The sequence below is a fragment of the Lygodium microphyllum genome, chromosome 25, assembly GCF_053477565.2.
Source record: "Lygodium microphyllum isolate KBCC chromosome 25, Lygodium_microphyllum_v1.1.10, whole genome shotgun sequence".
Classification (NCBI taxonomy): domain Eukaryota; kingdom Viridiplantae; phylum Streptophyta; class Polypodiopsida; order Schizaeales; family Lygodiaceae; genus Lygodium; species Lygodium microphyllum.
The window spans coordinates 124,056,275-124,128,363 of NC_141159.1; the positions used below are offsets into that span (position 1 = coordinate 124,056,275).

The 72,089-nt window shown below is 41.1% G+C and overlaps 1 protein-coding gene across 2 annotated transcripts; it reads right to left on the bottom strand.

Annotated features, from left to right (window-relative positions):
• Positions 1-13,868: 13,868 nt before the first annotated feature.
• Positions 13,869-38,981, bottom strand: LOC148014699 (uncharacterized). Of its 2 annotated transcripts, none has more exons than XM_087667361.1 (9): positions 31,916-38,123; positions 31,663-31,817; positions 31,220-31,402; positions 23,146-23,217; positions 22,861-23,040; positions 22,154-22,288; positions 21,970-22,056; positions 15,445-16,236; positions 13,869-15,368 (listed from the first exon to the last, which is right to left on the bottom strand). In XM_087667361.1, the coding sequence occupies exons 1-9, from the start codon at positions 32,007-32,009 to the stop codon at positions 15,069-15,071; spliced, it is 1,998 nt and encodes a 665-aa protein (XP_087523487.1). In that variant the 5' UTR covers positions 32,010-38,123; the 3' UTR covers positions 13,869-15,068. The 2 variants fall into 2 exon arrangements, with proteins under 2 accessions (XP_087523487.1, XP_087523486.1); XM_087667360.1 differs by lacking the exon at positions 31,916-38,123 and adding an exon at positions 38,383-38,981 and having other exon boundaries at positions 13,870-15,368.
• Positions 38,982-72,089: the final 33,108 nt, after the last annotated feature.

The following is a 72,089-nucleotide window of genomic DNA, read 5'->3' on the forward strand; positions in this document are numbered from 1 at the left end:
TACTATTTAATGCTTCTTGGCATTGCCCGTTTGATGCCTATTGATGCCTGGATGTTATGGGATGCTATGCCTATGCTTTGGGACTGATTTGGAGCATATTTGAGCACCGTTTGAGCTTCATATAACAGTAAATTGCTTGCTATAATATAGTGAGCTGAAGCTCATTTACTTGGTGTATGCATTGGTTCATGGATATGGGGTGCTTCCTGGAGGTTTGAATAATCATACCGATGTATCTGGAGGCTGTCAAATGCTTCTTCTTGGTTCTGGAATGCTTTTGAGCTTTTATTAAGCTCCGACTTGGTTGTTCTTCACTGACATTTGGATTCAGTTGGCATGCTTTGGACCGGTCTATGCCTATTGTCATTGCTTAACATTTAGGCTTCTTGCATTTATGCATTGGTCAGATATGGATGCCACTTGGTTTGCCCATGCTTGACAATTACTTGGAGCTTTATCTTCAGATGTATTTGAGCACTGTGAATCTATTTGGCATTACATTTGGTTGTCAGCTACATGCTCTTTGTATGCTTTCAGGCTTATGCTTTACAGGTCTGAGATAGCTTGGGATTTATGCTTCGGATGTACCCTATTGGGATTTGGCATGTCTGATGCTATGTATTTGATGTATTAGAGCGTTGCTTGCTCTCTTTGCATCTGACTTCACTTCTAGTGGGAGCCTCTTGGTATATTCGGATGTACACATAGTCTTATTCACAGATGACCTTGAGCTTGTGGGGCAATTACATGCATTTGCTCTTTTGAGATCTTTATGTCTGCAGTTTGTCTGTAGTGGGCTGATTTGATATGCCTATTGGAGCATGCACCTATCTTTGTCACAGGTTTGTCAATTTTGTATGCATCTTGGATGGTCATGTATTGAGCTTCTTGCTCTATCAGTTGTGCTTGTGCTTGGTCTCTTCTCTTACCCCGAGATCCATTACATCCATGACTTCTAGACCTATGAGATGTCTCTTTCCTGACAGGTGATTGGTTTGATAGTTCTTGGTACCTTCTTCCCCCTGGAAACTCATTGTTGGATGTATCTTGCTACCTGGCAGTTGCAGTGACATATGTATTAGTGATTGCTTCATTTTGGGACAGTTTTACATACTGCTGTCATTTATAGCAAGCTGAAATCTGTAGATTTTGAGCACTTCTATGAGGGTAATGCTTTCTATTTGATGTTATCTTGGTCATATTTGGTGGACAGGTGCTTCCTTGGTGAAATCCACTCTTTTAGCTAGTTTTAGCAGTGGTTTTAGTACATTTTTTGCTAATTACAACAACCTGCAATTTTGCCTTTTTGCTTTGATTTGGGATAGTATGGTTGGTCACCTGAAAGATACAACTCTCTTTAACATTGCCAAGTTGGATGGTACTAACTATGGGTATTAGAAGTCCCAAGTATGGCAGGTTTTGGTGCAGAAGTTGCAGATTAAACCCTTGCGTTTCAAGGGTGTTAAACCTAAGGATATGGATGATGATGTTTGGATGGAAGTTGATGAGCTATGCAAGTCTACCATTATTTTATCACTCTCAGAAGAGGTCCATCATAATGTTGTTGAAGATGAGAATCAAAGTGCATGGGATTTATGGGAGAAGATTGAGGAGCTCCATGTGCAGCAGAGTCCCGCGTCAGAGATATATTGGCTGAAATAGTTAATGGACCTTCGCATGAAGGAGGGGACCTCCCTTTCATCTCATTTCAATCAGTTTCATGCTATTATGAAGAGTCTATTTGTCACAGGGTATTGAGTTCAAAGACAACTTGCACTCGTTGTTTCTGCTTGGCACCTTGCATGAATCATGGGATGTATTCCGTATTGCCATATGCATGAACAAGATTGATGGGCTAAAAATCAAAGATGTTGAGAGTGCTTTATTGACTGAGGAAATCAACAGAAGAAACAATGATGCTTCCCGCTCTTCACATGCATTGACCGTTAGAGGTGGCAGAAATGGCAGGCATGATAATGATCATAAGGGCAGGGACTCTCAGAAGTCCAGGTCCAAGTCACATGGTCATAGTAAGTCCCGTGGACGGAAGTCTGATCTTACCTATCATTATTGTGGAAAAGCAAGACATATTAGGCCGTAGTGCCATAAAATGCTCGATGATAAGCGCAAGGAAAAGGGAAAGAAAAAGTACAGGAAAAGTTTTCTAAGCGTAGTATTGTACCTGCAAAGTCCAGTGTGAAGATAGAAGAGGTTAATGTTATGCATGCCATTGCTTCAGATGATGATTACATACTTGCAGCTTCTTCATGCGATGCCTTACAGACTTCTGGGATACATTTTATGTATGCGCAGTGCTGGCTCTTGGATTCGGGTGTGTCCTTTCATGTGACACCCTGTAGAGATTGGTTTCATACATATCGTACCATGTTTGGTTCTGTGTGTCTTGGTGATGACAGGTCTCTTGACATTGTGGGCATCGGAGATGTTAGGCTTCAGTTTCCTTCTGGTAGTTATTTTATTTTGCATGATGTACGCCATGTATCTACGTTGACTCGCAGCCTTATGTCAGCTGGACATCTTGATGATGCAGGGTATTTTGTATCTTTTGGAGACTCTGCATGGAAGATTACTCGTGGCAGGCTTGTACTTGCAAGAGGTGCCAAGTCTAGCAGCCTCTATCCCTTACTTGTATCTAGAGCTACATTGGATCATGTTTTGTCTGTGGGTTCTATTCCCCATGTATCCCTTTGGCATGCTCGTTTGGGGCATATGTCTCTTAAAGGAATGAAAATGCTCCGTGCTTTGCAGTATCTTCCGCCTTTTGACTATTCGCATTTTGATTCTTATGATCATTGTTTGTATGGCAGGCATACTAGAAATATGCATAAAAAGTCTGGTAAGAAACACACGGGTGAGCCCTTGGCTCTTGTGCACTCAGATGTATGTGGGCCCATGCCCTGTTAGTCACTTGGTGGGGCAAATTACTTTGTTACTTTCATAGTTTATCCCATAAAGAGAAAATCCGATGTCTTAGACACATTTCAGCATTGACTTGCATTGGCGGAGAACCAATCTGGAAAAAGGCTCAAATGCCTAAGGTCAGATAATGGGGGTGAGTATGTATCACGTGCTTTTGAGTAGTTTTGTGATGAGCGGGGTATTAAGCGTTAGTTGACCGCCCCTTACACCCTGCCCCAGAATGGTATAGCTGAACGCATGAATAGGATCATTCAGGAAAGGTCCATAGCATGCTTAGCTAGGCTGGCTTACCGCAACACTTTTGGCTGAGGCAGTTACTACTACAGTGGCATCTCATTAACAGGTCCCTAGCAGTGGCATTGACTTTCATGTTGCAGAGGAGGTATGGGCAGGCAAGCCCCCCTCTTATGATCATTTGCGTGTCTTTGGATGTGAGGCATTCTGGCATGTACCCAAGGACAAACACAATAAGCTGGATCCTAAAAGTGTCAAATGCATTTTCATTGGCTATGGAGATGCAGGAGGGATGGGTTACCGTCTATGGGATCCGCAGGCGCAAAAAGTGATCATCAGTCATGATATCATCTTTCATAATGACAAAATACATATGAAGCCTGAGGAAGTGGTTGAGGTACGCAGAGTTATCTTTCAGGAGGAGCCACCTGCTCCTGTTCAGCCCGCTCCACGGCCAGCTAGACAGCGTGTAGCATCACCTGATGCTCATGGCCCATATGCTAGACATGTTGATGTTAGATAGAATGTTGGTCAGGCAACAGTAGAGCTTGGATTGAGGCGTTCTACTAGAGATAGACGACGTTTTGTGCCCTCTATGGATTATGTACTGGTTACAGATGCAGGAGAGCCTCTCACTTATGATGAGGCTATGCACAGGGGTGATTGTCACTCTTGGGAGAGGGCTATGCAGTCTGAGCTTGACTCATTGCATACGAATCACACTTGGGATTTAGTTTCCTTGCCTTAGGGTAAGAAGGCTTTGCCATGCAAGTGGGTGTACGAGCTGAAAAGTACCCTTGGACACCCTAAGTCGGCATACAAGGCTCGATTGGTTGCTAAGGGTTTTAAGCATGAGCATGGTGTTGACTTTGATGAGGTCTTTTCTCCTGTGGTCAAGATGACCACCCTACGCTTAGTCTTGGCCTTAGTTGCACAACTTGACCTGGACTTGTACCAGATGGATGCCAAGACGGATTTTCTACATGGGGACTTGCATGGAGCAGCCTAACGGCTTTGCAGACCCTGGCAGGGAACACCTAGTGTGCAAACTAAAGAAGAGTCTATATGGCTTGAAGCAGGCACCTAGGGAATGTCACCATAAGTTTGATGCATTCATGCAGTCACAGGGCTATAACCGCAGTGCTATGGATCTGTGCTTGTACACGAAGAAAGCCCGTGACGATTCTTTACTGATTTTGGTACTCTATGTGGATGACATGCTTTTAATAGGGACAACTCATGAGGAGCTAGATGCTCCTAAGGCTCAGTTCAAGAAGAGCTTTGAGATGAAAGATCTGGGACATGCCTCTCATATAATTGGTATGCACATTACGCACGATCGATCTTAGGGACTACTCTCTGTCGTCACAGAGGGAGTATATTCATAAAGTCCTTGAGTGCTTCCGCATGCAGGATGTTAAGCCTATTGGCTGTCCATTACCTTCTCATGTGAAGGTTTCACAGGCTAATTGTCCGCAGACAGATGAGCAGAGGGCTAAGATGGCCAAGATTCCCTATGCATCAGCCGTGGGTAGTCTTATGTATGCCATGATAGCCACCCGTCCAGATATAGCTTTTGCAGTTGAGGTTGTGGCATGTTATATGGCTACACTTGGCAAGAAACATTGGGATGTCATAAAGGGTATCATAAGGTACCTGAAGGACATAACAGATATGTGCCTTTGCTATGGCAGCCAGGATACATGAGTCGTGGGGTACACTAACTCTGATTATGCAGGACATGCAGATAGTAGGAAGTCCACTTCTGGCTATGTGTTCACTTATGCTGGAGGGGCTATCTCTTGGATGTCCAAGGCGCAGAAGTGTACGGCTCTTTCTACTACAAAGGTCAGTATATTGCAGCCACAGAGGCTTGCAAGGAGGCTATCTAGTTAGGCTGTTTGATTGCAGACCTTGGTATGATAGATGCTATGCCTACATTGCATTCGGATTCTATGAGTGCCATTCAGTTGGCCAAGAATCCGGTTTTTTTCGAAGACGAAACATAGGGAGGTGAGGTATCACTTCATTCGTGAGGTCGTTGAGGACAAGTTTGTTGACCTTGTCAAGATTCCGACTGAGCAAAATCCTACAGAATTGCTCACGAAAAGCCTCACTACCAAGCGCTTTGCCTTCCTCAAAAGATTGATGGGCATTGGATGAGATGACGTCTTTTTCCTCATCCTGTTGTACATGTGTACACGTTGTATTGTCTTCTCTTTTTCTCTCTCAGTGGGGCAGATTCGTCTTTAAGTGGGAGGTTGCTGGGGGTAAAGGCGCCTCCGCCTAACCACCCGTGTATTACTACACTGATAGTATCCGCCACTGCACACTGTAGGTGGTGGGCACTCGTCACAATCACTTATTCTTTATTCTTTTAGTGACAATTTGAATAAAGGAAGGCTCGGCCACACATTGTGGTTGTTGGAGTTCCCATTTTTGAGTCTCTCTCTCTCGGCTCTTGCTCTCCATCCGCCATAGCTCTCACTACCAAGTTTCTTCCTCCTGGGTTTCACTTCCCTTTCAGATATTGCTAGATTGGATATAATATTGCTAGAATAGATAACTTGAGACTAATCTCAACACCCTTTTGACCCTTGCAAAGACCATTCAAGCTCATACACTAATAAAGGGCATTGAGGACATTGACTAGCATTCCCTAGAGTAGGCCTACATTATCTCTAAGAGAGAAAGAACTTCTACTTTGAAGAAACATTTGAGGCCACCCTTGAGTGTATACCACATCAATTTGATGTCATTTAATTACTTTTCGACCTTGCCAACATGTGCTAGTGACATTTTTCTCTTTCTATTTTTGGGACTTAGGGGTGGGATTAGACAAAAGTATTATTCTTTTAAGTGCTCCTACTCCCTTTGGTACAAGCTACCTCTCACATAGCTATCTCATACTCAAGCTCTTAATTGACAATGTTCTCTCTCCACTCAAGACCATGAATGCAAGAAAGGAAATGAAGATTCAATAGCTACTATATTAGGCTCAATGTGTTCCACCTATCATGTTATAGTCTAATTAGATAGAAGAGTCTATATGTGTTCCACCTATCATATAGTCTAATTAGATAGCAAGAATGGAGAAGGGAAGCTTCTTGTTTGATTCCTCACTCCTCTCTCTAGGTTGCATAGCATGAAATACATAATTTGTATAGTATGGAAAATACAAATAATAGGGGATTATTATACAATAGTATATAAAAATTTGAGATATAATAAAGTACATGTCATCATATGCGTGGGGTACCATACTAGGTCAAAAAAATTATTGGCAAAAATCTTTGATATGAAAGAGTATTCCCCTATAAATTTTGGGATTGTACAAGACCCTTACATGTTTGGTCCATCTCTAAGTTGAAAGACTATAAGGATAAAGGTAAACAATGTGTATGAAAAAAGTTATACTTTAATAAATCTTTAAGCTAAAATGTATATAGCTTAATGATATCCAATAAGAAGTGTTTGAGCTATAACAATAATCTTAGTTAAAATAATAATAAATATATATAATTTTAAATTAAATACATTTTATTATTAATTAATTTATAAAAATAATTTTTATTAAATTTAAAATATATTTTAAAGTTAGTTTATTAAAGTTATACTTTATATTGAATAAAAAATTCAAGTAATAAATAAAAATGACTAATTAAGAAAAAGAGAATACGAGTGAAGGGTACTTAAAAGGGATTTGAGTAACTCTAATTTGATGAATTTACTTTTTAATAGACCTATTTAGGATGGGATGAACTTTGCAATCTCTATATGACAAATTTTCTTTCAATGGAATTTTATGACTTTGTCTCAATATTAGATAGAAATGATCGGAATGGTTAAATTAGATAAGAGACCTGGGAAAATAGGCTCTTGCTACACCTTTCGAATTTTTTCTGAGATAACTTTTAATGTCATAGTTGTGACCTCCTACATGGGTTGTACAAGACGGATTGATTGAATCATTCTTAAGAGATGGTCCTTAAATGCTGGAACTAGATTCAATGAATGATCCAAAGGAATGTTTATTGAGAATAGCAAACACCCTGAGTCTACAATGAATTGCACTGGGCTAGATTCAAATGGCGGGTTTGTGCTTCTTAAGATATTTTATCTTTGTCAAAAATTGTCCATAGAGTCAACCTTCATCCATAGTTCACTCTCTAAGTGCTTGCATCAGTAAAAGCAATACAAGCTTAATTTCTTTCTTAATAAAAATGTGTAATATATCACAAGAATCCTTCACTATCTTACATAAGAGAATATGTGGGATCATGGTATGTTTAAAAAAAAATACAATCAAAGTATGAGCCTCTACATCTTTGCCATCTAGATGAATTTACTTAGGAGTAGGTGATGGTGGTGGTTTAACATTAATTTGAGTAGAATTGAAACCTACAACATCCTCAATAGCACATGTTTTTGTTATTTTTGCTACACTTGCATATTTTGAAACACTAGTAGGGTGTTTTTTAATTCGATGAACAATGTTCCAAAGCCCCTTTACAACCAATATATGACACATTGTATAAGTCCACAATATGGATAACTAGTTCCATCCAATTTGTTCTCAATAGCCAATATACTGAATACATCATTGTTGCTAGCCATGGCCATTGACTACACTTGATGCAAAAGTTGCATGTATAGAGGAAAATATGCAAAAAACCAACACGTGCAATGTAGCACAATAGAAAGGAGATTGTAAGGGCTCTTACGTGCAAAATTAATTGCTATTAGAAATTATGTACAAAGGATGAAATAGCTAGTGTAGTAGTAGTAGAAGTACAAATGGAGGCAAAAACAAAACTGAATTTTAAAAAATCTAACAATGTCAAGCCCTTACTCACCCCCGTAGTATTTATTGACTTACAAATCATTAAACCTCATCCCAATCTATGAAAATCAAGCAAAGGATGTTGATGAATCCACCCAAGAGGTTGAAGCCCGCTCTGATACCAATTGTTGGATTTGGTATTACAAGAGCATAAGTATATAGTTAAGAGAAGGAGAAACTTGAGAGAGCAGAAGTATATAGTTAAGAGAAGGAGAAACTTGAGAGAGCATAACTCAAAGTGTACTGCGAGATCAATAGAGAAGATATTTTATCCCTAACCTTGTATATCTCTATTGCATAACTCAAAGTGTACTGAGAGATCAATAGAGAAGATATACAAGGTTAGGGATAAAATATCTCGTAAAGAGGGAAAAAAGGTACCCAATATGTTCACACACATCACTATCCAAATATTGTAACAAGTATACTTCTAACGTATATTACCACATGCACAAAATCACTTTAATTTTCAAGGTCAAATTATTTATTTTTAATTAGTGACGAATAAATGAATTTTTGTTCTTTAATAAGTCACTTATAAGCTAAGTGAGCACTTAGGAAATCATGAATGGCATTCCTTTCAAGGATTTGTAGTCAACACAAGATAGGAGTTGAAAAAAAAATACAAAGATGTTATTTGGTTAAGAAAGTGTATTTCTTGAGGGGCATCATTGAGGGTGTTTTATAGAAACATATATCAATTAGATAATTTCCTCAATAACTTTCTTAATAGATTTTTGAACACTTCTTTTTTTTCAAAAATACCACAATATGTATGGAACTCATCCATATAGATAGAAAAACAATCACCTTTTTGAAGCACTTGAAGTTAGAGTCTAGAGAAAAACTAATACCAATTTTATGGCTTTCTTTGTAATGCCATTTTAAACATCAATAAAATGCATGAAATAAGATCATTCAATATTTCTATAATGGCTATTAATCTAGAATTGATCCATACTATAAACTTTCAATGATACACATGAAAGTTATTATAAAATTAATGAAATCTTGCCAAATCCTATTTTAGCCATTTTTGTGGCTTTAAGCTAGTTTTGTAGCTACTTGACACAAGACTAGTGTTAATTAGACCTAATTTCTCACCCTTTGGAAGAAATATATATATCATGTTGATGACTTATTAAATAGAATAGGGAGAGCCAATATATTGAATACACCTCATGTGGTGTCGAATTTGTATTTGACTCTTAGAAGTTGATGTGATTATGAGGGGCATGTAAATATTGAATAATCCTAAGTCAAAGTAAGAGATGAATATGAATCCATCGGGGTTCCTTTATTAACAAAATTATTTTTGTAGTTAACTAGATGTTACACAATGCCTCAATAGTCTCATCATGGTCAATGATAACTTTAGGAGCTAAGGTTTCACTATCATTGTCAAGTAATGGAGGATCATCGACAACTCGTTTTGGAAGAGTTCCCTTAAAGGGTTTCAATGAAGTGAGTTGTCAATTTGCAAATGAGGTAAAATATACAAACATGTTGCATTATCATTGATTTTGTGTACAATGAAAAATGGTCCATCCTACATTGGAGCTAATTTAATGGATTTTGGCTTTCTCTTTTCAATTCAAAGCCATACTAAATCATTCTCCTTGAAAGTCATATGCTTATGTTTCTTATTAGCTTGAGCAACATATCTAAGTCGAGATTGTTTGATTTTGTTAGTGATTTGTTTTAAGATTTTTATATGGTATGCTATTAAATCATCTACTACTAGTTTATAAATAGCTATGGTAGTCATAGGGATAGGCAATTTCATATAATAAACTATTTTAAAAGGTGCTCTATCTGCAGTTGAATGCAGAGTATTGTCATACAAAAACTATAACATGAGTAAATGTTAGTCCCAATTTGTCAGCCAATCCAATGTAGGATCTAAGGAGGTCAAGCACAATATCATTGGTTGCTTCGGTCAACCATTTCTTTTTGGGTCAAAAGTAGAAGTGAAGTCCATCTTGGACCCTAGAATCTTGAGTAATGCTACCCAAAATGATTCCAAAATGATCGCAAACTCTACTATCAGTATTTGAAAGAGCAACTTTAAAAAATCCATGATGTGGAAAGATGGACTTGATAAACACTTTGACAATCTGAGGTACAAGAAGGATATTCTTACACGGGAAAAATTAAGCTTATTTATTGAACATATCTATTATAGTCCAAATCATATCATTATGGGAGGGTATAGTACGTAGACAAACAATGAGAACCATAGAAATTTGTTCGTAAGGTCCATTGGGTGCATGCAAAGTTGTATGAGATTGTAAGACTTTCTATAGTGACATTTAATAAAAAATGCATTCAAAAACATACTTTATAATATCATGCTTTACATCCAACCAATAAAAGTATTATTTATGTGTAACCATGGTGGATTGTATTCCTCTATGGCCATGTATATAGCAACATGCAGTTAATAATGTCAATGTTTCCAAATGGTGTAGTAACACAAAATTTCTTTTGCTAATAGAGTAATCCATTCACATTTGTATAGTTATCACAAGAAGTCAAAGTTGTATTTTTAAATGCATTTTATGTATGAGAAAAATCATGGTCTAAAACACAAGTAGGAAGCATAAAATCAAATGTTTTAATTCCATTTGATGAGATAGGTTCATATAAATAAATAAATAAATAAATATAGAGGGAATGGTATGTTCACAAGATGTGTAAAATCATAGAAAATGTAATAGTCAAACTAGGGAACTTCAGACATATATAACACATGTTCCTATGGAAATTCAATGTTAATAATTTAATGAACACTCTTCTAATACACAACCAAAACACAACCCTTAACCACAATTCAATCACCATGGTGATAATATACTTGTACTAAAATCAAGGGGTGCATCACAGAGAGAGAGAGAGAGAGAGAGAGAGAGAGAGAGAGAGAGAGAGAGAGAGAGAGAGAGAGAGAGAGAGAGAGAGAGAAGCACAATCCCATGATGGCAAAAGTATATACACACACTTTCTAATGCAGCATGCATTTGCAATGGAAGTGCTCCATTTGGTCTTTCATAATATTTTACCACATATACCACCTTTGAGAAGTCTTTATCCACCACCCTTATAGCTCGAACAAAACCTGAATCACCATTGTCCAATGAAGAATCATAAGTGTGATTTATTTGATTCGCAGACAAAATCTTCATGGTTGGGCAAGATAGATTAGGTTGCTCATCAAATTTTGGATCCTTACTATGAGACATTCCACTTCCTCCTTGCTCTCCACACCAATGCTTTGTTCATGTGGCACTATATGCTCTCCTTATGCATATTCTCGATGAATGAATACCTCATGTAAGGTAGCAGAACTCTGACTTATAGGATGTGGATATTGCTCACAGATGTGGGGATTGAGATGGGGCATGTTTTCTTATATGTACTCCATAACTCCACCACTAGGTAAAGCTTCTCTCTAATGGATGGAATCTACGATTTAATATCTTCACAAAATTTCTCCCTTGTGATGTGGCCCAATATGCACCAAACCTTGTAGATAAATATATGTGAGGCTAGATCATGCATCATGCCTCCATAGCTAATGTATTTGAATATCGTTTGATATCCCTAGTTGGCTAAGTGTATTGCAAACATATCATGTACATCAACACTTTAAAAGTGGCTATTAAAGACTTCTTTTATCCTATTTGCCATTTTCCCAATCATTCCATTAGTGAAAGCTTTGCACTCTTGTTTTGTGAACGTCTGTCTTTCTTTATGCTTGCTAGCTCTCTATAGTGGATCCCCTCTTCCTTCTTCTAGATGTTGTTCTTTTCTTGATAGCTTTAAAAGCTATTGAGTTGCTCCTTATAGCTTGGGTGTTTTCTCTTGGCCTAAGAGGATTCATATTGAGTGGTTCTTGATTCTTGGCTTGTGCCTTGAGTAGTTCTTATAGAATTCCATGTCTATATGTGCTAAGGTTTTGGTTTGACTCTAAGATAGGCTTCTTGCCATTTCCTAGAGAAGAGATAAGGTTGTCTTTACTAAAAGTAGTGATCCACTTGACACTTAGCAAGCTTAAGTGTATTTGGTGTGCTAGATAGTCCACTTTGCATTAGGTTTCACATTTGAAAGATCTTCCAAATAGGACTTCCTTTCTTATATCTACTTGAGTGGAGAGCACATAGAACAAGGGGCATGCTTTTAGTCCATGCATCACAAGGCAAGATATTGTAATCCAAACCTCCATTAATGTAAACATCAATGACAAGCTCTTGGTTGGCAACCAACTTGACCCTTCATCTTTCGGGTCACTATTTGTGCCTTTGACATTTGGGATGTTAGAATGTGTGGACCTAGCTAGGGTGGTATTGGAAGCCTTGTGTGTGTTAGACAATCATGATACATGTGAGTGGTGCCACAATTGATGCATCTTATGTCAACCATATGATATATGTTGGTTTCCATACAATCTATTAGCTATGGCCTAAGCTCTTATTTTACTAACTCAATCATCTTGTCAATGGATAATTGTATGGAAATGTTCTCTCTTAGTTCACTCAATCAATATTTAAGACATGTAGACTTCTTAGTCTAGTCCACTATTAAGCATGCCAACAAAGCATGAAGCTCTTAATAGCGAGATGAAAATTCTTATTTTCTTGCAAGGTCAAGTCCTTGTGTGGTCTTGTGCTGTGCGCGTATCTTCTCTTTCAAAACCCAAGGCTTGTGAATTCTTCCTTGGTCTCTCAACCTTATTTCTTCAAGTTCTTGCCATTCAACTTTGTCTTCTCAAATTCTTGATCTAGTATCCTTTTTGCTAGTATATTAGGCGCAATCATCCTTGGATTTCCTTTGACATGCCTTTATGCTTGGCTTGGGATCTCATGTTTTTAGATTAAGTCAATCATTTGATTGATAAGAACCTTTAGTAGTGTGGTCTTGAGGATTGAGTTTACAATTGGAGTGGACTTTGAGGTTGATGCCATAACACCTCCCCTCCTTAGTGGGAGTAAGGATCACCTTGCCATTTTACACATATGTTTAAGCTAGAGACCAAACTAATACCAAATCCAAAAGAAAGAATTCAAGTGGACGATACAATGGAAAGTCATAATGCAAAGAAAAAACTAAACTAATTCCAAGTTTGAAAGCATGCAAGATAAAGTTGAAGTATTAAAGAAAAATAAATGTTTCAAGAGAATTAAAGTATGGATTATAGATGAACTTATATTAGCACACCTTAGAGCCCAACCAAGCGAAATTACCAATATGAAGCCAACTAGAAAGAAGAGCAAGTGGATAATTTATTGAGGTTAATTAAGATACATTTAGTAGCTTTTATAGCTTTAAAACTTGATTTACTTTTTAATGCCATGTATATCTATTTATCCTATGCACCTTTGAGGCATCTAAAAGTGCATTAACACGCACACACACACTCTCTCTCTCTCTCAAAGTTGCATCATTTTGTAAATGGTTGAAACTTATAATCTCATAGGTCATTTTAGCCCTTTGTAAATGTTAATAATAAATCATATCACTTCATATCATTCTCTATGAACACATGTATATTTGTGTGCATGACCATCTTTCTCTCTCTCTCCCTCCCTCCCCACCCTCTCTCTCTCTCTCTCTCTCTTTATATATGTCTATATATATATAGGAACCACACTTGACACACTAGAATATCAACCCGTGAACAAAAAGGAGCACAAATTTGTGCATCACGAATACTTTCATCATATGGTTTAGACGTACTTCTATTCTCTGACACAGTCATTCCTAACAACAAATGACTTGTGCCAATTTTAAAGTCAACTGAATATTTCAACTATTGGTAGGTCTTGATGATTTCTTTTTGCCTTTAACCATGGAATCAAATCCAATTTTATCATAATTGATTGGTAAAGATGCTGGTTGATCGAATCTAGCCCATAGTCAATACCAACTAACAAGGATATCACTCTCCCTCTTTTGGGTTGTGTTTGTTATACTTAGTGGCCCATAGTCAGTACCAACTAACATGGATATCGCTCTCCCTCTTTTGGGTTGTGTTTGTTATACTTACTTTCCTTAGTAGCTACTTCCCACCCCTTTTTTCCCCTTTGTGTTTAGGGGCCTATTTATGCATAAATGCTTTAGTAACTAATCTCCCTAAAAACAAAGTCAAGAACCAAACCCATGGGAGAAACACTAGCATCAATGAGTTTGCAACTTGAAAGCAAAGAATGTGATATTGAAAGACTCACCAAAGCACTTTTGTGCTTGTTGGCGGAGCTCGACAAAAAGCTAGCAATAGGCAACAAAAAGATAGAAGAAGATGCAGTTAAGGAATAAGGGTAATAGGAAATGCTGAAGGAAATCGAAACAAGGTGAACAAGGTAGATGATAGACACTAACTTTTGGGCAGTTAATGAAGCTATAGCGCTAGCGGAGATGCAGAGTATTAAAGCAATCGAAACGTTTGGAGGAAAACAACACCAACACAACTCAAACGGCGACCAGGTGAAATTGCCAACTTCCAAGGCGAGGGCGGAGGCGGGGTAAACCCTCGAGACAGTCCTTGGAATATTTTCCTTCGCACGAAGCCCCACAAACACTCGGGAGGTGCGTCGGGAAAAGATTATTAAGCGCATGGGATTCTTGTGTGTATTGGTCGAATAGGAAGCTCCTCGATTTATCAGTCACTCGACTAGCGCCTGCCGTTGCCAATTTCTCGCTCGACAATTCAAAGAAGGCGCTAAACCAAAAACTTGGACTGCGGAACCCCACCAGATGGGTCGGTCTATGGGCCCACAATCGGTGGGCTTTGATGCTCATCCTAATTGCCCTGTCAAAATTTTGTGCTTTTCATTGCTGCTGATGGTCCAGAGCCGGTTGACCTGATACTAATGCAAGGTAAATCCCTCGGAAGGCAATGCCAGTATAACTTTTTTCATTATCCATTCCACCCATCTCTGAGGCTGTCTGGTCTTTTAACATACTTCGTCAAACCGCTCTTATTTTGATCCGCATGAATAGGTACTCAGTATATGCTGAACTTGATCTCTCATAGACATGAATTCCACAAGCATATTTATGTCAGGTAGGTGTATGAATTAAGACTGCTTTGGTAGTTTGAGAGGAGTGATTGTACTGCATCTAGTGTCACTTGGCCATTAGCAACAGCATCCTCTCCTCCTCTTCGTAAATCCTCCAACATGCCATCAGCATCATGCTGCATTGTGCGCAAGATATCCTTCATAGTATCACCCCATTTCACATGTTCAACTGTATAGCATCCTCTCTCCTTAGAAAGGCCATTGCTGCAAGGCTTAGATCTGATATAGACAACGTTGGTCCCACCAAATAGATTGTGTGCACTTCCCATCACTTCCTGCAGAACAAAGAAGCTCAATGAAGACCATCATTCATAACAGATAGAACGCACACAGAAAATCAACTTGCTTTACCTGATATACACCAGCAAGAAATAAACCCATGTAATAAGATTCACCAGCTTGCAATTGATGCACAGGAAGCACAGTCTCAATCTCACCACCACCACCAATAAATCGATCGATTCTACCATCACTATCACATGTCAAATCAGCCAATACTGCCTGTAAGTTTGGTTTCTCATGCAATCGTTGTAAAGGCATAATAGGGAAAACTTGACCTATTGCCCATAAGTCCGGAACACTTCGAAACACAGAAAGGTTAACATGATACACAGCCGCAAATGACTTTTTCAATTCCCTCAACTCATCAGGAAAATCACTCTGTTGATAAAAAGCCAGCACACGATGACAAACCGCATCATAAAGAGCATCTGCTTGTGCGCGCTGCTCAAGGCTTAAGCCACCCAACTTGAAAAGCCTAGATGCCTCCAACTTAAACTGCTTTGCATCATTGTAGGCTTCCTGAAAGTTGTGGTTGTCTAGCATGGCATAAACCTCAAAAAATGTTGACAGAAGATACTTGCCAGGATCTTGTCCTCGACTTGGAGCCCCATTAGAGGAACCCTGCATCTGTAATTTTGCGTCTTGCTCAAATTCATGTGATACTTCTGCGTTCTCAGCCAGGAGATCCAGATTCTTCAGAGAAGAACTTTCAGATCGTTCATTGACACTAAGAACATCAAATACAAGAACAGACTGATGAGAAGCCAATGCTCGACCACTCTCTGAAACAATGATTGGCTGAGGGACACCTTTCAAAATGCAGGCATCTACAATAGCTGCTACAACGTCATTTGCATAGTTCTGAAAGCATAGACAAACCACCAGCAGTTAATATTTTTGTCTGATGTTAGCTGTTAACATGATTATGAAGGACTCTGGTGACACAGGATCAGGTGTATAAAAGAGACTGCTTCACCAAAACATGCATAAACATAAGTCACAATTAGGTGCGTCAATGAAAGAAAGAGTGAAGCAAGTGCTATTAATGCTTGACTAGACCTTGTCTAAATAGAATATATAAACAGTATAACCAGCTCAAGGTCCCTGAATTGGCTGTGATTAGCAAACTAGGAACAGTGTTGTAAGTCTCATATCTTTAACAAGTACAACATTTTCTTATTTTCATGATGAAACAAAACAACGGAATTGGAAGAGCAAAGGTTTGCAGCATGATGTAGAAATATTGAGAAATGATTATAGCCATACACAATCGAAAAGAGTTGCAAACAAACTGGACTCTGGAGGGTTGAAGTTATTTTGATTTCATGAGTTAAAATATACAAATATGCAATTACTCCCACAGTACACAAAAAAATATTTTCTTAGTTGTTCAAGTGTCAAGTTGTGTCTTTGTTTTCAAGAAAACCCGGTGATTGACTTGCATAACAATCGAAGAGAGCAAACTTTCTAGTTCACAATTGGTAGCCTCACCTCCAAAGCTAGTTCATCCTCATCTTAGCAGCAATGTGGCTTACCTATCACTAGATCGATTATTGAGGCATTTGAGATGCAAGATCCATATGAAGCTGCATGTGTGTTCTGTTGCATATCTCCTAGTTGTGAGCTCTGTGAGTGTCTAGCATAGATGGAGGAGCTCTGGCATGTTTTCTCTGCATGCAAGCACTAGGGGCTGTTATTCACTGCATTTGTCAGCCTGTTCACACTGTTTGCAGCTTGATTTAGGGGTGCATTTGATATATTCTGCCCACATAGTAGCTTGGGTGGCATCATCATTATGTCTGCAGCCCGTTTCATGTGTGCACTAGCCTGTCTGGCATCAGGTCAGCCAGCTTTCTTCATGGCTGGCAGGCCGGCTCATTTCCTTCAGCAAGTTGGCCAGTATGCCCTTGTGCATATATAGGCTGCCACTATTTCATCTCCATGATTATAAGTAGATATTCACATCTAGTTCCATCATCACTTGCATTCTCGTCATTCTCTGCCTTCAGTCTGGTGCCCTCATTGACATGGCATCCACACGTGCAAGGGCTGTGAGAGTGCCTGGCAGAAAGGAAAGTGAACATGGAGTGAATAAAGAAGAGAGAGACAAGAGAAACACAAAACAATGAAGGAACAAATTTGACAGAACACTAAATGATACAAGGCTACAAACAATCAGCCCCAACATGCAACTTGTGGGCACCATATAGAGGCACGAGGATGAGAAAGAATGATAAGGATGGCTGGTTGATCAGGAAGCGACTAACTATGGAGGAGGTAGGCATGCATAAATACGATATTGAAACCAGCCTTCCTTCTCTGATAGGGTGGCAAATAACCTGATTTAACAGCAATGACAGAAAGCAATGAATTCACAAATCTGAAATACACACTTTACCACTTAGATTGGAGAAATCCGGCACCAAAATTGGTGCCTCTTGCAGCATTTCTTTAGCTTTAATTTCACCAAATCTGCAGTACATGGAGATACAGACTGATCTCTCTAAAATTTGGACAACTCAGGCTGTTACAACTTACCAGCAACATCAAGTCTCAATTTACCAATAAATCTGATGAATTCATGCATGTTCCAAACACAGCTGTCCCTTTAAGTTTCCAAATCTGCTAGAGACTATCCAAAAGAAGTCCAAGAAAATATTACTGATCACAAAAGGATGATGATCGCAATATCCTCTGGACATAAAATAGGCCAACCGAAAAGACATCAAGATTTGTCATCCAAACAAAGGTCACACCAGCAATCACCAGCAATAGAAACCAATCCAAGTCATGCCATTCGAGTAAACCTAGGTCTAGCATGCTGCTTTCTTGCCCATGAAACAATCTTAGAGCTGGCTAGCAATTCAGCCTACATAGAGTTGGCTTGCAAACAATCATCACTTGGATGCCAACTAGATTTCTGAAGCACCACTTTCCATGAGGGAACCAAGTGAATCAACAAGACAGAAGATTTAAGATGATAGGCTAATCACTATTGAGTATATGCCACAAACAGCCCTGTATTCAGGTATTCCCATGCACAATACCCCTATTGTCAAGAAAGAAGCATGTGATAAGAGACCCAAGGCTGCTGACCAAAGCACATAGCTTGAAGCAACAACCATCTGAGCACCACCATGTGAGTTCCCACATCCAAGATTGGACCACCTCCCATTCTTTTTGGTCCAAAAGAGAATTCCATGAAATCCAAGAAATGCCAAAATGCATAGAGTCCTTTTTCCAAAGCATAAAACAGACTAAATGAGCAATATCCCTCGAGTTGGTCTTGGACCAAGGTAACAACGGCAAATAACAAGAAAGCATGGGTAGCATAATTATTTGAGCCACTTTAAGATGCACGTGGAAAGGCCACGGCGCTATAAAAGCACATAGCGGAAAAGAAACATGAACAAAGATTGTGCGCGCGCGCGCGCATGTGAGAGAGAGAGAGAGAGGGGCAAGGATGCACTTGGAATTGCATACTCAACTTGGAAGTTGGGGGAGAGAGAGAGACTTGAAATTATGATAATAGAAACAAGGCTTAGGAGTTAAAAGATATTGTGTGGTCTAGTTTTCACAAGCCAAAAATAGCCTATTTTTTGGTACAAATTGGTACGGATACGTACCGTATGTACAGTAGGAACTAGTCCATACGTAGTACGAATGCAACTATGGACTAGTGTATCAAAGAGCCACAGCATAGTGCAGGGTTCCTAAAACAATACCTGTAAGCATATCCTCTCCAAGCCTCCTAGCATTGCATACAGACCAAGGCAATATCATCAGCATAAAGCATAATAGAGAGCATTGTACATGTTATGTCCATCCTATCTCCTCCTCATGTGATGTGCTTCTCTATCTTGTCAATGTACAGTCCAAAGAGGGGGAAGAGGGCATCCATACTTCACATCAATGGTGCTAGAGGCCACATCTGAAAGTCCTCCTATGCATCTAACTCTGCCTACTACCCTCTCAAACAGCACATAGATGTCCCAAATCATGTCTAATGGGATCCCTAGTACCTGCGGCATCTATAGTTATCTATCTCACGGGACTATGTCAAATGCTTTGTAAAAGTCCACAAAAGTAGCAGTAGAGCCTCTTCTTTCACACTTTCGCATGCTTGATCATACCTCTGAAGATGAAGATGTGGCCTTGTGTGGAGAATCCTAATCTAACAGCCTGTTCTGCAAGTCTCAATCCCTCTCTCAGCATAGGCACTCAATTGGACCTCCATCACTACTCTGTAGATCTTGGCTAGTGTGCAGTCCATCATAATGGTCCTATAGTTGCCTTGATCTAGAGGGTCTCCAAATTTGTGCATAGGCACAATGGTGGGTATAGTCCACTCGTCTAGAAAGCCTTCTACCAATGCCTTATTAAACATAGATGTGGGGAGGGGGGCCAAGATATAATGTACATAAATAAAGTGCTAATCTATATACCTGTATGATCCATCAATCATTCATGCTACAAATGCTCTATGGCCTTCCTCCCCATATCATGCATCAAGAAGGTAGATTTGGTAGAGCGAGGCTCTATGGGGTGTGGGATCGATGGCTGATGTGGTACATCGTATAACCTCTCTACATATGAGTGCCATATCTCTAGATCTCCTAGGAGTGTGGGTTGATGTGGCTCAAGGTATTTGTGCCATGCAGTGGCTACATCCTTGCTCATAATAGATGCTACAAATCCCAGTATTGCATCTGCTCTTATATACACCTCTTATTGTGAGAGAGAATCCTCATCTGTTTATGAGCCTCCCTCTTTGTGATATACCTTAGTCCCCTCTAGGTCCAGAGGTGTTTCCATAGCTCTCTGCACTCCTCATAATACCATCTATTTTAAGGGCATGGCCCCAAGTATGTCCCCTAGTGTGTGGAGTGTGAAAAGCTCTAGAGGGCGGTTGAATATAGAATATAAGTCAGCTGGGAGGTGAGTGTCACCACAAAAGTAGTGTGCTCAAACTGGGTAAGATCACTGTAAACATGGTGACTGTAAATGTCAGCCAGCTCATATGTGAAGTAAAAGGTGATGCATTGGGTATGTGTGATAGCTGGTGCTTGTGCATGTGGTGATAGCTGGTGCTGGTGCTTGTGCATGTGGTGGCATGACTTGCACCAATCAGGCAGAGAGGGATAGTGAAAGATCTGATCAACTCCATTGTCTTAATGGAGCCCAAGATGTAATCCACTAGACTGGAGCCAGTGGGCTGGAAATAGGTCAATGCTCCAGATCCTAAACATGCCTTCATCCCATTATAGATAATGAGATGATGCCATGACCCTAGCTCTAACAAGTGATAACCATAGCGTGTGCTATGTCCTCCCATGTCTGCCAATATCCTACATGTGCATGCATCCTCTATCTCCACCACCTGTAGCCTCCCTAGGTCCTCAAAGTCCTGTTTCTGGGCAAAGATAGAGAGAGAAAGAAAGAAAGAAAGTTATATTAATGTCCGCAAAAGGCCAAATTGGCCTATGAGACCAAAATGTAACATGTGAAAAGTCAAGGAATTTTCTGAAGTCCCAAGATAGCTGTCATTGAATGCTATGACTAACTAACTGGAAAAAGAACAATAAACAATATGTAGCTGAGGAGTACAAAATGATGTCTAAGCCAAATACAATGTGGAACTGCTTAGGAAGCACTCTCATCCCAAGATATCTCTTATGGGTTTTGGCAAAGCTACAAAGAGAGAAGCCTAGACAGAGATATAGAAGACTCAAGAGTAGTAAGTACTCAGGTGGTATGTCACACAAAAGACTTTGTGCTGCTGATGGCTCTTCACAACTTGTCACAATTACTTCTGGAAACGTCACTGTTGCTATCTGAGCACCAATTGCTGCTCTCCATGCTGACTTTGCTTCAATTGATGCGTTTCAATGATTTTGATGTTGCTTTTGTAAGAGTGCAGTAGACTGATCATAAGAACTGAATGCAAAGAGAAGACCAGCCTATGCTCTTGTCGCATCACAGTTCAGCAGATGATCATCATAGACACTTAGGACTTCATTCAGACAGGTGACAAAACAGCCACAGCTGGAACCCTATTTCTAGCATCACTGCATGCTACATTTTGAGTCATGCGTAGTAAGGCCAAAAAGCAACAGTATATCTCAACCTCTGAAACATTTTCTCTCTGAACAGAGATCATCCACACTCTCAGAGGCAGATATTAGATATTGCAAAGTGTATGAGGCGGCAAAAAGGCTTTTCAGTCACTTAAGATTCAAGCATCATCTTTCCATCTTGGAACTTTGTATATGTTTTGACATTACAAACAGCCAGACTAACTATCTTTACATCCCTTGGCCCCCTTGAGAGCCCCAATGTTTATTTCATTTGTTATTTGGAATCCTTGTCTTGTATTTCACCCTGATGGTTGTTGCTGATGTGATTTTAACAGACTTTCTTATTTTGGACAAACACATAGAAGGTAACATCATCTCAATATGCCACCATACAGGCAATCCAAGAGGAAAAGGTATTCAGAGGTCTAGTATGGCATGTAGCATACAAACAAATCTGTTACACTTGACTTGGCAAAATAATAAAAAGCAATGGATGAAACAAAACCAAGCAAATCACCTGCAAACTGTAATTCGTGGATGCATAAGATTGACTTTTGGTTCCATCATAATCAATCCCAAGTCCACCACCGACATCAATGTAGCCCTGAATGTACAGGAATCAGAGATAAAAGCATAATTGCCCGAAACAAAGTCTTTGACTAGCCCAAAATAGAGAACTGCAGAGCTAGCCAACTTCTTACCATTGAAGCACCCATTAAGGCCAATTCACAATATAAGTGACTTCCCTCACGCATTGCCTCCTTGATTGTAGAAATAGAGGGTATTTGAGAGCCGATATGGAAGTGAAGGAGCTGCAAACAGTCCAGCATCCTAACCTGTACAAGCATGAGTATTTAGGAAACTTGCAAATGTGAAACTTCAAATACAAAACCATAACCAGTAAGATGTGTGCTAGGTTCCTCAATCAGCTAGATTGCTTAAATTCTACAGATGCAACTAGATATAAAATGATCATTAATCTTTCCTACAAACTTGTTATTCCTGAACAAGCATTAGTGATCAAATAGTATAAGGCAGGTATCCATTTCTAGAACTTCAAGACAGTTCAGAGAATCATCACAACTAGTTTATTTCATGCATCAAAACATTATTGAACAATCCTTGGTTCATAATCAATGAATGCATAAACATTGATATCTTCTAGGGATTTTACTTCCTATCGTTGCGACATTTATGATTTGTTTAAAGAAAGAAATGGATAACAATAATGGAAGCAAGAGCAGGGCTATTTGATTTGCATCTGTATCATTGTTCAAAACCTAATATTTTCAAGTAAAAATTTCCTAGTAAAGTGAGTTTTTCATATAGTCTCTATTCCTTTAACGTGATAAGATAAAGGAAAGCAGCAAAAGAGATGGTGATTCTGGTATAGCCTAAAAGCACATACTTGCCGCAATGTGTATACAACTTTCACAATCTCATTCACTGTCAGGCCAAATTTCCCTTCGTCACCTGATGTTGCACCCCAATGGCCACTATGCCTGGTGTTTAATTTTGCTCTTACACCAATAACAGGCCTCACTCCCAAAGCTTGACTGGCCTTGATTAGCAGGTCCAGCTCTTTCATCTGATAAAAAGCAAGACAACCATAAAAACCAAAGAGGGAAAACTTCCAGACACTACAATACTTCTAACCGGTCCCCACAAAACCTCAAGGCATCTCAAATAAAACCTGTTCAAGGACAATGATTGCATTAATGCGAAGATTCCTTGCTAGGAGAACACTTTCAACATAAACCTGATCCTGTGTGCCAGAAAGTATAAGAAAAATGAGAGTCAAAATCAGTTGCACATTTCGATTTAAAACTTGTATTTACATTTTGATTATAGGACTCATAGACCTAGATCTATAAATCTAAAATCTGGACACACAACTTTAACAATCTCACCAAACTGCATAGTAAAATAAGCATCCATAGATGAGATATCTATCTATGGAGATGTTTCCTGGTTCATTTAGACTACATATGAAAGTTGAAGTAGATATGACATCTCCTATCACACTCATAATCTTTCTGTTCTATGTGTATGGATTATAATAAATAATAAGTGCCCAAACTACGTAATAGGACACATGCAGACTAACACAATAAACCTTATCCTGATCCCAAGCTACAAATGAAAAAGAGTCTCATAAGTGTTACAGACTGAAACAAAAGAATTAACAAAACACTAGCAAATAGGCATCAAGTTTGAAGTAAAAAACCACAGCTTCCAAGAGTATCCTAAAGTAATTCCCACATCACTCAGTAATGGTGATGGTGAAGACAAAACAGCAGATGCAAAAAACATTGCCACACTTTCAAAAACTAGAGCTAAGGATAAAGAACCAGAATTAAGACCACAGAGCCCCAAGACACAGAAGATTACACTGTACTTATGTATACAACATCTTCAAAACCACAGAAAGAACATGCATATTTCAAGAATCCTTAATCAGTTAAACAAGGCAAACAATCAGAGCTCAAAATACTGAAGAGCCTATGTGTGAGGGACAAACTCGCTCTCTTTTGGACTCTTTTTATTTTTTTAAGCATCTAGATATTAGGGTTCCCTATATATCTTACAGAGCTGCTTTGTACTTTGCATTTTGCCTTGGGATATTTTGTTCCGAAGAGTCTTATCAATAGACTTTTTTCCTCCTTAAAAAAAGGGTTCCCTACACATGATCAGCTGCCCATTTAAAAGAGCCCAAACTAATCAGCTTGCATTTTGTCCTCAGCAAGGACTTTGCACTCTTTTCAGGCTTGTTCACCACTTTCGATGTCTTGGACCACCCGATGATAGACATTCTTGCCTTGAGGAGCGTTTCTAGAGAGTCATATTGATCCAGATGGGATCCTAAGTTAGCTGAAAGATCATGGATGCAGTGGTTATAGTTAGTCATTTTCATTTTCATTGTTGTTCTCCAGTCAAGACAACATGGTCACATCTACTCATTTCTTTGTCTCATAGGCCGTTTTGGCCTTTTGGAGACGTAAATAGATATTTCTTTCTTTTCTCTCTCCCATACAATGTGCATGTGCTCCATATCTCAACACAAGAACTAATTGTGTTTTTTCCTTAATGCTGTATGAACCTAAACACACCAACTCGTGCTTTTGAAGTTTACTCCTATAGTTAATCTTCCTAAAAAGGCTCACCCTTTCCTTGCTTTATATGAAAGAAACTGAGTTCTTGAGAACAATCTAACCTACATGTTTCTAAGGAAACTTTACAAGCCAAAAACATCTAGGATACTTAACCTTCATGTTAAGGAACAAGACCCTTTGAATTCGCTATTTAAACTCTCCATAATATGTGTCTGTTATTCTACACATAGTGATCCTAGGTTGTATGTCCCATGAACTTGCAGTCCAATAGACCCATTTTTGCCAAAGATGCAATTTCAGAAGTGCTCATTGTGAGGTTTTTTCTTGAGAGCCTACACTGGACTAAGGATGGAATGGTGTCACATGGATTGACAATGATGAGCGATGGCATGACATGTTTTATGCCTTTTGGCAAGATAGTTTTGCATGGCCATAGCAAATATGTTTCTTGTGTTTTGGTAAGAGAGTTCCAAGGTTTTCTCCAATGATCAGCATAGATTTTCCTGGATCCATGGATATCTACAAAAGAAATTTTAGGGTTTTGCCTTGGTGCAAGGATCAAGATTGGTAGAGAGATTGGAGCCTCAATATTCTGGCTATGAAAGGTGTATCATCATGAAATTCTTTTTGATAGCATGGACAGCTTTTATACAAAAAAGTACTTATGAACCAAAGACTGGCCTTCTCCCCTTGCATGCACTTAAATCCATATTCCTATCTGAGTACTACCAATTTCAATTACAACTTGCACGGGAGGAAACCAGGCTCTCATTATAACAAATAATTTATATCTTCTCCTTCTTCATATCTTCATGTCTTCAAATTGGTTAACATTTGCTTCCCTTTGAGTGAAGTGCCAATCCCATGGCACTTACGCCGAAGGAGTTGGCAAGAAGAGCTATGTCAATCAATGAAGAGATCTTGGAGGGCTAAGCTTTTGTGACAATATAAGGGAAAGACGCAATGTGTCGTGAAGAGGAAAATGATGGTTGCTAGAGCTAGAGGAAATCGTAGAAAGTAGGAAGTGTGGACCACCGATATTGATGGTTCTTCATCTGCTTCATGTACTTGCCATGGTGCTCTCTCTGAGGGTGTCTACTTGTCCTAGTGATATAAGGTGCTTGTGTAGTGTAACTGGGAGATGGGTTGAGTTCCAAGGAATATTGTCCCATACTTGAGGACCCAATTTGTGAAAGGTTAGTGTGTTGTGACATTCTTGGGGTGACAGGTCTGCCAAGCAAGCTTAGGATGTCCTACCCTTGATGGACCCTAAGGTGTCAGAGAACCAAGGCGACAACAGGAGAGGTGTTTGTTGATGTAGACGGCCTGTTGGATAGCAACAATGCAAGTACTGCAGCAATCACCTAGTGGGAGAGATGGCAGTAGCCTATCGCCTAACACCAGATGCTGAAAACGCAAATTGATCAGGTGTTATGATGACGTAGCAGATAGAGACCTCCAAACAACAAGGCAATGTCTAAAAACAGGCCGTCTAAGGCTGGATAGAGATGGGTTGCAATCGGTGATGGCTAAACATCACATGGTATGTGGCTGATGGCTGAAATCTGCATGGTAGAGTGAGAAACCTGCACAAAAGGATGAAGCTGAATGGTGGGCAACTTCTCTATTTATAGATGTTGAAGGATGCCCCAAAAATTCGGGTTTTGGGGGACCATTGAAACTCTCTCGAACCGCACACCAAATTTATGTTTTTCATCAATTAAGCATGTTTTGGGCCTGTTTAAAAATGCTAATCAGTTGTAAAGTGTGTGTGACATTAATGTGACATTAAAGTGACATTTAATGTGACATTAAGGTCACAGACATTAAAGTGACATTTAATGTGACATTAAGGTCACAGACATTAATGTAACATTAAGGTAAATCAAGGGGAACATGCACAAGGATGACCGTCCGGGCCCTTGGGCGCCCGAACGGGGTTTAGGGGAGCCTAGAACCAAAGAGAGTCCAAGAATAGTAGGACTCACCAAGGTTTGACGGCTGGCAATCGGATCAAGATGGGTCTGGCCAGCAATAAACTAGGCAAGGCTGGGAGGTGAAAGGATCGCTCGTGCTTATTCATCCCGACTGTTTTTCCTCTGGCTTTTATGGTCTTCTTCAGAGTCATCTGCCATTGGTATCAGAGCCGACGGGTCTCGTTTTGTGGATCCGTGAAGCTGTTCGACGAGAAGACATGCCGACGGGTCTCGTGAAGCAATCCGTTTACGGCGCCTGGTGACACGTCATATAGGCCGACGGGTCTCGTGAAGTAGTCCGTTTACGGCGCCTGGTGACACGTCATATAAATTTGACGTAACGATTTATTGCACGATGTGGCGGGGGGGAGCTATCTTCTATATCTAACGTCGTAGGCTGGATCGCGCGCCAAATTCTGGCTCGAGCCCGTCTTAAAGCGCATCAACGGACATGACGCCTTGTTCCCCTTTCCGCAGGCTGGCTCTCCAGTTGCGTGAAACTGACGTTATTTTTTGGTTCCTTTGTGACCAGTTGACTGCACGCTCTGGAATTTCTCTCGCCAACCCCGACTGCACTTGCATAACAAGTACAAGCTGAGTAGAGAACAAGTTCAGGAAAGGTGCATTGATGGCCTGTGTGATCATTAAGAAGGGGGCTGAATACTAGTCGTTTCTGTAAAGAAGCTCCATTTCCTGCGTGACCGGTTTGGTTCGGAAGATAAAATTTGTTCTTTACTCTTCGGGTTTATTTACAAACCAGCAACATCTGCCTGCCATTAAAACCAGGGAAGTACTTTACTTTGTCTGCAAATTTCTTATCTTCGCTTTCCAATTCCAGTGTATTAATGGCAGAAAAAGGGAAAGAGGGAGTAATGGAAGGTTCTAGTTCTGGGGACCACTCTACGGTAGATCCCCATGAATCGGAAATACAAGAGGAACAGTGGGAAGAATTTTTTGCTACACAATAACAATTTGATGATCTTACTGCTCGTGTACAGGCTCAGGGGGTTCAAATGGAATTTTGAACTCAAACACTCACAGAAATAAAATCTCAATTAACTTTATTGTTAGAAAGAGATAAAAATAAGATAGAAACCTCGGATGTCCCATCTTCATCGAAAGATTTAGATGTGACTATGCGAGATCCTAAGGAACCCCACCACAAGTTGAGGGATAATCCAGTTCTAAAGGATATGAAACTCCCTCAGTTTCACGGGGAGGAAAAAGATAGAAATAAAGATACAATCTTTAATTTCCTCCAAAAATGGGAAGATTTACATAAACTTAAAAATACCCCACCACATCTCCAAGCACTGGAGGCTAGTTTAACTTTGGGGCCCAAAGCATACAAATGGTGGCGAACTTTAAAGGAGGCAAATAAAATACCTGAAACTTGGGCTCAATTTGAATCCGTCTTTTTGAAAGAATTCCTTCCTGAAAATGAAATGGAAAGAAATTGGGAAGATTGGGATTATGTCAGACAAAAGGGAAGACCCCTGCTGACATATATGGAGGAATATCGTGAGATAATCCTCAAATTGGAAGGAATAGATGAATTTCAAAAGACAAGAGAATTCATTAGGGGACTAGATAAAGCCTGTAAAAAGGAAGTAAAAAGGAGTTCACCTAAGACGCTGGAAGAGGCAATTAAATTTGCATTGATCAATGAAGATAGTATGCGTCCAGGTACACTCATTAGTCTCACTAATACGGAGCCCAAGTCTAAGGAATTGGAAACCTCAAAATTTGTGGGCAAATTTAAAAGGAAAATGCCATTTTTTAAGGGTAAAAAACAACCTTTTGAAAAGAAACAATATGTGAGGCCAAAGTTAAGTCCTAATGACTTTGATAAGGCCAAAAAAGAAAAGCTGTGTTTCAATTGCCTATCCCCTAACCATGCTGCTTGGAATTGCCCTCAAAAGAAAAAGGGGGAAGACAAAGGAAAGGATAAGAACAAGGGCAAGGAAAAAGAAAAACAAATCCATGTAGTGCAGACCTTAGAATTAAAGGGGCATGAAAGGTATAAATCTTTAGAGGTCTTGCACATGGATGTACAACACAAGTGTTATATGTCAACTTCTATGTGGCAGCCTACTTTTGGGCCACATGATTTAGTTAGAGTACATGGATTGATAGCTGGAAAGAGGGTTAGAGTCATGATTGATGACTCTGCTACACATAATTTTATAAATTATGCACTTGTCAAAAAATTGAAACTTCCCCAACAAAAGAATGGGCATCAATATGTTGTTCGTATGATGCAAGGCCAAGACAATAAAATATGGGATACAATGGTATCCAATTTGGAAATTGAGATTCAAGGATATAAAGATAAACTTGATTTCCAAATTATGAACATGGAAAGAGCTGATATTGCTCTAGGGAGGAAGTGGCTATGGGGATTGGAACCATCCTTAAAACGTAGTTACCATCATAATACACTGGAATTTGAAAGGGATGGTAAGACTTTTGTCATTCAAGGTGAACATGAAGTATCTGATAATCCTTTGCTGTGTTCTACTGAAGTTCAAAAGCTGATAAAGAAGGAAGTTTGCGAGGTATACATGTTATGGTCTCTTCCTATATAAAACACTTTTACTTTTTCTAATATAAAGCAACAATTTTCTTATGTTTGTGAGTTGAATGTAAATAATGAATTAAGTAGTTTGTTAGATGATTTTAAAGATGTGTTTCCTTCTGATTTACCAAGTGGCCTTCCACCAGATAGGGGTGATATAAATCACCCAATTGACACAAATAAGGATACACACCCTATTTCTAAACCACCGTATAGGTTAAGTGAAACACAGCACCAAGAAGTTGAAAGACAAATTAACGATTACCTTGATAAAGGGTTTATACAACCCAGTAATTCACCTTGGGCTTCACCAATTTTATTAGTAAAGAAAAAAGATGTTTCTATGCGACTTTGTGTTGACTATAGAGCACTTAATAAAATAACGGTGAAGAATAAATTTCCTATGCCCAGAATGGAAGATCTTTTTGATCAATTGCAAGGGGCAAAATTCTTCACAAAGATAGATTTAAGATCAGGTTATCACCAAGTAAGAATTAAGACACAAGATGTTCCTAAGACAGCATTTCGTACTAAACACACACACACACACACAGAAAGAGAGAGAGAGAGAGAGAGAGAGAGAGAGAGAGAGAGAGATCCTTATTCATTCTGCTTGGACTCCATGATATTTGTTTGTGTGTGGGCGTGCGATGTCAATAGGAATGATGTGTGTTTGTGTGTATGTGAGTTGTGGGAGAGAGCAAAAAGGTAAACAAGCATTGGGGACACATTTCCCCCAGCCTTGTTCCCATGCCCTCCAACTGTTTTCCTGACCATTTCCACCAACCCGAAATGCCCCCACAAAAAAAATGCATTTCAAGCTTTCAAAACTATCTCCCCATTTCCCACATACTTAAGATCCACTTCTCATAACTATACTTGTGAATGAACTAATATCAACCTAGTTGCATCTATCAATCTTAGATTTTGCTTCACAAACTTGTAGTCAGACTCTGGAGAATATTGGAAGTCACTCAAGTGCCCACCTCTAAATTAGTCACATGTAATTCCAATTCCAAATGTTGTAAGGCCCCCAAATGAGGAGAGACTATGATGGGCACTAGACATCAGTAGTATTCCCAATTTAGACACTAGAACAGGTCTAGCCTTGTAGACCAAATGGTTATGAAATGGCCAATGTGGCCTTAACAAAAATAGTGAAGGCTAGTGTAGTATACACCCAAGGCACTCTACACAAGTGGCAAGTTATCAAGCACCCCTATTGGCATGTCCAAGGCAATAGCCCCACATGGAGGGTCCCAAAGCAGCCAGTAACCCCCTAACAATGGTCTAAGGAGTCATCAGCCTTGGCCTAATGGTATCGAAAATATTCCCTAGAATATTCCTAGACAATCATATATCATATATGTGGAAATTGGCTGGTGGGTCTGTTGGACTATGTGAGCGGTGAGTCAAGGCCAACCGCCCATGCACATCTATGGCTAGTCAACCTACAACATTATATATACATAAGCAATGCTATTCTCTAGTATATAGCTACTAAGCACTCATTCCTTCTACACTCACTGTCCTCCATCCAACATCTATGTAGGTCAGTATTAAAGCTTGTAGGAGTGCACAGGTGATGAGAGTCTTCAAGCATCAGTTATCAATTTGTAATAATACAATATCTTTATTCTCTCTATTGTAATTGTGCTCACTGTTATCCTCCGCTGTGCTGTGTTTTCTTTCAAAGAGATTGTCACCAGTTTCAACAATTACTAAGCCCATGAGTCTAGTTATTTCCTAATCTACAGTATTAAGTAACTTATAAGACTGGGCAGCCTGAAAATGTTAAATTGGATGTCAGATTTTAGGTATGCATAATCATTGTTGTCTCAGAACACCCCAACCCAGGAATCCATTCACTGCAACAAACGAAAATTCAAAAACACAACTACATGCAAGTTTTATGTCAAAACATGGAGCAAAGTCTACATCAGACTAATCAAACAAGGTCAGCACACGAGTAATACATGAAAGATTTTTGAGCTCCCAAAGTAGGACATCCTACACTTTTAAGAAAATGTATACTCACGATTGAAACAATTGTGATACTAAAAGAAGATCTGATGATGAAAACAAGGTCTCAAAATATGCCTTGTATCCATTGCATATCAGCAATGCATCTCTGCTTTGCATTAATTTGCCAATCGCAATTAAAAGCTCAGGCTTGGACCCTGCTTCTAGCCCGAACCCAAAGGGCTGACCAAAAGTCACAATGTCTTCCAAAAGAAATCGATCATGGTTGCACTTAATGGGAAACACGCCTTGGAAGCATTTCTGCAAATAGAAAAAATCAACAATTTAAGAAAACTGAATTGAGTTATTAGCTGAGCATCAAAATACATCTCATTTGTGTAAGGAATAAATAGCAAGTCAAATCCCTATGTATTATATCATCTGTGATAACTATCCTAACCTCTGAAGTGGGCATTTTATTTGATAGAATTCTTCATTCATGAAAACTAAATGCTGGCATTTAGAGAAATAACAAAGGCAATAGCATTTTTACCCAAGATATTTCATTTCCTTTAAAGTACCTCATAATCATACTTAGCCCTTGCAACATCAAAGCAGTGCTGAAGTTGATGAAGACGATGCTGAAGAATGTCAGGAAACCTTATTACCATAGGTAGTTGGACATTCCTCCTTTTCAGTGCTTCCACTAGTTCTACAAGATCAAGTTCATATGGGCCTGCAGAAAAACAAGTACAAGAAAACTGTTTGTTTCTTTAACAAAAAAAGGAAAATATATTAACAAGCACCTTTAAACAACTTCCCAATCTGATGTACCTATAGATGTAATCACAGTCCCTGTTGTCGATGCATCTATGGCATGCAAGAATATGGTCCCTTTGCACGAGGAATAACAAGATGTTATACGCATTCCTCCTCCTCACATCTGTCCATCCATTGCTTAAGATAGTGCAACCATGTTTTTGCCAAGTAGTCTTCAAATGTTCCATCTCTAGCTCTCCAGCTTATTTCTCTCTAACAAGCTCTCATGTGTGCAAAGCCTCATAGGTGGGGCCTCCCACTAGCGTCTAATTTGACTGATGGCCCTGATGATTCTTTAACACCTCTTTGTGCATGCAACATGAAAAGGGATGGCGCACTGTATAAACAATCTCGTGATCTCACAGTAGCCTCTACCTTTGCTTGCTTTTGAAGGGCTGCTATAATATTTTCCATTTCCGATGATCCCCTTGCTACCCCACTTGTATATGTACTTGTTGATGGGCTACTACATCTTGCGCACCTTCTATCGTAGATGGTAGTGGTGTGCATAGATGTTGGTGCTTTTGCTAGTGCCAACATCTCTGTGGATGCAAATACAGAGGTGATGCAGGCAAGTGTAGATATATTTGTTGAGGGTCTAGTTGCTTGTCATTTGCCACATTGACCACAAGGCATTGCCGACTCCGATGCTCTAAACTAACAAACTCATCATCAAACACATCAGGCTTTGATCAATCTCCTTACCACTAACATGAGACAGATGATTCTTCGCTCATGTGATGCTCCACGTGTGTATAACATGGCAATAGTTCCATTCGCCCCACTTTGAATGTAACCAGCCTTCCTTCTCGAATAGAGTGGTAAATCCTTGATCACAACTTAGTTACAGCAGCAAACAATAAATACAAATCTGAAAATACAAATTTACCTACTAATCTTGGACAATGCATACCCAATTGGCCCCAAAATTGGCACCCCTTTTGGTATTTCTTTAGCTTTATTGAAGAAAAAGTTGATTTACAATGGAATTCTTCTGATCCCCTTTGCAATCCAAACTTCCCTTGCTGTCCCAAGTGACCAGCAAGTCTTTAATCCAATTTGCCCCATGATTCGGGCAATCAATTGGCCTTCACCCACTTCATAGACGACGGAAATGCCCCAAATTCAATGGTTGGCTAGTCCTCCACCTAAATTTAGCTGAAATTCACCTTCAGCCCTGAAAAATCCAAGTCTTGGAGCTTCCAATTTCTGGCACACTTCCCGAGGCTACTGCTAAACCCTAATTTCAGCTGCAAATTAGGGTTTACGGTAGAGAAATTTGAAATTTCTCAACCTCTAGTGATCTCAATGCTGCAATCTCTGAAGCAAGGCTATAGAAAGACTGGGAGATGAGAGAGAATGTTGAGGAGATAGAAATTTTAGACTTTCTTCGCAAAGAACTGAAGAAAATTTGTCATTTACTACTGCTGCCATGTCTCAACAACTTGTAGATGCAAAGAATTGAAGAAAATCAGTCATTTACTGATGTTGCCCTGTCTCAACAACCTGTAGATGCTATCATCTGCTGTTTATTGATCTTCTCCTGCCCCTAGCTGCCTCGGAAGGTCCTCCAATGGCTGCAAATCAGACCAGCAACATCTCCTTCCTCTCTCTTGCAAGCTGAATCCACTAAAAATGCCTCTCTTCAACCTCTAAAGACGTTTTTCAGTCTTACATGGGCATTTTTGACAAGTTGTAGCCTTCCTAAATGGTTTTTCCAGCATTAGCCATAATTAAATATTAATTTTCAATCTTTAAATACTGAAAAATAATCTAATAGTTATTTTGGTGCCTTGAAAAAATAATCCAATTGGCCAATAATTAAATTAGCTGGGTAACTTCCATTCCCGAGTGTCTTTGCGCCATCTTTGACCATCAAATTGGTATTATGTACTATTAAATGCCACTTCTCTAGTATCACCAACTGACACTTAAGGCCAAATGAATGACCTAGGCCAACAACTGGCATCAGATACTACCAAATACTTGTGCGGCATAACTTATAGCAACTTTTGCCTTTGACATTCCGTCATTTCCTTGGATTTCCGGCTCGTAAATTTACTCTAACCCCAGTTACACCTCACGTGTGCAACATTTACTTAACCGTGTACTTAAAAATTAATCCATATGTTAACTGAGGTTTCAAAAATACATGTCCTCATGACATTGAGCCACTGCTAGCTCCATAGTTGCTAAGGATATGCGCATGGCTCCAAAATATATCCTTCATCGTGGCTGTACATTGTTGGAAATAGAGGAAACTAGCAACAAATTTGGGGAAAACCAACTCAGACCAATGTGGACAATGAAGGACATGTTAGAAGTGGATGCAGTTATAGAAACATGGAAAACTGTTGTAATAGACTCCTAAACACAAGAGACAAAGAAAAGAGAAAGAGAAATAGAAACATTGCAAAAGAAAAGAACACTGCATAAAAAACTCAGAAGCAAAGAGATACTCGAAAAATGGAATCCATATACCAAGATATAAGACAGTACAGAACCAATGTGAGTCACTGGCTATGAAGGTACTAGCACCTACTCCTCTCCCTTCACTAGAACCTATCAGATGATGAATGACAAATGATGCATGATAATACTAATTGTGGAGGAGGAGTACCTAATAAATAAGCAAAAATAATGCCATAAATGATGTCAAGTCGGCCAACAATAAATGCTAAAATAGACATTATAAAATGTCTAAATAATCTAGAAAATATCATGGTGCTCTAGCCCACTGACATGCAAAAACTCAACCATGAATTGATATATTTGCTAACACTCTCTCTCAAATCATGGGTGATCTAATACAATACAATATACAATGATAATGTCCCATCATAGGACATATACAACAAGGACCACCAAAGTAGAATTATGGATACCCAAGCAGTGGGTATGCAAGCCATCACTAAGGTGCCTCGAAGAGAGCCTGATGTCGATGTCAATCGTATTAGCTCCTGAAAATCGAGAAGAATCATAGCAGCTCTCAATATTTACCAACAATGCCTCGCAGTAGCATACAAGATCATCCTATCAAAAATGCCTCTAAACATATGTAACTATGGATTCCCCCGTCTTTGGCCAAACCGCCAAAGTGTCCCCTCACATGAACTCAAACTAGGAGCCAAACCCGCTCTCTATCAAAAAACTAGCTCATCATGAACTTGGATGTCAATCCCAGCTCCAAGATTTGAACCTACCAGACTTCAGTCGATGCATTAGAAAAAACCCTCTCGGAAACTTGTGCACCTGTATAGATGAAGTGTACCGACCCCATCTCACTACCCTCTCACACTTCCTCTCTAGCATTGGAGAGTTATGAGGGATGACCACATCATCTATACGACCAACCTGGAAGGAAGGCCCCTACAACCATCATTGGGGCCACATAGTTGAAGCCTAAACTTGGGCCTGGAGATGAGAAAGACTCGCCAAGAGAGTTGTCACCATGTATCACTGTCTACTCTTACTCCTACCAGAAAGCTACTAATGTCATGCAATCCTTCCAAAGGTGTCCCTTCTTGCCACAATAATAGCACTAAGACTACTTCTTCTTCTACCGTATGGCACCCCTCTCTAAAACTGAAACATCTGAAACACCAAGAGATAGCATCCTCACAAAAACCTGGAGTTGAACACAACAACTCTCCAATATAACAATTGTAGATGAGAAAATAATGTCAACATACTAACCATCAGGAGGAGATGCCGGAGGAGCCATGAGGAGAGATACAAAGAAGATGAAAAAAGACAAGGGATCTTCAAGGAAAAAAGTATGCCAAAAATACAAACTCACAAGGATTGCACGAGTTCAAAGTAGTAAAGAAAGCACATTGAGAAAAGATCAACAGTAACCAAAGTGTAGTGATGAGAACACAACCGGATGCACATGAATCCTCTCTAAAGCTGAGCATTGTATCACAAAGGGAAAGTACAAACCAAACAAAGCCAAAAAATAGCCTGAAACATGTTGCCTAGTCCAACACGGGAGCAAAAAAGGCAAAACGCAGATGCTGATCAGGAAAAATCAGATAGTAGCTGCACTAAATACAGTCAACCTGCATTTAATGCAGCCCCAAAAATAGGTCCTTAGCCCTGAAACAGCCCCAAAAATCTGCAAATGCAAATGGCAGACTACAAAACACTAAGAAAATAGCAGAAAACAGGACGAAAATTAGCAAAGGAAGGTCCCAGGCTGCAAATCAATCACAACAGTCAAAACAAGTTCAAACAGCAAAATGAAAAGTCAAAACTCAGACCTGAAACAGTGTAAAACAGCAGCAAGAACAATGATCCAACAATCTGACACCATGTCAAAAGTGGATGCAATGATGGAAGCATGGAAAACTGCTGCAATAGACTGCTGAACACAAGAGACAAAGGAAAGAGAAAGAGAAAGAGAAAACACTGCAAAAGAAAATAACACTATACAACTTAGAAGCCAAGAGATACTTGGGAAATGGAATCCATATACCAAGATATGAGATAGTATAGAACCAATGTGAGCCACCGACTGTAAAGGTACTGGCACCTGCTCCTCTCCCTCCATCAAAACTTGTCAGATGATGAATGACAAATGATGCATGATAATACTAACTATGGAGAAGGAGTACCTAAAAAATAGGCCAGAATAATGCCATAAATGATGTCAGGTCAGCCAGCATTTAATGCTGGTTGGCCAACAATAAATGTGAAAATAGCCATCATAAAATGCCTAAATAATCTAGGAAATATCCTAGTGCCCTAGCCCACTAACATGCACAAACTCAACCATGAACTGACATATCTGCTAATAGGACAAAGAGAGGAGAGGGATTGCTCACTGCAAACACTTAAAAACAGCTCCAAATCAGAGGGAAAAGAGTTTTGAATAGTGTGGACAGAAAAGGAAAAGGATTGGACAGCTGAGGGATGAGGGATGTAGGGTTTCAAGGCTGTAGACAGTAGTAGATTGAAAGGGGGAAGCAAACAGCAGGTAGGGAGAGTGATCAACTGAGAAAGAGGGTGGAGAGCAGACAAAACATAGCAAAATCTACACACAGCAAGGCAAAATGAATAGTCCATCACAAAACTGGGTAAGTTACCCCACGTATCCGAAATGGCTGTTCCGAAACATGTTTTGGGACCGAAACATTTCAAGGCCAAAATGTTTCCGTTTTGGGCAGCCTGAAACACCGCTTCAGGCAACTATGTCAACATCATCAACAGCTCCTGCATTTTCTGCTAACAGGTCATCTCAGCTGTCTACATCTGCATTATCCAACTCAGCAGGCCACTATGTTGTCTGCTAGTTCTCTGGAGCATTCTCATCTGATCTGCCACCCTGAATGGAGGTTGTTGCCCACCTGCGCTTCCTGTAGCCATCACCAGCAGCTCTTGCATTTGCTGCCAGCAGGTCATCCCAGTTGTCTATGCCTGCATTGTTCAGCTCAGCAGGCCACCTGCTGTCTGCCAGTTGTCTGAAGCATGCTCGAGCTGCTGATCACTATCCCATCTCAGCCACAACTGTGTTTCACTTATTCCTGCCTGATCTTCGTCTCCAACAACCCCTGAGGACTGCGTTTCACTCCCTCTAATGCTTCTATCATCTTCCAGTGTCTAGTCTAACATCCCACTTCCCAGAGGACTCGATTTCACTCCCTCCACAAAGCATGTTCATCCATAGGTGTTGCTGCCTGATCAGCCGAAGACAATGCAGTCATCTCTGAACCCCCTCACTTTAGTATCAGTCCTAGAGACACGGTCAGTCTGAGGCTCACTCCATTGCATCAACTTCACTTATTCAGCATGATTCGGTGTTTATCATTTATCTTCATTCTTCTTCTGTGGTTTTGAGTTTCTTCGTCATAGTGTTTGCCATAGAATTCTATGTTTCTCCCTGCAAACCCTAACGTTCCTCAACACTTCTTCTATCACTTCTCTCCTAAATGGGTCACCTTCCCACAATGCAAATATTGAGATGACCCTTGGAAAATCTTATCCTTCTCGTCCTCCTGCTCTTTCTTCTGGTTCTTGCATTTTTTCTACTTCTGATGGCCACCCCTTGTAGATGTCACAGCCGCAAAAGCGAGGCTGGCAGTTCTGGCTCCACCAGTACCAATCTCCTTTTCGGGAGATCTGACCAAATTTAGCTCTATCAAAGAAGGGTCCTTTCTACGCTTGAACTTGTGTCCCCCTTCTAAGACCAGCTTGCTTGAAGTGGGACTTCAATTGGTTACCTGCTAATATCACAACTCTAAGCACGATGCCCGTATATTGACAAACACGTGCCGAAATGTGTGTAAACATGTGTGGACCTCCCAAGGTGCCATGTCTGACCGAACAGATCACCATGACCGTCACATGGCAGTACCAACTCGATGAACCAAAACAATGGATATGCACAGAAGTCTTTGATGCCACAAAAGGAATCGAGCACAATCAGTTTGTCGAACGTGTGGATGTGATCAAGAAAAGGTGGAGAGAGAATGATTGATTACCTTCTGAGGTGCCCAGAGGGTGGACGCAGACATGGCCCTGGGCGTTGATGGAGAAGTAGGGTTGGCCCCAGTCCTTGATACGATAGAGCTCGGCACTCTGAGAAGTGTCCCAAGATTTACTGCCACCATCGCCAGCGGAAGGAGAAGCAGGCACTCGCTCTCCCACCATGCGCAAGGAAGCAGAAGCCGTCCGACGCGTGACGTGGAGGTGGTACTGCAGGCAATAGTAGGAGGAGGTGCGGATGCATTGTTTTGGGAGGAGGAAAGAGGAGGAGGAGCAGGAGCAGGAGGAAGAGGAAGAAGGAAGAGAAGAAGGGCCATGGCGGAGATGGGGTTGCGACTGGAGGTGATAAGAGTGGTGGCGCTGGTTGTGGCTGAGGTGGGAAGGAATGCAACGAGAGCTGGCAAACACCATGCCGCCTTCCCAGCCTGCGTGTAGAGTGCAGGCCTAAACCACTATTATTTTCACGTCCCTACGATACCACCGTGCCGGCGCTCTCGAAATTCCAGGGCAGCGTAGGATTTTAGTTTGGGTGTGGTACTACTCTGCGACGCAAAAGCGTTTAACGTTTACACTTGGTCTGTGTAATAGAAGAGAGAGAACTCACATTATCACCGATGTCAAGATGGCATAGAGAGAGAGAGAGAGAGAGAGAGAGAGAGAGCCTCAACACTACCTCACGGGCATTTAAGAGGGAGAAAGTCAAGATCAATGGCTAAAAAGAAGGCCCATTTTTTGGATCAATCTTTGTGGTTCGCCAAACATGTCATATCGTTCAAGTAAACTAGAACTAGGCGCTCCGTGCCTAAACTCGCCCCGGGAGCGGGCGGGGGTGGGTGTTGGACACGTGGCACCCGCCCCCGCGTTCTCTTTTTTTCTTGTGGGGGAGGTGGGGAGCTGCCATGTGGCACCCGCCCCCCACCTCTCGTTAACTAATAGTATAGATGTGAAAGTAAACTAGGGTGTGTGGGCCTAGTTTGGATAGTATTTTATTAGGTTACATATTTAAGGTAAACAAGGAGAATGTTTTCGTTTCGTTCCATTGAACAAAGTTTGTAGTTTCAACGCCGGATTTTTGGCAATGTAGCTCTTGACTTACAGGGCTTTCTCTTTGCTATCAACCCTTTAAAAGGCAACCCCTGCTCTTTGGGAGTTGCCATTGCCAAGCAACTTGTACTATTTTTGCTGCCTCCAGTTACCAACCTATTGCAACTAACTTCGTATTCAAGAGGGATCAAGATAATTATGCTAGGAATGTGGTAAAAATTTAGAAGTTTTCTAACTAGTTAAACTAGCACGAACGAAAATTTGGCACAATTGTCGAAAAAATGAAAAGATGAGTATAAATAAGTTAATACTAGCCTTTGAAACACTTGCTTACTACATGGTCAAATGGCTTAAAGCTTTGTACTATCTCTATGAAATTATAGGTTCAAATCCCTTCAATTTTTTTCTTTGTTATTTTGTTAAGTGTTCGAATTCCCCCTAAAATTATTGGATGAGTTTAGGCTTTTAAAAACAAACTACCATGTTTTAATTTTTTGGAAGGGTTTAGGCCTCTACATTCTGGCTAGAATCAAACTATCTTGTGGAAATTTTAAGTTTTTGTTAATTAAAAATATAAAAATGTACAATCCTATAAGAAGGTTTAAGATAAAAAATAAACTTTAAAGGGATTCGAACTATGATCTTATGCAAATAGCATAAATTACTTAACCATTAAACAATATAAGAAGCACATGTTTTCAAGTGTATGTTTAACTTATTTATTATTATGTTCCCATTTTTTGCCAATTGTATCAATCTTTAGACTCTCCTAGTTTACCCACATTTGAGTATACTTTCTCACCCTAATTTACTTAGACGATGTGACATTTTAAAGAACAACTAGGATTGATCCAAAAAATATGCCTTCTTTATAGACATTGATCTCGACTCTCCCTCCTCTTAAATGCTTGTGTGAGGTAGTGTTGTGTACGCGAGAGTTGACATTACCACATCTCATTATCTCCCTCATGAGCTATCACAATAACTACTTAGCATAAGAGGGATGAACTATCTCTATGAGTATCTCCTATGGCATGCAATTATGGTCATAGCAATAATGTAGTATTAAAAGAAGTTTTAGTTAGGATAGAACTCTACAAAACCACTCTCAATGGAGAGAATCAAGGGGTGCATCCACTCATTTTGGGAATTTCCATGTGACTATTGTTGGGGTCATGGAAAACATTATAATTACTATGCAGTAAGCCTATTTAAAGGCATCGAACTAATGAGTTCATTAAATTCTCTCCCTCTCTCTCTGAGAAATTAATGCACTCATTATATATATATAAAAGAAATGTGACTTTGTAATTCGAAACATGAATCAAATGTGACAGCATTCAAGGTAGTCCAATTATGCCAACAACCCTAGAAGCGCAAAAATGGAAACACAATCTTCATATATTACTATGCAGGATTTGAACTTTCTTTCTTGCCACTATGCAATAAATAATCGATCATGACATGTCTCTATGCTTATAGTATAAAAGAAGAACAAATCATTGGAGATATTATATCTAAAAAGTGCAAAGTAGACCACCCATTAACATTCACCAGATAAATACATCGTATTTAAAGGGGTTTTATTAAGCCAACCCACCCTCACCATTGATTTCTACCATTTCATGCTTTTGGAGTTTTCCTTATGTATCATCTAATCATGATTCTTAATAACAATCAAGAAGAATGTTGCATACATAGTCATCAAGGTCTTTGACCAGCCTCTTCACAATGTCGATGCCCTTATACCTAGCCAAGATGTTATGCATGTACTTCATGATGGGATAGTTGGTGAATTTATTGTTGAAGGGAACCCACCATTCCATAGAGGACATGTACTTGTTCTCTTACATGTTATGCATGTACTTCATGATGGGATAGTTGGTGAATTTATTGTTGAAGGGAACCCACCATTCCATAGAGGACATGTACTTGTTCTCTTACATGTTATGCATGTACTTGTTCTTCAAGGCTTCTTCTGTTACATGTAGATTTAATGTTGCATCCTCATGATGGTCATACTTTGTGCCCATATGTAAGAGAACAAGTACATGCACAAAGTATGACTATCACAAGATGCAACATTAAATCTACATGTAAGAGAAGAAGCCTTGAAGAACAAGTTGGCCCAAGGTGGATGGTGTTTTAGTAAAGGTTAGTAATGGTATGTGCCATCAAGAAGTTTCTTCATTACTTATTAGCTACCTCATTTGAAATTTTTATGGATCATCAAGCACTTCTCTATCTAGTGAATAAACCATGTGCTATATAGGTCACATTGCTCAATGGCTTCTAGTTCTACTAGATTTTGATTTTTTAGTGGTCAAGTGTAAAGAGAAGCAACATTTTATTGTTAATCACATATCTTGCATCATCACTTGTGTTAATCTCTTCTCAAAAAGGTGAGCAAAAGAAGTCTAAATTTTTAAAAGAGTCACAAAATAATAGTGCAAGGCATGGATATAGACACAAGGACAAATGCACAAAGGTGAAGTTTGGGACAAAGGTAGTTTTCAAACACATAATTTTATGATAAAATATATATTTTTAAAGACCTGGGCTCACTCTCATGCAAATTGTGTAATAAATTTCAAAGTTAGGCATTGACAACATGCAATAATGACCTACTAAATTTGGGCAATTAAAATTAAAATTATGAAGCGTGCATAGAACAAGAGAAGTCTAGTTTTAGACCAAAGAGATGGTAGGGTGCTCAATAATCAAAACCACACGTAAAACCAAAAAATGGATGGATAAGATCATTGTTGTGGCGTGCAATCTTGGAGAGCTCACTCTTACTTCTTGGGGACTTCTTACTTCTCTCTTCTTGCTTATATGTGAGTGAGGGAGAGAGAGGGGGTGGGGGGGGTGGGGGGAGGGGAGTGAGAGACCAGGTGTGTGAAGACCATTGCATCTTCATTATTATTATTATTCTGCTCTTCTTAGAGTGACATTGAAGCAATTAGAGCTATGAACGTAGAGCACACATTAGGAGCATTACTTGAATTATGGAGCCATCGATGAGCCTTTGTGGATAGACTACAACAAAGAGGTAAATCAATGAGTTCAGTAGGGTATTTGCAAGAGTATACAATGGTTATATGAGTGGTAGATGTAAATGCATCATTCAAAGCACTTGAATTAATAAGCATTTCATCAAGCCTAGCATCAAGTTTGAAAGTGCTCTAATATTTTGGTTCCATTGTCACGCGATCAATAGAGTCGACTCACTACGCATATACTCTTTATGCTAAGTGGTGGAATATGAGCTTGCACTCTAAAATGCTTCACATACTAGTCTAAGATGAGTGGATCAACAAGAAATCAATTTGTACTATGTGTTGATTTAGCCTTGTTTTCACTTTTTATAGTTGGCATTAGTTTATAGGAATTGGCAGAAGCACAAAGGATTAAGTTTTGAGGTAGGAAAGGCTTAAAATTTTTAAAAAATAGGTTTTATTTCACAAAGAGATAAATTAGAAGCAAGGGGCTTGAGAAAATGGGGGTAGGTATAAGATAGAGTCTATAGCTTTTTGCATTTGTAGAGACTCCTACCTTTTCTTTTGGCTTTTGCTTTTGTGCTTTTGGCAAGTATATTTGGATCTCTAGGGGATTGAAGAGCAAGGAAAAAGAAGGAGAAGAGAAAGGGAAGTGGTGTGGAAATTTGCAAAGGGAGGCAAAGAAGACTAACACGTACCTCAACCACAACAAAGGCATCTTCACTCTGTGTCTCGTAGCAGATAGGCATGGAGTCCATGATTCTTGTTGGGTAATCATCTTGTTTATTTTTCTTTTGGGGATCTTATATCTCACTCGCTCTCTCTCTCTTTTTATTTGTCTAAACGGGCATAGGTGAAGGGATAAGGAAACTAGAAGGGAATAGGAAAAGAGGACCTTGGTAAGATGCCCGATCATGTAAAAAAGGGGACAGGTGCCCAAGGGATTTAGGACTTGTATATAAACTCAAAAAGAGAATGAGAAGCTCATACTTTGGTGTGTGGCAAAAGTGGTCACTTCTTCTTTCCTTATTCTTCTCTCCTTCTTGCTTGCTTGTGTGCGCTTGAGAGAGGGAGTGTGAGGGAGTGAGTGTGTGAGGATGAGGGATCTTGGAGAAGAAGCACTCCATCATCTTCTCTCTTATTCTTCTCTTCTCTTCCCTTATTTTATCTCACGCATGGCTATGGAGGATGGAGCTTGGAGGTGGAGGCTTGAGGTTGCTTGAGCTTGTATTTTGAATCGTGGAGCTACTCGTTTGTTTGTGGGAGGAGGCTACTCATTTGGGCATCAAGGTAAGCTCACTACACCCTCGTAGGATCGAAGGTGCATTGGCTAGGTGAGAGATAGCCATTTGTGCTCACTTAAAATGCTTGAAGCAATAAGTGGTCTATGGGTCTTGGTGGATGAGCATGAGCTCGCACTACATTTTAGTTCCATTGTAGGGACCAATAGATTCAAGCTTGAACACTTGCATGCCTCAAATCGAGCATCGAAGTAGGGTTTCATCCCCAAATCGATGCTTGATGTAGGCAGGAGATTTGAGACTTTTAATATTCAAAACAAGTAAGTGTTTTGGATTTTTGATGAGTAGGCAAGTAGAATAAATCATTTCAGTCTTGGGGTTTTAATTTTTGTTGCATTTAGAGTAGGACAGGATCAAGAAATCGAAGTGAATCGCTTTAGGGTTTCTGCTGTAAAACCGGCCCAAACAAGGGAAAATTTGGAAAAAAGAGTGCTTAAATGTGTTAATACCACAAGGGGAGTGATCAGAGAGGTCAAGGCTGAGTGGAAGAAGGGTTTAAGACCCCATAGAGCAAGGGGGAAGCTCCTTTTTATCTTTAGCACACAGGGAGAGAGAGAGAGAGAGAGAGCTTGAGAGAGAGAGAAAGAGAGACTTTGGGCTTCGCGCGAATCAATCGGCTTCCACATGAGTTTTTTGCGTGTACCAAGTATATAGAAACCTTCCTACGTGTTCATTCTCGTATTTGGGAGCTTTTTGCTACATGTTGGTGTGACCAAAATCGTCACCAATGAGTCGATTTTTCATTTTTGTTGTTTGCATGCCGCCAGAATCGAACATGGCTCGCAGGGTCCGGTTCCCAAAATCAGACACCGTCTAATTCTATCCAATCGAACATTCGGACTTCCTCAACCTGTTCGATCAGACGTTGCTCGTCCAATCCCAAAAATCGGACCGAATCCGATTAGATATTCACCCTATCCGATTCAAATGATCGGATGCATCACAATCGGACACCTCCAAAATCGAACTCGGACACTTTGCTATCGGCCACTAGAACACACTAGAATCAAATGAGGTTAAATCGTACGCAAAACAATCTGATACCAGAATTAGCCTAGCTTGAATCAAACACACGAAAATCGGACAATTGAAAATTGGACGTCCAATTATTCTGGGGATTAAACACTATAGAATCGGACCAAAAAAACCTAATAGGAGAAACTAATAAATTTAGCGCATCCTAGGCAAAGAAGAGCACCTCCCACAACCCGTGAAGTCTTCGAAAGCCTTGCAAGCGCAATTGACCTTAGAAATTGCAATCAGACAGCTAGACATGACCGCTGACAGTCATGCCAGCCTTTAGCCTCCTACAAACCCCTGCTTGGAACGAACTAAACAATGTAGCAGAGACCCTTGAGACTAGAGAAAGCGGCTAGTGCGACTGAGTATAAAGCCCTATTTGGTTGAGAACTTAGACCGGAGTGCGGAAGAAGGTGCATTCATTATATCATGTTCACAACCACATTGTTTTCAACACTTGAAGTGCACTTAGAAAAACTGAAAGCTTGATTTCACACAGTGCACGGAAAAGAGCACCATGCACACACTGAGTGAACATAAATTGAGGCTTGTCTATAAATAAGAATGAACACACTCAAACTTAATAATAGAACATACCCACCAATAGGAGACAACTCTGAAACCTGGATGGGTGATCAAGAGCCCCAATTGGTAGGACCCAATGAGAGATATAATATGAAAAGCTAGACACATAGAAGGATCGACACCATTTGGAGCATGACATTTCTCGACTTGATTAACCTCATGGATAATTTAGTGGAGCAGGAGACTATAGATATGGCAGAACCCAGTATAAACCACAAAAATTATGAGCTCGACTTGGGGGATTTCCCTGTCAAAATCGAGCAGATGGTGGATGAATACGATGCACAAACTAGGTTGGACTACCATGGCAGACCGTTAGAAGACATCATAGCAAACCTCGAGGAGGAAAGAAAGATGGCGCGAAAAGCTTTGCAAAGCATAGCGGCATACAACTAGCAACAATAGACTAGAAGATTGTGGCAGGACATAGAAATGCGAGAGGTCCAATCAGCGCGTGCAAGCCCTAGTAAATAGAAACCAAACAGGACCGAACGCAGAGAGGGAAAGAGCACTAGAGGCAGATTTAATGATGAGCGAGCTTCTCACAATGCGACTAATAGACAACACATCGATAGAACAAAGTGTAGTAGCACTAGTAACATCGTTGCTTGCAGGATTAGGAGTTACCCAGGGTTCCAGCCAATCAAGAATCCTTGCAGATGCGAAATAACTAGACAAGTACTAGACAAGCAACCCGGTACAGTTTTGTAGAGCAATTCGAGCAGGTCTATGAGGCTAACGACCTCACAAATCTCTCTTAGCACTCACAAATTTTCGGCTTATGCTTAGGCGATAAGGGTAGGACGTGATACACAAGCTTAGATGCTACAGACACAACAATTTCAATAACCTCAATAGTCTTTTCATTAACAGATTCTCGAAGATTGGGTACTTAGATAATCTTATAGTGCAGTTGATGAATGTCAACAAGCTGCAGGGGGACAAAGAGGACATTAGGGAGGACTACGTTACTCACGGGTGGAGTCTCTATAAGAGAATCCCCATTAACGAACACCCATTGAGAGTGTGGTGTCCGCCGTATTCATTAACAAAATACGTAGAGAGGAACTCTACAAGGCCTTGGTAGGCAACTCGAGCTTGCAAAGAGACACACTAGCTAGGGTATTTGAAGAGGCCATATGAGTGGATGACCAACTTAAGAAGAGAAGCTCCAGGAAATAGAATCGAGACGAAGCTGACTCTAGAACCCCAAAAAGAGCAACAACATTTTGCAAATGGTCAGGCCCAAGCAACCAAGATAAAGGGAAGGGCATTGACCTAAGGTTGGAGCTAGCAAAGATGAAAATAGAGCTAGCCAGACTACAAGAGATGATGAGAAGACCTACATGGTCACATGTCCAATGTGTGTATTGTGGCGAAAACCACCTTCTAGCTAAGTGTCAAAACCCTAGGTCCCAACCTTGCACCAACTATGGTAGGTTCGATCACGATATGTGATTTTGACAATCCCCCCAAACAACCGCATTATGTTGCTTGGTGCCACATCAACACTTTAGAAATCAGTATAATTGCATGCGTAACAAAAAGACTTAGGGTCCTTACAAACTGAGCAGATGTCCATCTTGAATAAACATCCAAGCAACCATGCATTGCAGGACTGCCGAGGAGACTCCCATACTCACTGCCTTACAACTAGTCTTACCTAGGGAATAGGCCTCTAAATTTCTTTGGGAGAGGAGCCCCATTGGCCCTTTTCGACACCCAACGATGCAAAGCTAGTCATCCCTAGGATGGAGATCAATACCATAGGCATACATAGGCCGCATAGATGTTATGTAACCCATCCACTAAGCGATGCTCCAATCCACTACGTGGAGGAACCGAATGATGAGGAGCCTTATGTAAACCCCTATGTCTCATACAACAAAGAGGGTGATCCAATTCTCATGGAATATCAACCAGTGTTGGTGTGATGGCATTAGGAAGATGGAGAGGTAGAGGCTTAGGAGGGCAGACCCAAGAGCCGATTTCTTGTTGGACTTGTAGTCACCCAGGACACATCTCTTCACATTGCCCTGAGAGGGAGCAAGCTAATCAAGATAAGACTGATCTTAGATGCACTGAGTATAGAATCACCCATCTTTTTGTTGATTGTCCTAGGTGAAAACCATCCTCTAGTTCGGCCATTGTACCATCAATTCCATTGGGGTTGTTCAACGTCGAAACACTTAATGAGGAGGCCACACCCATCTCGTTGCATGTTATGACCTACATGTAGACGAAGTATGCTGGCATATCATTGCCAGGGCCTACTAACATGGACGCAACCTCAATTGGAAAGAAAAGTCATATGTGAAGAAATAAGAAAGGTGAAGCTAAGGTCATGTTGAAAACTGAGAGTGCAGCGACACTACCTATTGGAAAGAAAGTCGCAAACGTTGAGGTAGAAATATCCGCTCCAAAGACTACTAAGAAAGGGAGTGCTAAGGTAGGAGGATACCCTGTTGAGATGGCAAGCTCAACACGTGCGGACATTGATGATGGATCGCCTAGCTAGATGGGTCCGCACGTCTACACTTAGCACGTTGATGGTCATTATGATACTCACATGGCCACAGACTTATCACTTATTATATTTAGTTTGTTACACCTACCTACAGTTGGCAAAGACATAGCGCCAGTCGATTAGTGTAGTCGGTTATACACTATTTGACTTAGTAGGCTACTTTCCTTTATGTTGTATCTTATCTATACTTTGTGTACATTGTATAGTGTGTGGAAGAAGAATAAGAAACCATCAAGAAAACGTTTTGGCCTCCATCTATCTTCTTGTGTTCTTGAGTGAGCTTCCTCTTGTGTATACAGTGTGTGTTTGGCACAGCAGCTCAAGCAAATTCCCCCATCATGTGATTCTTGACATACCCCAATCCGAAGTGCCAACTTGAAGCCATAGAAAAAGTCGAGGAGTGGGTGAGAGAAGCCCAAGAACACCTAAAGGATGTTGAGCCCATCTTGGAGGATGAGATCGACGATCTCTCTAGCATGAGCACACCAGTCTCTTCCACATGACCGAGAGACATAGTTTAATCCTCAAATCATGCCGCCTATGAAAGGGAGCAACGGATCGAAGGTTGGACTCGAGAGCTATGGCGAGAGAGCAAGAGCAAAAAAGGGAGAGACTAGAAATGGGAACTCCAACAGTCACAATGTGTGACTGGGCCTTCCTTTATTCAAACTGTCACTAAAAGAATAAAGAATAAAGTGACGGTGACGGGCGCCCGCCACCTACAGTGTGTAGTGGCGGTGACTATCAGTGTAGTAATACACGGGCAATTAGACAGAGGCACCTTTACCCCCAACAACCTCCCACTTAAAGACGAATCTTCCCTAGTGAGGAGTGAAAAGAAAAAGAAAAACGATAGTACAACAGGATGAGGAAAGATGTCATCTCATCCCATGCCCATCAACCTCCTGAGGAAGTCAAAGCGCTCTATAAAGAGGCTTTTCTTGAGCAGATCTGCAGGATTTTGGTCAGTTCGAGATCTTGACAAGATCAACAGACTTATCCTCAATGACACCATGTATGAAGTGATACCTCACCTCAATGTGTTTTGTCTTCGCATGGAAGACCGGATTCTTGGCTAACTGAATGGCACTCATAGAATCCGAATGCAGTGTAGGGATAACATCAATACCAATGTCAGCAACTAAATGACCCAACCAAATGGCCTCCTTGAAAGCCTCAGTGGCTGCAACATACTCGGCCTCGTAGTAGAAAGGGCCGTGCATTTCTACACCCTAGACATCCAAGAAATAGCACCTCCAACATAGGTGAACACATAGCCGGAAGTGGACTTCCTACTATTTGCATGTCCTACATAATCAGAGTCAGTGTACCCCACGACTCCTGTATCCTAGCTGAGTCCAAATGCTATGCCAACACATCAACCATAAAAACCAAGCATCAAAGCATATTCATATGCCCGAAATGGAGCCTTTCCAAGTGCCAATGGAGGGGAAGAGCTGCTGTTGTGACTGTCAATGCTGAAGACACATATGGGAGGGCTGCGTGATTTCGCCAACTGTAAATACTGGTCTGCAAAAAACGGTGGCCAAGCTTCGAAGGGGTCCGGTTAAAGCCAAGGAAGGTCTTAAACAAGCTCCAGCAAGTCTTGTTCAAAGGCAAGTAAGATATGAACCAAGGAAGCTTCAATGGTAGCTGTCCCAATCTTGTTTACAGCCTGTGAGACGTGAGAGCTGAAGTAAACGCTGAAGAAAATTATCAAATACCTCTGATGTAATGCCCTGAATGTAACGTGTCCACCTGTTATCTTCAGGACACGTCTTAGTAGTCCATCGAAAAGGATGTCTAGAAAGCTTCGCCCGGCACTCCCATGGAATGTCATGGGGTTTGCTATCTAGGACTTTCCGTGTGTGCCACATAGCAGAAGTATTCCGGCTGTTCCCACTTAGGACCGACCTAAATTAGGGTTTTTCTTATTGGTCATTTCCTAACTGCAACTAGCGTTGAGCCCGAGCGAACTACTTTACGTAGAAATGCCAGGTCAGAAGCTGATTCACGCTGCACTTGGTTCAAGGAGAATGGGAAATGAGAGGGATGCGAAGCTCAACCTCTCTGCTATAAAGCATAGTTCCATTCCGTTCCCCTAAAACAGCGTAAATCAAGATCGGTTCTAACTCTAGGTCAATGCTCTTGTTGTTCGTGTTCTTTGAACGATCTTCCTGCTGTCCATCTTGATTGAGTAAAGTTTTCGGCCAACCGGGACCACCCATCCATAGGACGGACCTATGGCCACATCCAGCGCACTTTCCTCAGGTTGTTTTAGTTATTTAATTACCTAACACATTTAGTTGGATATGTATCAATCAGCTTCCTTAATTAGCCCGTTAGGCACTGGGTCCTTCACGTAATCATAGCACTTGACATAGAATAGCAATGTCAAACAAGTTCCTTGTTAACAGGTTATCATATTTATCTTTGAAATACATAAAGTCCAGCCCGTAGGCTTATCCACAATCCCCCTGAAGGATATCCAACAATCCACAGGGATCACTAATCCAAGATTCTCCCCGTAGACTAGTATGCGGGCCTCAAGATCCAATCCCGAGTCACGTTAGCCTCTTGTGTAGGGCCCAGAAGGCGAGGGATTTATGGCCAAAGCCCCCCCTCCCCCCTGGCACCCAAGCGTCCTCCTGCTCCAATTAGCACTTAACGGAGAGACCTCTCGTGGTGGGTTCGGTCCACCTTCCCGGCACGGTAAATAACCCCCTTGGTTAGGGCTAGGCAGGTAGTCGGGGGTAATTGAAGCTGCCTCTCCCTTCAGGCCTTCAACATGAAGCATTAGATATTCATTTATCCTTTAATTCTTTGAGCAAACAAAGCAAAATAGTGCTCTTAAAATTGTTACAAGCACAAACAATTCCATTGGTCGTTATTTTTGGCCAACTGCTAAGGAGTGAATCCTTCCTTCCAAATGCATCAGCATTCGATCCGGGATCAATTGCGGTTTGGCAAGATCCCCTATATCCTGGGTTAGGGCGTACCCTATAAACCCGACTTGATCAATACCTTAAGTTCATATGTTATTCCAATTTATTGGTTGGTCCTTTGCTTCCAAGCAATTATCTTTACCCCAGAAAGATACTATATTAGGATGATTATTCATCCTCTTGCAAGATAACTTGCGTAAGAATCTGCTAATCTCATTCCGAGGAATTGGCCATTCCCTTGTGATCAAATCACAAGATCATGCGACTCTACAACTTGTTGCACAAGTGTCGCATTAATTATGGGACTATTTACCCATCGAATGGAGTCACGAAATAATATGTTCTTGATGGCGTTAGGCTGACTTGTCCGTCCTAGGGTTTCGAGTTTCATATTTTTAGTGAGAGATTCTTAGGAAAACCCTAGATCACTTCTTGCAAGTATGTCCTACCGTCCCTACATTCCGTGAATGTGGGCAAGTATTTAGGGTATAGGAGTTTCAGTTTTTGGCAATACGTGCGACTAGGTAAATGTCTTCACCGAGCTAACCCTAGTCAGTTCCTTGGGATATGTCGCATTGAATTAACCCTTTTCTAAACAAGTACTCCGCAGTTTTAGGTGTTTAGGTTTATGCCAATTTAACCTATCTATTCTTGAAGATAATTACACTATCATTTCCATAACCACATGACTTATTGTCTATGCGTAAGTTGATTTTCAAATCTTAACTTTTCAGTTTAAGATCAAACATAGGTTAGGTTATAGCCTAATTCCAATTAATCATTCTAACATGCAAACAAGATTCATGCTTAAAACATGCAGCCTTTTTCTACTTTCATTTTCGAATGAATTTGTCGTATGCAGAACTTACACACTCTTTCATTAATTTAAGTTTTTAGGCTACTTGCCTAGAGTTAAATCTTCTTCATGCAACCCTAGCAATTTCCTACGGTTGCTAATAACTTTCTTTAAGAATCATTCTTAAAAAAAGATATTTAATAATGCAATATGCGGTTTATTCCTTTCATGCTTAATCAGAGTGTACTTTCATAATTCCGTTTTGTAAATATGGACATTAATCTACTTTCAATTCATTGCAATGCCCAAAAACTACTTGCTAGAAATGCATATCAATTTTTTGCTCACTTTATTTTGCTTATTTTATTGAAAGTACTAATGACCGAACTCTTCCGTCGTGAGCTAATTCTTTTAAATTAACCAAAGTATTTAAGAAAAAAAAATGCATCCTATCTCCAAAAATCATCCACTCACAATTGAATTATAACAACGTAAAATAAAAATTAGGAAGGAAAACCTGGACTTGTGGTGAGATGTCCACGTGGATGTTAGGAGACGATCCTCCTGCGATGAGACTTTCTTTGTGTGGGGAAAACGGGTATGAAAGGGGCTTAGGAAGGAATTTTGTATGGGGAAATATGGACTTAAAGATACCACATGAAGACCCTTCAAGGCAAATCGGGGGGGAAAGGGGGCTTATATAGCTCTTAGGAGGAGATCTCGTGTGTGGGGGGAAAAGTATGGAAGAGGCACATGAAGGGCGTTGGATTCCTGGGGCCAGGGGGGTGCTTTAGCAAGCTCACATGAACCAGGGCTAGGAGGGAGCCCGAAAGAAGGATTTGTGGGGGTTTAATGTGGAAGGGGGCTTAGGAGGCCCAATCTTGGAAACTTCCAAGAAGCTTCCAAGGCTTCTGGATATTACAGAAGCCCCACGTGGAAGGAGAAAGGGCGGTAGATGGCGACGTCCGATGTACATGGCGGACTGCAACGGTGGTGGCACTGCTGCGGCAGCTAGGACTCTTGCTTCTTCCCTTCAATGGCGGCGTTTGTGCAGGGCGGCTCCTCCTTTCTCACCTTCACGACCACACAGCAGTAGAGTCTCCACTCTTTCCTTCTCGATGGCAGCGTATCCTCTTAGCCTGCACACCCCCTTGATCTCCCCCCATGGCATAGAGTTTAAATAGGGGAGGGGAGCTCCCCTCCCCCATGCGCCATTTGGCATGAGCTCTTCCCCCCTACAAGCTCCATCGAGGAGCTTGATCAAACTTGCTATTCCCCTCCCCTCCAGCACGACGGTCCGCTGGGGGGATAAGGGGAATAATAAATTTTTTTTTGCCATTATCCTAACCTTATTGGCCTCCTAAGAGGAGATTCATATGAACAATGCGTGTATTTGATTCGGAAATGTTACATTCTCTCCCCCTTGGAGGAATCGAGATGTCCTCATCTCGAGATAAACTAGGGATATTGATGGTTGAGAGTGCTTTCATCTATCCAAGTGGCATCCTCTTCGGGATAATCTTTCCACTGGATGAGGCATTCTCTCAAGGTTCTGGATCTCATTGTCTCTCCCTAACATCTAAGATCCTGTCAGGCCTTAGTTCAAGGACTCCTTGATTAGGCATTACAACTTGTTAGTCATCAAGTACATGGTTAGGATTAGATACATACTTCTTCAATAGGCTGATATGGAATACATTATGAACCTTTAGGTTCTCAGGGAGTTGCAATCTATAAGCATTAGGTCCTAGGCACTTGAGGATCTGGTATGGTCCACAATACCTTGGACTTAGCTTCTTGCAATCTCCTAAGGACAGGGAACTCTTCTTTGGATATACATGAATGAAGACCATATCTCCTTCCTCGAAGATTCTATCTTGACACTTCAAATCCGCGTATGCCTTCTGTCTATCCTTGGCGGCTTGGGTGTCCTATCTTATTGACTTTATTTGATCATCCATCTCTTCCAACATCTGCCTGGAGATTCAACCCTCAAGGTTGGATCTGAGAAGTTTAGGGGACTTCGACAGTCATGACCGTACAATGCTTGGAAAGGGGTCATCTGAATGCTTTGTTGGTAAGAAGGATTGTAGGCAAATTCAACCAAAGGTAAGTATTGAATCTACCTTTTTGGTTCACGACTACAGTATGCCCTAAGCATATCCTCGATGACTTGATTGACTTGCTCTGTTTGGCCATCCGTTTGGGGATGGTAAGCTGTGCTAAAACAAAGTTGAGTCCCAATGGCTTCAAAGATAGCTTTCCAGAAGTGTGATATGAAGAGAGAATCACGATCACTAATGATTCTTCTGGGTAGCCCATGTAGCTTGAATATCTCCTTGATAAACAATCTTGCAATGTCTGAGGCTTTATAGTTTGACTTTACTGGAATAAGGTGTGCAACCTTAGTTAGCATGTCAACCACAACCATGATGGAGTTGTATCTCCCTTGAACTTGTGGGGTAGGCCAACAACAAAATCTATACCGATGAATTCCCATTTCATTTGGGGAATGTCGAGTGGTTGTAACTTCCCTGGCATCTTGACATGTTCGGCTTTGATATGTTGATAAGACAAACACTCAGTGACATATTTGAGAAAGCCACCTTTAAGCCTCTCCCAATGGTAGCTCTTCCTAACTGCATTGAGAGTCTTGGCATAGCCAGGATGTCCTGAGAAAGAGGAATCATGAGCTTCCCACAATATCTTCTGCCTAAGTGACTGGCTTGCCGGTATACACAGCCTTGTTTTATAGTAGACAAGTCCACTATTTACAGAGAATTCATGATACTTAGCCTGCAGCTTTTGGTTCTAATCCTTGATAGAGATTTCCCTTAGCATCTTTTGATAGGCTGGATCATGGTATGCTTCCTCTCTAGCTAATTCAAGTATTGGATTGTTTGGCATAGATACTTTTGTAGCTAGAGATCTAGCTGTTGATGGGTTCTGCAAGATTAGGGAATTAAGGAATGCCTTGTGACTGAGTGCATCGGCAATTACATTCTCCTTTCCTGGTCAGTACTTGATTTCAAAGTCATACTCCTCCAGCACTTCAATCCACCGATGTTGCCTCATGTTGAGCTTGTTTTGGGTAAAGATCCACTTGAGACTCTTATGATCAGTCACTAGAGTAAACTTTTTACCCAACAGGTAGTGTCTCCAAAGCTTTAGAGCATGGATGACAGCCAACAATTCCAGATCATGGGTAGCATAATTCTTCTCATGACTCTTCAGTTTCCTTGAAGAGTAGGCTATAGGATGACCTTCCTGCATGAGCACACATCCTAAGGCAAGTGCGCTAGCATTAGTTACTACCTCGAACTCCTTACTGAGGCTTGGAAGCTTTAGGATAGGTGCTGATACCAAACTTTGCTTCAATCTGTCGAAGCTAGTTTGTTCGGGAGTTGACTATGCAATAGATATTTGCTTCTTCAATAAGTCCGTCAGAGGTGCTGCAATCAAAGCATAAGTTTTGATGAAGAACCTATACCATCCAGTCAATCCAAGAAAACTGCGTATTTCTTTGATAGTTGCTGGTATTGGCCATTCTAGCACATCTCTTGACTTTGGCTGGGTCTACTGAGATTCCTTCCGTTGATACGATGAATCCCAGATATTCAATCTGATGCTTGAAGAATGCACACTTCTTCATTTTAGCAAATAGCTTATGTGACCTCATTGTCTCAAGGACAATCCGAAGTTGGGGTTCATGATCTTCTTCTTGTTTAGAATAAACTAGAGTGTCGTCGAAGAAGACGAGCACGAAATCATCAAGATATGGCCTAAAGATATCTTGCATTAACTTGTTGAAGGTGGCAGGCGCATTCATAAGCCCAAATGACATAACTAGGAACTCAAAGTATCCATATCTTGTATTGAAGGCCGTCTTTGGGATATCTTCTTCCTTGATCCTTATCTGATAGTAACCCGATCTGAGATCAATCTTGGAGAAGATCTTTGCCCCCTGAAGATGATCAAGAAGCTAATCTATTCTAGGAATAGGATACTTGTTCTTGACAGTTGATTGATTCAACCCTCTGTAATCAATACATAGTCGAAGTGTTTTATCTTTCTTTTTCTGGAACAGTACTAGGATGGCTGTAGCTCTGATCTAGTAGTTACTTGAGTTGTTCTTTCAGCTCAATTGCTTCTGGTATGGACATTCTGTAAGGTCTCTTTGCAATTGGCGCAGCCCCTGGTACTAGCTTGATCTCATGATCCACTTCTCTTTGAGGCGGGAGTTTTGTTAACTCTTTAGGAAATACATTCGCATATTCCTTTAGCCATGAAGGTCCTTCACTAGACTCCTGCTTCTGATCTAACTTGTTGAGCTTAATCAAGTAAACATGTAATCCTTTTCTGACTCCTTTTATGATCCGAGATGCTTTGGCCAATTGAATTTTTGGATTTCCAGCCTCACCTTGAGTTGTGACCAATTCCCTTTCAGAGTTTCGAAAGGAAACTTGGCCCTTTCCATAATGAATGTGGGCGTCATTAGGTTTAAGCCAATCCATTCTGAGTAGACACTCATGGATACCTAGATTCATGACTCTGAATTTGACTGAAGTCATCTTTCCTCCCAGAAAGAATTCCACCTTAGCAGTTTGCCTGGTACAAGTAACCTCACGACCATTTGCCAATTCCATAAGCAAGATAGGTGCTTCTACTGTGGCTATTCCTAATCTTTTTGCACAAGTTGGTGAGATAAAGGAGTGTGTACTGCCACAATCAATCAAGGTCTTGAAACTTTTACCTTGATAGTCTGACGGTGTCTGAATCACCGAGAATTGGCGATTTAGCCCTTTCTTGTGAAGAGCGGCATGGACTGTCGCCCTTTCAAACTCTGCTTCCATGGTCAGATCTTCTTCTTCTTCGCACATTTGCCTATTGGCAACGCAGGCGGTTCTTCCTTTGCCTCGGGTAGCGGCTCCCTGACCACGGCCCGTTCCTTGGAAAGGTGCTTGGTGATGTCCTCCTTCAAGCTTGGGACATTGCCTCTTGAAATGATCGAGCTCATTGCAGTGGAAACAATGAAGGTTTCGGCCATTGCTTTGAGTAGGGACAAAGTTGTTGACGTTATTAGTCCTTGCCTTCTTTCTTTGTCCCTGATTCTGACCTTGAACTCTTTTCATTTGAGGCCTGAATGCTCCTCTGTTCGGGTCATTATAAGACCAAGTTTTGTTACCTCTTGGTCTAGCCTGCACCTCTTGAGTTATAGGGGCTGCTCGAATGAGTGTGTCCTGAAGATCTAATGGCGTATCGATTCGAGACGGGTATTTACTAGTGGATTTTTAAACTAGCACAAAATTTTGACACCTGCTGTGTCATGTTCATCTGTGGTGCATACTTAAGAAGTGAGACAAATTTGGAGTAGTATGCGTTAAGAGTGAGTCCCAACTGTTTTAGCTCGTAAAACTCATTCATTTTCTACGTGCGATATGCAGGTGGTAAGTATCTTCCCTGCACGGCTTTCTTCAGCTTCTCCCAAGTAACGGATCCTTCCGCGATCCCTTGATCTCTACACCATTGCTTCCACCAAAGCCTGGCTTTGCCGGTGAGCTTCAACTTGGCGAGCATAGCTTGATTGGCGGGTGCAGTACCGGCTGCTTCAAAGTAATACTCCATGGATTCAATCCAAATTTCAGCATCTGCTTAGACGGACCTACCTCTCCCGTTAAATTCGGACGGCTTAATCTGCTTGAGAAGAAACTTCTTCTCTTGGATTACAGCAGTACTTGATGTAGGAGGTGAACTGGGATTCTGTACCTGGGGTTGTGCCTGGACAAAGATTTCTTATCGTTATTACTCCTTAAGCGCTGTGTTTTATATTTCATTTTAATTTCAGCTATATCAACCAAGTAATCTAACCACTTAACTTCTTATCAATTCTCAATGACAGAACAAACATTGATAAAAAGAAGTCTTATTGTATTTATATAGGCATATGCCTTTCGAAATACAACATGTCTTGGGATGATAAGCCAACTGTTTACATTTAGTTTGGGGAGAATAATGTTGTATTACATTTATCTACAGGAATTGTATAATAGTATGGTTTCGGGTCATGGAACTTCAGGAATCGATAAGTCATTGGAAGATCAAGGTATCCTTTCCTTTGGAACCCATTTTTCTCATGGCACCCCAATATTTTAATCCTGTCGATGGGGATTATACGAGTCACTTCCTCATATACATATGAGTTCAGTTCAACCCTTCGACCTCGAATATGTAAAGTTGAATTTACGTGAGCTTCCACAAAAATGAATAGCTTCACGACTTTTAGGTATTCCAACCACTTGATCCTCTTTAGGTTGGTATGTAGGTATGCAAACTGGTGGGCAGCTATATAGTAGATTCGTGAGGTACCCCTCCATCTTCGTTCCATGTACAAAGGCGATGGATTATAGATACGTTTTAGGATGTTCATCATCTCAACCCTTTGTTGATAATCCGGGTAATGCATCACAGTCATTATCTTCAAGACACGTCTTAGCAGTCCATCGAAAAGGATGTCTAGAAAGCTCCGCCCGGCACTCCCATGGAATGTCACAGGGTTTGCGATCTAGGACTTTCCGTGTCTACCACGTAGCGGAAGTATTCCAGCCGTTTCCACTTAGGATCAACCTGAATTAGGATTTTTCCTATTGGTCATTTCCTAACGGCAACTAGCGTCAAACTCGAGCGAACTACTTTACGCAAAAACGCCAGGTCAGAAGCGGATTCACGCTGCACTTGGTTCAAGGAGAATGGGAAACGAAAGGGATGCGAAGCTCAACCTCTCTGCCATAAAGCATAGTCCCATTCCGTTCCCTTAAAATAGCGTAAATCAAGATCAATTATAACTCTAGGTCAATGCTCTTGTTGTTCGTGTTGTTTGAACGATCTTCCTGCTGTCCATCTTGATTGAGAAAAGTTCCCGGCCAACCAGGACCACCCATCCATAGGATGGACCTATGGCCACATCCACCGCACTTTCCTCAGGTTGTTTTAGTTATTTAATTACCTAACACATTTATTGGACATGTATCAATCAGCTTCCTTAATTAGCCCGTTAGGCACTAGTTCCTTCATGTAATCATAGCACTTGACATAGAAAAGCAATGTCAAACAAGTTCCTTGTTAATAGGTTATCATATTTATCTTTGAAATACATAAAGTCCAACCCGTAGGCTTATCTACAATCTGCCCGAAGGCTATCCAGCAATCCACAGGGATCACTAATCCAAGATTCTGCCCGTAGACTAGTATGCGGGCCTCGAGTCACGTTAGCCTCTTGTGCAGGGTCCGAAAGGTGAGGGATGTTGAGATATCGAGCTCCACTCGTGATATGCCAGGGTGACCGTTGTGCATTTATGTCACCGACTTGTCAGTTGATGCAGTTGGTACACCGCCCATGAATAATAGCTAGATGACAGCTATCCTTATCTACTCTAGTTCGTGGCTTAGTTAGTATGCCACCTTAGTTAGTTGAGTTTGGTTTGAGACCCATATATAGGGTTCTTCTATTTCTATGTACTAGAGTTCTTTTTGGCTTACACAACTAAGAAGAGGAAAACGGTTTTCAGCCTCCACCCATGTGTGTATTCCCCCATTGTGCAAGCAAGAAAGCTACAAGTGAGACTCCTTCCTTCTCTCCCACAATCTTGACATGGTATCAGAGCCTTGTTCGTGGTAAGGAGCTCAAGAAAGCAAGCCAAGTTCGCGGTGTTTTGGTAAGATGACCAGAGCTGCTTCCATTTTTCTGTTTTGGGAGCAAGTCTCTGCAGGTAGCACAGCTGGAAAGTGCAAGAGTGCATTGTCTCAGGTTGAGACGCCCTTCGCGATGAAGCAAGAGGACAGTATATGCTGCAAGAATGGGCTTTAGCCCCGGATGACCCTGTTTTTTTGATTTGAGGCCATTTCGGGGCCTGTTTTGGAGGTAGAAGTTTTCTGTACGCACTCGGGAAAAGGCCCTGTTTTATGCTGTGCAACTACTGTTCTACAGGTCGGTGAAAAGTTACTGTAGAAATTGCATCGTATGCCTGTGTACAGAGACATTGGGAGTTACAGAATCAAACTTGTTGCCTCTTGATGCAAAATCGTCACTAGGAAGTGACTGTGTGGTCAAATATCACTTTCGTCAGTTTTGCAGATTTGCCCTTGGAAGGCTGAAGTTGTGTTTTTTACAGTGACAGAACTTTTTGCAGTGTTCTGTAATGGCGTCTGATTCTCTTTCACAGATCGTCTCACTGAAAAGCTTGACAAGAACAACTTTCAAGCATGGAAGTTTAGAATGACAAATTTCCTTATGGGAAAAGGATATTGGGAATTTGTTGCAGGAAATGAAGAAGAACCGGTTCTTCCTGATGTTTCCAATCAACAGCAAATGCAGGCATTTAAAGCATGGCATGAGAGAGCCAAGAAAGTTATGTACTGGCTGTCTATCAGCATTTCAGACTCTATGATTGTGCATATTCAAGATGCAAGTACGCCAAAGGAGGCATGGGATACTTTGTCAAAAATGTATATAGCACAAATACGCAAGCCAGAAAAATGCAGCTCAAGCAAGAGTTGCACAATGTGCAAAGAGAAAATATGAGCATCAATGACTACCACATGAAGGTGAAGAAGATTGTAGATGCACTTGCTTCCATTGGGTCACTAGTGGAAGATGATGATTTAGTTTCTGTGACCTTGAATGGTCTAGGAAAGGATTATGCACAATTCCGAACATCCATTTCCGTCCGTGAAAGATTTCCTGATTTTGAGGAGTTGATTGCTCTTCTAATTTCTGAGGAGCAGAGAAATGGTGGTGCATCTTCTTCAGGAGGAACTTCAAAAGAAGATGTCTTCTACTCAAATGCTGGAAGAGGTAGAGGCAGAGGTAGAGGAGGCCGTGGTAGAAATCAGAATATGCAGCAAACTCAAGAAAACTAGTCCTATGGAGGAGGACGTGGTAACTCTAGAGGCAGGGGGAGCCAAAGAGGTCGTGGTGGATGGCAAAGAGGCCAAAATGCAAACATCAATGTTGAATGCTACTACTATGGTAAAATGGGTCATATGGCTAAAGACTGCTATAAAAAGCTGAAAGACATCATGAATGGAAAATTGCAACAAGGAAATTATGCATCTTCTAGTAGACAGTGTGATGACATAAATGAGCATTTGTTTATGGTGCAGCACATGAACAATTCTGTGACAAGTGCAGAAGAAAGCAACGAAGTGTGGTATGTTGACTCAGGTGCATCAAACCACATGACAAGTCATGCAGAATGGATGCAGGATGCAAGAAAAATGGAAAAACCAGGATTTGTGGAGACTGGTGATGATACTGCACATCCTATTGTGCAGATTAGAAAAATTCCTTTGTCTATGCATGATGGGAAAAAGAAATACCTGTCAGATGTATTTCATGTCCCGAATATCACTAAGAATCTGGTTTCTGTTGGTCAAATGGTTGAGCAGGGCTTGCAAGTCAGATTTAATCCTCATGGATGCTTTATTGAGGAAATGAAAAATAACGGTCGCTTGATAGCAAAAGGAAAGAAGAAGGGCAGAATGTTTACATTGGATGCAAACATGCTTGAATTGAGTGCAGCAATGTTTGCACATGGGACCGGTGTAGTTGTAGATATTGATATCTGGCATAAACGCATTGGTCATGTTAATGTACAGTGACTTAAATCAATGCAGGCCCAAAATATTGTTGCAGGATTGCCTAAATTCAAGGTTGCAGAAATGCATAAGGTATGTGAAGCATGTCAGTTTGGAAAACAGGCAAGGAAACCATTTTCTAGACATGTTCAAGAGAGTAAGAAGCCATTGGAATTAATCCATTTTGATGTGTGGACTACTAAAGCTGCATCTCTTGGAGGCTGTCATTATTTTGTCACTTTTATTGATGACTATAGCAGGAAAGTTTGGGTGTATTTTATGAAAAAGAAAAGTGAAGTTTTTGGGCATTTCAAAACTCTTAAAGCTATGGTTGAAAAAGAAACAGGCCTGCAAATAAAATGCCTAAGGTCAGATGGAGGGGGAGAGTACCTCTCAAATGAGTTTACAAGGTTCTTGCAGGAGCATGGCATAAAGCAACAATATTCATGCAGACATACCCCACAACAAAATGGAATTGCAGAAAGGAAAAATAGGCATATTGGAGAGGTATCTCGTGCCATGCTCAATGAAAAAGACTTGCCAGATTTTTACTGGGCTAAAGCAGTTGCTACAGTAGTCTACATAATGAACAGGACTCCCACTGCAGCAATACATGGGATGACTCCAGAGGAGAGGTATATTGGTAGGAAACCAGATATTTCTCATTTGAAGATTTTTGGTTGCATTGCCTATGTTCATGTGCCAGATGAGTTGAGATCCAAGTTGGATCCAAAAGCTGAGAAGTGCATCTTTATTGGTTACTCTCTGCAGAGCAGAAATGGTATAGATGCTATAACCCTTCTACTCGTAAGTTTACAGTGAGCAGAGATGTTGTTTTTGATGAGATGAGTAGCTGGTATAAACCAGTAAATGTGATTGATGATGTAGATGCACAAAATGGTAATGCTGCACAGAATTCACAGCAGCAGTCACAAAATATTTGTGGACCTGGAACATCCTCTAGCAATAGTTCACATTCTTCGCCATGGACAAGCAAATTGAGATCAGGAGAATCTTCTCAAAGCAATGCAGATAGTGATATTCAGGTATCACGAAAAGGAAAAGAGAAGGTAGATCAGCCCATGTTTGATGTGAATGCAGGTCACTTTTATGTGGATGGTGAATCTAGTGGCTCAGAACAGAGCATTGATGATGAGTTGGGTATTCCTTCTATTGTTACACCTGGAGTAAGGAAGACCAGGGATGTTTTGAGAGCACTTGAAAGTGAGCCTACTTTGCGTAGGTCTATCAGAGCTAGGTATCCTATGGATAGGCTGAAATATGATGGATTTACAGCCATTCACTATGCATATATAGTCAATGTGATACAGGAACCGGAACCCACTTCTTTTGAGCAAGCCATGGGAAAAGAAAAATGGGAGAAAGCCATGGATGAAGAAATGGATGCCTTGGAAGCAAATGCTACATGGGAATTGGTACCTTTGCCTAAAGATAAGAATGCAATTGGCTGTAAGTGGATTTATAAGGTGAATCACAATGTAGATGGTTCTGTGAACAGATACAAGGCAAGATTAGTAGTCAAGGGGTATGCACAAACATATGGCATTGATTATGAAGAAACATTCAGTCCGGTTGCAAGGATGGCAACTGTAAGAGTAGTCATTGCTATGGCTACATCAAAGGAATGGTCTTTACATCAGATGGATGTAAAGAATGCCTTCTTGCATGGTGATTTGCAAGAAGAGGTATATATGGAGCAGCCACTAGGTTATGTGCATGCTGTTCATCCTGAGCTTATTTGTAGATTGAAGAAAGCATTGTATGGCTTGAAGCAAGCACCTACAGCATGGTCTGACAAGATAGCACAGTATCTTGTCACTATTGGCTTTCAGATTTCCAAGGCAGATTTCTCACTTTATGTGAGAAAAAGAGAGAAAGGTATTATGCTGCTTGTCATTTATGTTGATGATTTGATTATCACAGGTGATAGTGGTGAAGATATCCTTCATGTGAAAATGCTATTGAAGCAGAAGTTTGAGATGAAGGATTTGGGAGAGATACGTTATTTCTTGGGCATTAAGGTGATTAGATCACCAAGTGGGATATGGCTCTTGCAGGGGCAGTATGGATTGGACATGCTGTCCAAATATGGGATGACAGGCTGTAAGCCTATTTCAGTTCCTTTGGAGCAGAATGTGAAGTTAAGCGCAGATGCAGGTGAGCTTCTCGAAGACCCTACTATGTACAGACGCATAGTAGGAAGTTTGATTTATATGACTATTACCAGGCCAGATTTGAGTTATGCTGTTGGATTGGTAAGTCAGTTTATGCAGGCTCCAAGGAAACCACATTTGGATGCGGCTAGACGCATACTCAGATATGTGAAGTCCACATTGCAGTATGGACTATTTTATGAGACTGGGGTTCAGATACAGTTGCATGGATACACTGATGCTGATTGGGCTGGTAGTATTTCTGATAAACGATCTACCAGTGGATATGTGTTCTCTTTTGGGAGTGTTGCAGTCACTTGGAGCAGCAAGAAACAGCCTACAGTTGCCTTGTCGAGCACAGAGGTTAAGTACAGGGGTGCAGCAATGGCTGCATGTGAGGTAACTTGGTTGCATAAGCTACTTTATGATATGCATTAGCCTACAGATGGGCCAGTTGTCATTTATTGTGACAACATGAGTAGTATACACTTGGCAAATAACCCAGTCTATCATGCTAGAACAAAGCACATTGAGGTGCATTATCACTATGTGCGGGAGAGGGTTTTACTAGGTCTTATTGATCTAGTTTATGTCAGCACAGAGGATCAGGTAGCTGACATATTCACAAAGGCATTGGGCGTAGAGAAGCTGCGCAAGTTCAGAGACCTGCTTGGTGTGCAAGAATTGGGATTGAGCTCGAGGGGGAGTGTTGAGATATCGAGCTCCACTCGTGATATGCCAGGGTGACCGTTGTGCATTTATGTCACCGACTTGTCAGTTGTTTGCAGATGTGGTTGGTACACCGCCCATGAATAATAGCTAGATGGCAGCTATCCTTATCTACTCTAGTTCGTGGCTCAGTTAGTATCCCACCTTAGTTAGTTGAGTTTGGTTTGACACCCATATATAGGGTTCTTCTATTTCTATGTACTAGAGTTCTTTTTGGCTTACACAACTAAGAAGAGGAAAACTGTTTTCAGCCTCCACCTGTGTGTGTATTCCTCGATTGTGTAAGCAAGAAAGCTACAAGTGAGACTCCTTCCTTCTCTCCCACAATCTTGACAAGGGATTTATGGCCAAAGCCCCCCCTAGCACCCAAGCGTCCTCCTGCTCCAAGTAGTGCTTAACGGAGAGACCTCTCGCGGCGATTTTGATCCACCTTCCTGGCGCAGTAAACAACCCCCTTGGTTAGGGTCAGGCAGGCAGTCGGGGGTAACTGAAGCTGCCTCTCCTTTCAGGCCTTCAACCTAAAGCATTAGATATCCATTTATCCTTTAATTCTTTGAGCAAACAAAGAAAAACAGTGCTCTTAAAATTGTTACAAGCAGAAACAATTCCATTGGTCATTATTTTTGGCCAACTGCTAAGGAGTGAATCCTTCCTTCCGAATGCATTAGTACTTGATCCGGGATCAATTGCGGTTTGGCAAGATCCCCTATATCCTGGGTTAGGGCGTACCCTATAAACCCAACTTGATCAATACCTTAAGTTCATATGTTATTCCAATTTATTGGTTGGTCCTTTGCTTCCAAGCAATTATATTTACCCCAGAAAGATACTATATTAGGACGATTATTCATCCTCTTGCAAGATAACTTACGTAAGAATCTGCCAATCTCATTCCGAGGAATTGGCCATTCCCTTGTGATCAAATCACAAGATCATGCGACTCTACAACTTGTTGCACAAGTGTCGCATTAATTATGGGACTATTTACCCATCAAATGGAGTCACGAAATAATCTGTTCCTGATGGCATTAGGCCGACTTGTCCGTCCTAGGGTTTCGAGTTTCATCTTTTTAGCGAGAGATTCTTAGGAAAACCCTAGATCTCTTCTCGCAAGTATGTCCTACCGTCCCTACATTCCGTGAATGTGGGCAAATATTTAGGGTATAGGAGTTTCAGTTTTTGGCAATACGTGCGACTAGGTAAATGTCTTCACCGGGCTAACCCTAGTCAGTTCCTTGGGAGATGTCGCACTGAATTAACCCTTTTCTAAATGAGTACTCCGTGGTTTTAGGTGTTTTGGTTTATGCCAATTTAACCTATCTATTCTTGAAGATAATTACGCTATCATTTCCATAACCACATGACTTATTGTCTATGCGTAAGTTGATTTTCAAATCCTAACTTTTCGGTTTAAGATCAAGCATAGGTTAGATTATAGCCTAATTCCAATTAATCATTCTAACATGCGAACAAGATTCATGCTTAAAACATGCAGCCTTTTTCTACTTTCATTTTCGAATGAATTTGTCATATGCAGAACTTACACACTCTTTCGTTAATTTAAGTTTTTAGGCTACTTGCTAGAGTTAAATCATCTTCATGCAACCCTAGCAATTTCCTACGGTTGCTAATAACTTTCTTTAAGAATCATTTAAAAAAAAAGATATTCAATAATGCAATATGCGGTTTATTCCTTTCATGCTTAATCGGAGTGTACTTTCATAATTCCGTTTTGTAAATATGGACATTAATCTACTTTCAATTCATTGCAATGCCCAAAAACTACTTGCTAGAAATGCATATCAATTTTCTGCTCACTTTATTTTGCTTGTTTTATTGAAAGTACTAATGACCGAACTCTTCCATCCTCGTGAGCTAATTCTTTTAAATTAACCAAAGTATTTAAGAAAAAAAAAAGCATCCTATCTCCAAAAATCATCCACTCACAATTGAATTATAACAACGTAAAATAAAAATTAGGAAGGAAAACCTGGACTTGTGGTGAGATGTCCACGTGGATGTTAGGAGACGATCCTCCTGCGGCTGTGCCTTGTGCTTTCTTAGGAGCCATTGCGAATGCGGCCTTTCCATCTTGGATGCCAATTTATGACCTTGGCCATCTCCTTTGCATGCGTAGCTACCCTTTGTGACAGCTTGCACTGTCTTTCGGAAACGTTTTTTTAGAAGGTTTCCTCCTTGAATTTGAGTGGGAATTTCCTACGGAAAGGGTCTTTAAACCCCGGCTTAAAGTGGGCAAAAGGCCTTGATTTCAACGGGGTAACCGGGCTTTTTAAATCCCACTTGCGAGGGCAATAAGAAGGCTTCACGAAAAGGGCTTTTGAATCCTAGTGAAAAAAAAAGGAAAAAGGTGTAAAAGACGCTTGGGAGGAGACTTTCTTTGTGTGGGGAAAAGGGGTATGAAAGGGGCTTAGGAAGGAATTTTATATGGGGAAATAGGGACTTAAGGATACCACATGACGACCCTTCAAGGAAAATTTGGGGGGAAAGGGGGCTTATAGAGCCCTTAGGAGGAGATCTCGTGTGTGGGGGGAAAAGTATGGAAGGGGCACATGAAGGGATTTGGATTCTCGGGGCAAGGGGGATGCTTTAGCAAGCCCACATGAACCAGGGCTAGGAGGGAGCCCAAAAGAAGGATTTGTGGGGGTTTAATGTGGAAGGGGGCTTAGGAGGCCCAACCTTGGAAAGTTCCAAGAAGCTTCCAAGGCTTCTGGATATTACAGAAGCCCCACGTGGAAGGAGAAAGGGCGGTAGATGGCGATGTCCGATGTACAGGGCGGACTGCAGCGCTGGTGGCGTTGCTGTGGCAGCAGCTGGGACTCTCGCTTCTTCCCTTCAACATCGGCGTTTGTGCAGGGTGGCTCCTCCTTTCTCACCTTCATGACCACACAGTAGTAGAGTCTCCACTCTTTCCTTCTCGATGGCAGCGTATCCTCTCAGCCTGCACACCCCCTTGATCTCCCCCCATGGCATAGACTTTAAATAGGGGAGGGGAGGGGATCCTCCCTCCCCCATGCGTCATTTGGCATGAGCTCTTCCCCCCTACAAGCTCCATCGAGGAGCTTGATCAAACCTGCTATTCCCCTCCCCTCTAGCACGACGGTCGGCTGGGGGGATAAGGGGATTTTTTTTTTTTTGCCATTATCCTAACCTTATTGGCCTCCTAAGAGGAGATTCATATGAACAATGCGTGTATTTGATTCAGAAATGTTACACTGAAGGTGCCCAATAATGCCGGGAAGGTGCTCGGGAAGCCGGGGAGTGACGGGAGCTCGAAGGAGTCAGATATGGCTACGGGGAAGGAGACCCAATGCAAGTAGGGAGTCGATGGGAGGCTGAGAATGCCACGAACCAAGCTCAAGAGTCTGAAAGCAAAGCTCTGATACCAGTTGAAAGGGAGCGATGGATCGAAGGTTGGACTCGAGAGCTATGGCCGGAGAGCAAGAGCAAGAAAGGGAGATACTAGAAATGGGAACTCCAATAGTCACAATGTGTGATCAGGCCTTCCTTTATTCAAACCATCACTAAAAGAATAAAGAATAAAGTGATGGTGACCGTTGCCCGCCACCTGCAGTATGCAGTGGCGATGACTGTCAGTGTAGTAATACACGAGCGGCTAGGCAGAGGCGCCTTTACCCCCAACAGCCTAGACAGAGCTTGAACTCCACTGGCTAGCAAACCAGTTGAGGCCATTAGCCAAGGAGTGCAAAATTAGGAGACAAGCAAGTGGCTAGTAATCTTCTCTCACAACCCTAGTGACCATTCTTGTAACTCTGAGCCTAGGAGATCTACTTAGGCAGCATTCGATGCTATGGCAAGAGCTAAAGCAATGGGTGGAACGATTGATGGAGCAAGTTGCGATTGACTTGCAAGACCATGATTTAGTAATGAAAATGAGCCTGATCTACACTCAATACCCAAGTCTTTGCATGTTAATGCTTTTTGGGAAGGCACTGAAATGCACGCAGTCTTGTCGGTACTAGCTCTAGGTGATACCATGAGGAAAGGGATTGCTGATATGTGGACAAGAGTCAATGTGCTTAGCCACACATTACTCAAGGCTTGGGATAACCCACCTATCGAGGACACATTGGCTAATGGAATGAAGGTGAAGCCATCCGAAGTGTTGAAAAATTGGCCATTAATGAAGATCGTAGGAGTTTGGCTCTTTATGTACTTTATAGTCATGAAAGGAGTGGATTACGATATTTTGTTAGGTTGACCCTGGATGCGCAATGCACGAGTCATAGAAGACTAGGGCAATGGTCTGATCTTCCTAGGCAATTGAATGGAAGCGGTAAAGAGTGGAGATGGATACTTGGAAGATCACACCAGTCGACCTAGTCACCATCTCAACTATGCTCAAGGGTGATGCTCAAATCGGGAAATCTTATGAACCACTGACTAAGCATATGAGCGAGATTGGATGCATGTGCTAGCCACAATTGATCTATCATTCTCAGATAACAAGGAATACGAGCAAGCTGTTAAGGCAAATTGGTAAGCCCAAAGACACGCCCTCAGTACCAATTTGCATGATGGATAGGAGCTCCCATGGGTGACCCACCTCTGTCACATTCCACGTCCTGAACAACAAATGAGACCTCCACAAGATCTCAGAGCACCCGACGAAAAAATTAGCTAGTAACCTGGTTACAAATCTTAAACCACTCAAGGATCTCTTGGATGAATCCAAGTGGCAATGGACCAAGGTGCACGATCTAAACTTGATGTACAATTAGGCCTTAGTCACCGATGACAAGGAACCGCACTTAGGGAAGTAGTTGGATGAGGACGATTCCGATGATGAGTACAAAGATTGTTGTTCCTCCAATGACGAGAGCAAAGAAGAGATTGACATGATAGAGTACGACACTAAGGGCCATGAGATTGAACAAATACAAGCAGACTCCAAACTGCAGAAAAAGAGCATCTTCAGAATCGAGTAAGGAGCCATGCAAATGGGTTGTAATCGCACTTGGTTGGAGCACATAGGAGCAATTGATTATGAAGGAGCACATCTTTCCCAACCAAGTGTCGCACCAATACTCAAGAACAGAATCGCTATCGGAGCTACAGCCTTGAGGAGAGACTCCCTATTCTAAGCAAAGACGGGGAGTTTGACTCTGAGTCAAAAGTAAGCTCGGATAGTGATCCTGATATGGCCCAACCACCTAAGACCAGATGCACCAAAAGAGACCTATCGGTCCACCTAAAGTGCCGAAGGTTGCAGGAGAAAAAGAGAAAACAGTCTAGGGATCGGCAAGTTGAGGAGTAGAGGAATGCAAGACCTACTGAAATGATTCACGAGATTTAAGAAAGGTGAGAGGGTAGTGGTCTTGCTAGGAGGCAAAATATGAGGGCAAGTGAGTGAGCCTATAGAAGGATCCGCCAAAGTCAAGGAGGTCAATTTAGCTGAGGAAGGGGAGATGCCCCGACCTACTTCTATGACCAATGACTTGATCGAGGAAGAGGAGGAACTCTTATTGCTCTCTTATGAGAGTATATAGACGTGTTCGCTTGGTCCCTTAATGAGCTAAAAGAGATAGATCCGAGTATAGTGACTCATAACATCCCAACGACACTCGATGCAATGCTGATCAAGTAGCAACCATATTTTGATGAATCCCAAACATGCTCATGCTATCAAAGAGGAGATCAATAAGCTACTACGAGCAGGATTCATTTATGAAATTGAGCATACAGACTAGGTATCACCCATAGTGATTGTAATGAAGAAGAATGGAAAAATCACAGTGTGTGTCAATTACAAGAAAGTTAACGCTGCCACAAAGAGGGACAATTATCCACTGTCATACATTGAGCATATGCTCGAGAGGGTGGCAAGTAAAGAGGCCTACAATTACCTAGACAGCTTCTTTGGATACAATCAAGTGCAAGTGCATCCAAATGATAGGCACAATACCGCATTCACTACCAAGTGGGGCATCTTTGCCTACGTAGTCATGCCCTTCGGGTTGACAAATGCACCACCACATTTCAAAGGCTCGTGTTCAAAGACATGCTTAGGCAAGAGTTAAAGGTATTTATTGATGATTTATGTGTCCAATCTAATTGGAAGGCACACCTAGGCAAATAGTCTTTGAAAGATGTAGACTGTATTATTTCTCGTTGAACCCCTTGAAGTGCCAGTTCTGGATAAAGCACGAATGCATCCTAGGGCACGTGGTGTCAAAGAATGGCACTGCCACTGACTTCTCGAAAGTTAGGGTTATCGTCGACCTTCCACCACCAATCAACTACAAGGGGGTTCAGTGCTTCCTCGGCCATACAGGATACTATTGACGATTTGTGTTAACTATGCATTAATTACTAGGCCTTTATACAAATTGCCCATGATATCTGAATGGACTGAGGAATGCCAATGCGCATACAAAGGATTGAAGAAGACTCTAACCATAGCATCAATCCTACAGGCCCTAGACAAGACCATAACCTTCCATGTTCACATTGACACCTTGAAGTTTACCATGGGAGTTGTGTTGTGCTAGTCAGGTGAACACAATTTAGACTATCCAGTGAGCTTTGCTAGTAGATAACTCACAAATACTGAGATGAACTACTCCACCATAGAGAGGGAAGGGTTAGGCCTTGGTGTTTGTTGTAAGGAAATTTTGGCATTACCTTTTGGCCACACATTTTGTCTTCTTTATTGACCACCATCAAGCCTTGCTTTATCTTGTTAACAAACCATGTGCTACAAGACACATTGCTCAATGGTTACTTTTGCTTCTCGAGTTCGATTTCTCCATGGTTGTATGCAAAGGGAAGTAGCACTACATGACTGATTATATGTCTTGCATACCCATAGGAGAAGTTGCTGGATAGGCATCATAGACGACTGGCTTGATGTGCATCTGTTTAACCTGATTAGCAAAAGGGACTTGTTTAGAGTTGACTTGATGCCATATTGGGCGGACAACATAGTCCAAGTGCTTTAGCACACATACTACTTGAAAGACCCATCGAGAAGGCCCGACATAGGCGACTCATCCTTCAAATACAACCCTATCAGTTGTTGATAGCAGGACAACTCTATAGGTTAGGGCACAACAAGTTGTTCCACAGATGCATGTGTGAACATGAGATGCATGTGCGAACATGAGATGCATGGCACACTTGTAGAAGTATATGATGGAATTGTAGGAGGGGATTTTAGTGGAGTCACAACTGTGTGCAAAGTGCTGCAGTCTCAACTGTGGTGGCCTGCTCTTTTTGTGGATGCAGCACGATTTGTAAAGCACTGCAACGAGTGCCAACAAACCAAGGTACCCATTCACAAAGGACAAAACGGAGCTAAGTCCAATCATTGCGAGACAACCATTCGAGAAATGGAGAACCGATTAGTCCTATAGCACAATACTTGCAGGCTAAGTACATCATCGTTGCTATAGACTATCTCACAAAGTGGATAGAAGCATGAGCCACGAGGAAAAACGATACTAGAACCATTGCTAAGTTTCTTCGAGAGCAGGTGATCTCACGATTTGGTTGCCTCATTGGACTAGTTAGTGATTAAGGCACACACTTCATTAATGAAGTGATTGCTCACCTCCTATTGACCTTTTTGATCATCCATCAAAATTCCTCGCTCTACTACTCTCAAGTGAATGGCCAGGCTAAGTCTACTAATAAGATCTTAGTGAACGTTCTGACCAAAGTAGTCTTTGCCTTATGCAGTGACTGGGACAACAAACTAATGGCAGCCTTATGGGCCTATCGAACAACCTATAAAACAACGGTAGAATAGACTCCCTTCAAGTTAGCCTACAGGACTAAAGCCATTCTACTTGTAGAATTCTTTGTCCCAAACTTGAGAGTAGCCAACCAAGAGAGATGGGACGGAAAGGAGGCATGGACTAACCATCTAATCAAGCTAGAATGCTTATCAGAGACTCGACTTCTCACCAC

What these genes read in the sequence shown, in the direction of transcription:
- LOC148014699 (XM_087667360.1), bottom strand. Translation starts at nt 38,797, where the DNA reads ATGGTGTTTGCCAGCTCTCGTTGCATTCCTTCCCACCTCAGCCACAAC. An exon ending in CCCTCTGGGCACCTCAGAAG is followed by an intron (nt 31,818 to 38,382) that starts GTAATCAATCAT and finishes GTTTTTCTGCAG; the next exon opens with GCCCATATGAACTTGATCTT. An exon ending in CAATCATTGTCCTTGAACAG is followed by an intron (nt 23,041 to 23,145) that starts GTTTTATTTGAG and finishes GCTTTTTATCAG; the next exon opens with ATGAAAGAGCTGGACCTGCT.